General features: G+C 39.0%; 7 protein-coding genes and 1 pseudogene across 16 annotated transcripts in view; 5 read left to right on the forward strand and 3 right to left on the reverse strand.

Annotated features, from left to right (window-relative positions):
- Nucleotides 1-3,171: 3,171 nt before the first annotated feature.
- LOC115681966 (omega-amidase, chloroplastic-like) lies at nucleotides 3,172-6,199 on the forward strand (annotated as a pseudogene).
- Nucleotides 6,200-9,746: 3,547 nt separating this feature from the next.
- On the forward strand, nucleotides 9,747-12,237 carry LOC115681965 (uncharacterized). Its single transcript, XM_030606076.2, has 2 exons — nucleotides 9,747-10,069; nucleotides 12,123-12,237. Exons 1-2 carry the CDS (start codon nucleotides 9,747-9,749, stop codon nucleotides 12,235-12,237), a joined length of 438 nt encoding a protein of 145 aa, XP_030461936.2.
- Nucleotides 12,238-20,222: 7,985 nt separating this feature from the next.
- LOC130134995 (proline-rich receptor-like protein kinase PERK9) lies at nucleotides 20,223-20,609 on the forward strand. The gene has a single exon (XM_056303140.1). It carries the CDS (start codon nucleotides 20,223-20,225, stop codon nucleotides 20,607-20,609), a length of 387 nt encoding a protein of 128 aa, XP_056159115.1.
- Nucleotides 20,610-20,866: 257 nt separating this feature from the next.
- Nucleotides 20,867-56,531, forward strand: LOC115681990 (uncharacterized). Of its 5 annotated transcripts, none has more exons than XM_030606099.2 (25): nucleotides 20,867-21,107; nucleotides 21,256-23,436; nucleotides 26,154-26,229; nucleotides 27,889-28,011; nucleotides 30,500-30,749; nucleotides 30,824-31,324; nucleotides 31,397-31,582; nucleotides 31,704-31,982; nucleotides 33,404-34,051; nucleotides 35,768-36,164; nucleotides 36,271-36,413; nucleotides 36,584-36,751; nucleotides 39,492-39,692; nucleotides 44,492-45,052; nucleotides 45,143-45,202; nucleotides 45,299-45,627; nucleotides 45,809-46,235; nucleotides 47,419-47,886; nucleotides 49,913-50,029; nucleotides 50,115-50,236; nucleotides 50,333-51,068; nucleotides 51,270-51,524; nucleotides 52,539-52,721; nucleotides 54,534-54,887; nucleotides 55,331-56,531. In XM_030606099.2, the coding sequence occupies exons 1-25, from the start codon at nucleotides 20,933-20,935 to the stop codon at nucleotides 56,078-56,080; spliced, it is 9,690 nt and encodes a 3,229-aa protein (XP_030461959.2). In that variant the 5' UTR covers nucleotides 20,867-20,932; the 3' UTR covers nucleotides 56,081-56,531. The 5 variants fall into 5 exon arrangements, with proteins under 5 accessions (XP_030461959.2, XP_030461960.2, XP_056159193.1 ...); XM_030606100.2 differs by having other exon boundaries at nucleotides 36,286-36,413; XM_056303218.1 differs by lacking the exons at nucleotides 54,534-54,887; nucleotides 55,331-56,531 and adding an exon at nucleotides 54,414-54,512.
- Nucleotides 56,532-57,328: 797 nt separating this feature from the next.
- LOC115681987 (glucan endo-1,3-beta-glucosidase 8) lies at nucleotides 57,329-59,223 on the reverse strand. Its single transcript, XM_030606096.2, has 2 exons — nucleotides 58,703-59,223; nucleotides 57,329-58,585 (listed from the first exon to the last, which is right to left on the reverse strand). Exons 1-2 carry the CDS (start codon nucleotides 59,035-59,037, stop codon nucleotides 57,490-57,492), a joined length of 1,431 nt encoding a protein of 476 aa, XP_030461956.2. The 5' UTR covers nucleotides 59,038-59,223; the 3' UTR covers nucleotides 57,329-57,489.
- Nucleotides 59,224-60,883: 1,660 nt separating this feature from the next.
- On the reverse strand, nucleotides 60,884-63,288 carry LOC115681985 (uncharacterized). The gene is made up of 2 exons (XM_030606094.2): nucleotides 62,923-63,288; nucleotides 60,884-62,303 (listed from the first exon to the last, which is right to left on the reverse strand). The coding sequence occupies exons 1-2, from the start codon at nucleotides 63,235-63,237 to the stop codon at nucleotides 61,014-61,016; spliced, it is 1,605 nt and encodes a 534-aa protein (XP_030461954.2). The 5' UTR covers nucleotides 63,238-63,288; the 3' UTR covers nucleotides 60,884-61,013.
- Nucleotides 63,289-64,971: 1,683 nt separating this feature from the next.
- On the reverse strand, nucleotides 64,972-68,460 carry LOC115681986 (iron-sulfur assembly protein IscA, chloroplastic). Its single transcript, XM_030606095.2, has 3 exons — nucleotides 68,238-68,460; nucleotides 67,215-67,433; nucleotides 64,972-65,282 (listed from the first exon to the last, which is right to left on the reverse strand). The coding sequence occupies exons 1-3, from the start codon at nucleotides 68,419-68,421 to the stop codon at nucleotides 65,140-65,142; spliced, it is 546 nt and encodes a 181-aa protein (XP_030461955.1). The 5' UTR covers nucleotides 68,422-68,460; the 3' UTR covers nucleotides 64,972-65,139.
- Nucleotides 68,461-70,071: 1,611 nt separating this feature from the next.
- Nucleotides 70,072-70,382, forward strand: part of LOC115682010 (pentatricopeptide repeat-containing protein At5g42450, mitochondrial-like) — a 3,521-nt gene continuing 3,210 nt past the window's right edge. For all 6 annotated transcript variants that reach the window (XM_056303222.1, XM_056303225.1, XM_030606138.2 and 3 more), the window contains exon 1: nucleotides 70,072-70,382. This exon is cut by the window's right edge and continues 1,592 nt beyond it. In XM_056303222.1, the coding sequence (XP_056159197.1) occupies nucleotides 70,252-70,382 (131 nt within the window). In that variant the 5' untranslated portion in view covers nucleotides 70,072-70,251.

Consider the following 70,382-nt stretch of genomic DNA (forward strand, 5'->3'; position numbering starts at 1 on the left):
CTGGCCGGTGAACGTCGACCCTGGTGGAGCCGGATCTGGCTTTGCCGCCTCTGAGGGAGCTAGATCTGGCTTGTTTGAAGGCCGCGGAATGAGATTTGGCTCCTTCGTCGAGTCAGCCATGGTGGACCTAGATCTAGCTCTGAGCTTCATCGAGTCGGTCATGGCCGCTCGAGCCTCGTCGAGGTTCCTGTTCTTAAATCCGTGTCAGAGTCCATCCCCTTCTGTTGGATTCACCCATGCTTTGAGCTCTTACTTCACATGAACATGGTCATTTTCATCTTGTTGCCTGGCTATTCACATGGACGTGCTCGTCTTTCTTTCTTTTAATTTTTTTTTATCATTTCTTCTTCATAAATTTGAAAGTTTTCTCTGATGTGGCACTTGATTAGCTGCCACATTGGTGCCACATGTTTTTTCCGTTTGCAAAATTAAACGGAGTTAACGGAGGGACTTTATTGTATCAATTTGACGAGTTGTAGGACTTGATTGCACTGTTTGAAAGTTTTAGGACTTGATTACACTTTCACGATAAGTTTTAAGATTTCTCGTGCACTTATTCTTTTTTTTTTTCCCAAACCCATTCAATTGCATCGCTTTTGTCCCGTTTGTAGATTTCAACCAATATATATGATCATCGTAATGGGACGCCTTTTGTCCCAATTCCTTTTACATTATTTCTAGAGACAAAAAATCGTTCATGTGAACGTTTGATAGATGTAGTAGGAATTTGAACTAATGCCACGAACTATGTGGATCCTACCGAACAACTTTCGCAACTACCAGCACCATTTGCTTGTATGGTTCTATCATCAACTTCTTTTAGCAATAGTGAGTATTTTCTAAAGCATTTCGTACAGGGTTAAATAGAGATGAGAGCAGGTTATCACGATGAAGGAATTACTAACTTTGATAAAAAAAAAAATTAAAATTATTAGGATCAAAAGAGGTCTTTGTTTTTTTTTTTTATTTTTTATATTAGTTCTTCACCTAACTGCAATTGCGAATTTGCAATGGGGGTATTGAATTCAAGCGACTCCCAGCACCATCTCATACAAAACTTGCTTCCCTTGGGTTCATCTTATATCTCATAAGTTCTCTTAACAATTTAAAGAGATTATCACACCAGAAGTCGTAAAATTAAGGGTTAACATCACGGAAAATCCTAATCTGATGCACCAGAGATAAATTTATCCCGAACTAATATTTTGACCACAAAAAACCCCTAAACTGGTACACCTGCGATAAATTTATCCAAAAACCAATTGTTTTATTACCAAAAATCCAAATTAATACACTTGTGACAAACTTAGCTTCCGTTAAATTAGATTAATACCACGAAAAATCACAAATTGATAAAATTATGACAAAAAAAGGGTAAAGCCCTAAATTGGTATACCCGTTAACTGCCACATATTATCCAATTTAGCAATTTGATAGTAAAATTTAACGGAAACTAATAGATGGTAAATTTGTCACATGTATACCGGTTTTGGATTTTTTGTGGTGTTAACCCTTTTAAATAAAGGGTTAATACCACGAAAAACCCTAAACTGGTACACTTGTGACACATTTACCCCAAACTATTTTTTTGACCATAAAAAACCCCAAACTGGTACACCTGTGACAATTTTACCCCAAACATACCACAAAAAACTCTAAACTGGTACACATGTGACAATTTTACCCCGAACTAATTTTTAATATTATTTTTTTGAATTTTTTTGAATTTTTTCTTTTTTCTTTTCTTTTCTTTTCTTTTTTTTTCCTTCACCTGCAACCTCTGGCCGGTCGCCGGTCCGGCGATCGGCTAGAGGCGGAAGCCGGCGAGGGCGACCCTCGCCTGCGTCGGGCGAGGGTCGCCCTCGCCCGACACCGGCGAGGGCGGCCCTCGCCCGACACCGGCGAGGGCGGCCAGAGTTTGAAGATGAAAAAAAAAGAAAAGAAAAGAATAAAAAATAAATAAAAATTCGAAAAAAATAAAAAATAATATTAAAATTTTAATTCAGGGTAAAATTGTCACATATGTACCAGTTTGGGGTTTTTTGTGGTAAGTTCAGGGTAAAATTGTCACAAGTATACCAGTTTGGGATTTTTGGTGGTCAAAAAAATAGTTCAGGGTAAAATTGTCACAGGTGTACCAGTTTGGGGGTTTTTTATGGTCAAAAAAATAGTTTGGGGTAAATGTGTCACAAATGTACCAGTTTAGGGTTTTTCGTGGTATTAACCCTTAAATAAAATTGTGAGGCTGTAATCATTTCTGTACACAAAAATTTAATTAAAGATCAAATTTGCTTTATTTGATTTACTTTATTTTTTTGAAATTCACATTGTTTTCCCGTGTTTGATGGCAAGTATAAATAAGATTTGACGAACTGTATGCACTAGAGATCAACTCGTGTAAAGACCGACAAGCAAAAACTTTATGTACAAAAAGAAATTGCAATCAATCATCCCATGTTTACAAAACCTTTAACCGGTTCATGAGCAAACTTGACGAAGCAAAACAGCGCCAATCATACTGCGCACCATCACTCAGTTAGCCCAGCACACCAACCAACATAAGCTCTACTCCTGACCATGCTTGCAAAGCCATTCCAAGTTCAAAGGTGACAAAGGCATCGAGGCACGCGTACTTAACTTGACGACTTGTCATTGTCTTGTTGTTCCATTGGCTCAATATGATCTCCTTGGGCTTCTTGAGTTATTTTTGAAGTATAACTTTGATCAACTTCTTCAGCCCCATATACCAATGATGGGTTCTGCCACCTCCCACCGTCAAGTGCATGGAGGTTGACCATGTGTGACACGACGAGCCCGTATTCGTCTCTCAGCTTCATTGCGTCATCCTTGATACCGACACTGACGAATGTGTAGTTGAGGTTAGCGAGAAACACATGGAGCAACATGGGGACTAGGGGTGAGCACGGTTCCAGGGTAGAACCGGGAACCGAAAAACCGAACCGGCGGGTAAGGTTCGGTTCCCGGTTCTAGGGTGAGCGGTTCCGGTTCTCGGTTCCAATTTTTTAGGAACCGCGGTTCGTCCGGCCGGTTCCGGCTTCTCTCGGTTCCGAACCGGAACCGGAACCGGAACCGGAACCGAACCGACGCTCTTCCTAGTAAAAAATAAAAACCCTAACTTTTCTTCACAAATTTCTCTCTCGGTTGCTCCTCCTTGCGCCCTCTCTCCCACTCCCCACACCCACGACTCGACGAGACCCTCTCGCCTCTCCTCGCTCCGTTCGGCGTCCGTCTCGGCTCTTCCTCTGTCTTCATCAACCACGGTCCGGCTCATCCACGGCGGATTTCCGAGTCTGGGTTCTTTTGGTGACCAATCAAGCGGCCTGTGGCCAGAGGCGCAAGAAGGGAGCGAGCAAGGACAAGAGTAAGCGTCAGTTGACGTCCGCGCTCCCTCTGCCCACTCCTCCCCTCGCCAAGGCATGGGCTCGAACCCCTCGACTTCGATCATCGATGCGACCTCGAAATTTGACGTCTTTTCTTTGGGTGGTGTGGTTTCAGTTTCAGATCGGGCTATGCCAACTTTCGGTGACGGCGGATAAAGAGAGGAACATTGCCCATGCTCGCGACGCGATTCGGGAAATTTTTTTTTCTTTCCGAAAATGGGCATCAAGGTAGTTCCACCTCCCTCTTCTTCATTGTTGATTGAGTCGTCCGTTGATTTCGATAGGGCCGACGAAGCCATCGGCGGACAATGCCCCTAAGGCGATGAGGAGCAAAAGCCGGAGAGTTACTTCTACGGAGGATCGCCGTCGATGCCAAGCATGAGCATCTATCGTTCCTCGTTAAGTGCTTTGCTTTTTATGAGTTGATGTTCCTGATTGATTGTGTGTTTCAGTGTTGGCGGGGATTTGGATTTTCAGTGTTGGGGGTTTTTTTTGGTCTTTGATTAGGGGATCAGGTTGTGGTTGGGAGGAAGGGGACTCAGATGCTCACCAATGAGGCTGGTCAAGTCACCAGGTACCACTAATGGCATCGGAATACTCCATGGAAATGATAATCCACTTTGCTCGAGTTTCGTTTTGATGCTTCGCATTGTTATTGCTTGGACCTGGGGTTTATGTATATGAGATCGACGTGTGTCACATTATTTTGTACTTGCCATGTGATCTTTGTTCTTGGGAAGTGTTGACTTTGAGCCGCTTTTTGATTTGTCGTCTCATGTAGTCATCTCGCAAGGCATGCATTACCGAACGATTAGGTGTTGGAAGCGGGGATACAGCCAAGTGTAAGCTTTTTTCTTTACCTCCAATGTTTTCATTGGGATAGAATGCCAAGAAGAATGAAGTTTGTGCTTCTCTGAATTATGCTTTATGTTGTTATGATAGCTACGTATTTGATGGTAAACCTCCTGATTTGAAGAAGCAAGAGCTCGCACAACGGTACTTTATTATTATGTGGCCTTCTTTTCTCTCGTTTTTTTTAATTGTCTATGAATACGTTTAGTTACCTTAAATGTGAAGGTTTGTCTTTGTTTTGATCACTTCCTTACTGTGCAATATTTTAGTTCTATTCGATGAGAAGTTTGATGTTGTCTCTGTTTTCCAGAAAAACCTATCTATGTAGCTAACCAGATATGTGTGCGCATGTGGTACATGGCTTTGATACCATTGCAGGGTGACACAACAAAGACAATGAAGACCGCAAAAAACTATTGAGACTTATGGGTATCCCAAGAGTTGAGGTTACTATTCTGTCTAAGAAGTTCATTCTTCTTTATTCGTAACAAAAATGTTAGATACCAGTATCTGGGTTTATGTATGTCGCCCTTCGTAAGCGAGAGGCACAATGTGTCGCTCTTTGAAAAGCTGGAAAGGCATGTATCTTCCTGGTTGATCGTCTTCTGATTTAGAATAACTCATTGTTATCTCATGATAATCCAATCATCTAACTCTATGGAAATGACATTTTTTTTTTGCATGATTTCGTGTAGTCAGGAAAGTTTGGATGTGCCTCCCGATTGCAAAATGGGAAATTTATGGCTTACAAGAACTTTGTATACCTTATCAAATGCCCTTTTGTGAAGGCGTGCACTAGAAGAAAGAATGGATAAAAGCATCTTGAGTGTGCACGTGTCCTGTTTCATCGCTTTGGGTGACTTCGTGGCTAAGTTCTTATTGATGCTTATGTAATTGCTATGTTTTTATATCGCAAGCTTTGGCTTCCAAAAAAATCAGCCATATTTGCAACTGCGCCGTTCTATAAAAGGAAGGAAAAATCACGCAGCTTTGCCTCATGGTTTTGTTGACTCGTGCCAGAAATATGGAACAGCCCCTATTCAAATGATAGCTTCCTTGTTTATGCCGAGGACATTGATGGAGGTTCATCTCCTTCACTGCTATGTTATCTCAAGCCGCTAAGGCCTTGAAGGTTACCATAGTGGGCGTTCAATCCCGTAAAGATGTGGTGATCGATTGTACAACGCTTGTCGTGTTTTTGGTTCCATTGGAGTGCTGAAAGCCAAGCACCACAAGGTAACTTTTCTTTCCTTAAGTAACTATGTATGGAACATTTAGTTGCCTGAGTCTTCTGGTCTATTTGTTGTTTGAATTGTTTTCTTTTCTTTTTGGCTCTATGCAGACGTTGGACGTATTGGTATAGGCATCTGTTATGATATTCGGTTTCAGGAATTGGCAATGATTTATGCTGCAAGAGGTAGGTTTCCTTTCCTCTTCGTCTATTTTGCATTTCCTACAATGTTGATCGCATATCTGGTGCCGGGGCCGCCACCGGCCCGCCTATGCGTCGAAAGTAAGAAGATTTCTGACAGTAAACATATATGTCTTAAGTGGTGGACCTTTGGATTGTTTTCCTTTGATTTATTTTCGTTTTATCCCTTCCAATGATTTTTAAGTTGAACATCAGCAAAGTCAGCCTTGCACAAAAGGGGCTTAGCTGTATAAATGCTTTTACGACATTGCGATATGTCCTCTATTGCTTTTTGTATAGAAGATATCTCTTTGCAATATTGATTCCAAATTAGCTAGTTTTTGCCTCCTCCACTATTATATTGTTTTAAGTTTCTTTCCTAGATTAATGAGGTTTGCTATTGGTGTTGCTAATTGGCCTTTTATTGACAATATCATTCTACTAATTATATTTGCACTGATCCATTGATAATAAAGTTATATGATGCTGAACTCTTGGTGTTTTCTATTCTGCATAAATGGATCTAGGTTGTTAGATAATATCCCCTTTCTACTAAGCGAAATATTGTTTTTTAATACCTAGTCATTGTTGCGTTTATTTTCGTTTTGTTTAATTAAAAACGAAATTAAAAAAAAGAACCTGTTGGAACCTGGAACCTGTGACAGGGTAGGTTCCAGGTTCCACGTTCTGACGGGTAGGTTCCAGGTTCCAAAAAATGAGGAACCTGTACCCGAGGGTAGGTTCCAGGTTCCAAGCGGAACCGAACCGGAACCTGGAACCGCTCACCCCTAATGGGGACGTGCTTGGCATGGAGGATTTGAAAGACGAGGCAACTGCTGCCGACGCACAATTGCAAGGTAGCCACAAGGTGGACGACGCTAGGCTCGAGGTTCGAGCGCCACTCGATGTCGAGGTCGACGATGGGCCGATTCAGCCAAAGTAGGTGGGCGCACTGGACGTTGACGATCCAGCGGGTGACAATGGAAGGGTCGTCGTGACACAAGTGTCGATTTGATTGACATAAAAAGCGATTTTGTACAGAGAAAACATATTGACGGTAAAATTTAACGAAACTAATGGAGGGTAAATTTATCATACGTGTACTAGTTTGGGATTTTCGATGGTCAAAAAATTAGTATTGGATAAATTTGTTACAGGTATACTAATTTGTGATTTTTTATGGTATTAATCATAAAATTAAATATGTCTCGTGTTTAGATTTGAAATAGATTCAACGGGGTGAATTCCCTAAAAAACCCCAAACTTTAGGTCAAGTCCCAAATCTCTCCCAAACTTTTTTTCGTCTTAGGAAAAATCCCAAACTTTAGACCCAGTCCCAAATCTGCCCCAAACTTTTTTTTGTCTAAGAAAAAATCCCAAACTTTAAGTTCAGTTTCAAATCTGTCCAGAATTTTGTTTTATGTATAAAAAAGTCAGCAAATTTCAATTTATTTTAAAAAATATATCTCCATGATCTAGTCCCAACTTGATGTGGCACTTTCACGTTGATAACAAATCAACATCAGCAAAGTAATGGGGCGATAGGTACAAATCGACGTCGCATTTCCACTTCAATAACAAATCAAATCACATAAAAATTATTGAAATTCTCCAAAATAAAACCATTCTAAGATATGAAAGTTAGGGACGATAACAAATCCACCCCAAAAAACTTTTTTTAATTTAAAAAAAAATCTAATTTTTAGGTTCAGTCCAAATTTGCTCCGAACTTTTCTTTGTCTAAAAAAAACCATTACTTTGTTGACGTGGATTTGTTATCGATGTATACTAGATCACGGGGGTAAATTTTTTAAAATAAATTGAATTTTGGTGATTTTTTTTACGCAAAACAAAATTCGAGGTAGATTTGGGACTGGATTTAAAGTTTTGGGGTTTTTCTAAGACAAAAAAAAGTTCGGAACAGATTTAAGATTTGACCTAAAATTGGGGGTTTTTTAGGGAATTAGGCCTAGATTCAACGGATCTTTCTTGTCAAATAAATGGATAGTGGCGCTTCAAAGCACTTTCAATGGGTTGCTCGACTAACATGTGGTATCTCCATGAGCGACATCTATCTCGACTTTCTTTTGAAAAAATTTTCCTCCTATTTTTTAACTTTAATTGAACTAAAATTTTTCTAAAACCATTACTTTCAATATTACGAAGTCTTGTTCCCATTACGTTCTTTTCCTCTCTTTTTTCCTTGGTTTTAAAGACAACTTTAACGTTGTGACAAAACAAGACGACGATATGAACTTGAAATCAAGGGCTCTATGGCATGGAGTTGGCGTTGTATTCTTCAACTAAGACCGGCTTTAGCTTCAATCATATCTAGACCAAGATATTGTTGCCAAGAGGTATACGATGAAACCAGAAATGTGAGACCGGCTGTGGAATGGTCCCAATTGATCTGGAAAGGAGGTATTAGCAAGCATAACTTCATCGGTGGCTAGTTTGTAGAGATAGACTACAAACAACGAGTAAATCATATCACGTTGGAAACCCGAAGTAGATATTCATTGCAATTTTTGTATGTCCGGTCCTGGAAAATGAGACCATCTATTCTTCCAAAGGCACGGACCGGAAGCATTTGGCGCACTATTCTTGCACAATACGGAATTCGACGCCCTGTAGAAGGATGGAATGATGAACTTAAATGGACGATCAAGGCTACAAAAGGTAAGGACTTGGCGGCGAGATTTCTGAAGGTATCTTTCCTAGCGATCATTTACTGCATTTGGATGGAGCGTAATCGTAGACGCTTCCAACAAAAGGCAAATGACGCCCTTATCATTTTGGCTAAAGTTCGCAAAATTGTCAGAGGGCGAGCTTCGCACTACAAATCTTTTAGACCGTCCCGAACAAATGAAACTTTGGCTACTATATAGAGACTCCCCCACTCCATTTTTTTGTAATCTTAGTTCTATTTGTAATGCTAGGGAATGCCCCTAAGCTTCTGTACGTCAGCTTATAAATACTACTTACATTTACACAAAAAAAAAGACAACGATATGAAAACAAGACAACGATATGAACGATGTATCATTGTATCAAGTATCACTGCTCAACATGTAACGTTTCATTCATGGCATGCACGACTAGTCTTGACATATACACTCGACAATGTAGTATGCAATCGTCGTATTTCTTGAGTGGTTAGGGACAGGATGGTCTGTGTGTTAGTGATCTGCCCTAGGAATCAATCAAGGTTGATACTCTACTATTAGTTATGGATTAGGTTGTGTCGAAAAACCGACCTTCACTATACTTAGGTAGTCATAATGTCTTGCTAGAGACCGCTTATGACTTATGGGCCAAAAAGGGTTTTGAGCACACAGCTAATGTTTAGTGAACCTACATGGTCGCACACAATAGCGAATTAAGTTAATATTTTCTGTGCGCCGGGATCTACTTAAAATAAGAAGTAGATTTTAATTTATTCTCCTATTCAACTTATCTAGGCGGTCGTGCACGTTATGAGATAACGATTAAACGTACGATTGAAGGTGAACAGTTTGGCGGGCCCAAATCTCCCGGCCCTACTTCTTTTAATTTGCGTAGATAATGAGGATATATGTATATATATAGCGTGTGGGTGACAAAAAAAAACTCTAAAAAAGAGAAAAACGCCTCCAAGAGAATACAAAGAGAATCGTTCTCTGTTTAGAGATCTTTGAGAGAGTCTCGAAGATCAAAGGCGATCAGGAAAAGAAGTCCAAGATCTTTAGCTAGCACTTGGATCGTTGGAGACTTCCGTTCGTGTGTGTGGATACCGGTAGAGGCGCAATACTTGAGGCGCTAATTAAGGGTGTCAAAACCAAACACAATACCCGAACAGAAACACGAACCGACCCGACCCGAACATGAAATTTTCTTATTGGGCCGGGCTGGATCTCAACTGTTTGCAGAATAATAACAAAATTGGGTATTGTTTGGATCTGTTAGGCTTGGGTACCCAAGCCCAACCCAAACAAGAAAACCCAAACAAGAAACCCTTACATCTCTCTTCCACATCTCTCTCCCTCTCTCACCTCTTCTGCAATCTCTTTTGCAATCTCTCTTCCACGTCTCTCTCCGCCGCGATGGAGCCGCCGTCGCCGCCGCCGCGACCCTCTGCCTCCTCGAAGCTCCGCCTCATGTGCAGCTACAGCGTAGGCGTGGCCCCACGCTCCCATTCCAAGTCCCTCTTCTACCACGGCGGCGAGACCCGCATCGTCACCGTCGACCGCGCCTCCACGGCCGCCTCCCCCGTCTCCCCCACCCTCGCCGTCGCGCCCCCCTTCGCCCTCAAGTACCAGCTCCCCGACTCCGACCTCGACGCCCTCATCTCCCGCTGCATCGACGACGACCTCGCCGTCATGATGGACGAGCTCGACCGCCTCTCCTCGTCGTCGGAAGTGATGCGGTGAGTTCCTGGTCGCTTTTCTCGATCTGATCCGTGCGGGTTCCGTCTCGCCTCGGATCTGAACGGCAATGCGGTACTGTGGCTGGGCGGTGATGCGTTGATCTGGTGATTTTTGGGGTTCGGCTAGCTGAGGGATTGGTGGAGGGCTGAATTGTTGGGAGTTCGAGGGTTGCTGTGTTGTAGTGTGATGCGATATTCCACTTTTCATTTTTCTTGTTTGTTCATTTTGGGTGTGGGTGAAACCGCGCACTTCGTTAGGGGGTTTCGATCTTCTGGGTCTCTCTGTGTGCTGAGATTTGATTTGCTTTCGTGCTTTGATTGAAAGTTGGGTTTTGGTGCTTCTGTTCTTTGTTGTTGGCTGTGTTTCATGGATGGTGTTGCTATCTTCTGGTGTTGATGCTTGAGCAAGTTGCTTGAGCCCCTCTGGGTTATCGAGCTTATTCGAAGAAGGGAAGAATGGAATATATGCTTTGTCTGGGTGTTTCTTCTTTATATGTTTGTTTTCTGTTGATTATTTGATGTTTTGTTAAGTCCCTTTCTATTTTGGAATATTGAAATAAGGTGGGATGCTTTGAGGATTATGATGCGCATTATTGGGATCCCATCGTTAAGATTTTATGAAGGCTTAGCAGGTTTTGTTGGAAGTAATTGAATGAAGTCTTCCATTCTAGAACTTTTGTAAGTGATAAAGAGTGCATTTTCGTGTTTTTTGATTGTATATTACGAGGTCATTCTGCTGGTCTTTGAACATGACCAATTTCTGTTTTTACATCCATTGTAGTGAAAATGCGATATATTCTTTCTTTGGAAGAACTTGTGTTGCCGAATTCCATTGCATATTTCACATGTTGGTTAGAGCCACACTATACTTTGCATTTCCATCCATGAAATATGTGAAACTGATGTCAACCTATAATAATCTTTTTCTGCAAGTTTTAATCTGGTAGCACCAGCCTGCTAGGCATCCTCCCTTGGACAAAAGATTGGGGGATTCCACTTTTCTGGCATTAGAAAGCTCCTCAACAGAGTCCCCTCTTTCCAAAACACGAACCCAACCCGACCCGAACATGACCCGAACCGACCCGATTGTGGCTATATCATGTTCGGGTCTTGTTTCGGGTCGGGCCAATCACACATATTCATTGTTTCGGGTCGGGTCGGGTATCATGAAAACCTGACCCGACCCGATCCATTGACACCCCTAGCGCTAATCCAGACACAATCGATTGTCAATTTACTTTCAATCTGCAAAAGGTACGTGTCGAACTTCTGTTTAGATTTCAATATACGTATGGATCCTGTCTAGGGTTTCAATTTATAGATTCCGCTGCGTTTTTAGCACTTGAGAAACCCTACACTGTGAACCTCCCACTCAAGATTTACCGTATATACATAAAATAGTTAGGTCGAACTCAGTCACATTCCTTGATAACAAGGGATTATTTTCATTCTCTTAAGTGATTCAACGAATGGTGAAGCTGATCAAGGAGGATGACATGATGCTTCGGAGAAATCTCTCATCTTGATAAGCGAAAATTTTAAATAAGGGCCGTTAGTAGGGTCAATTTCCATAAAAGAAGGCCCCAAAATGGATTTTGTCTCAAATAAAGACTTAAAGTGGCCAAGGTAGTCTCAAATAAGGGCTTAAACTCACGGTCGACCAAATCTTCGCAGGTTGACTTTTTCCAACGATTAGAAAAGGGGCAATTTCGTCCAAAAAATTGCAACTGAAAAAAATTGGATGACTCCCTAAATTGAATGGAGATTAGGTCCTTATACGAGACAAAGTCCACTCCAGACCCTTTTTGAGAAAATGACCCTAATTTCATATCTTTATTTGAAATTTTCCCTCTTGATAATGTCAATAGTGATCAAAATACTTTCTAAGTACGTCAGATGTCATGAGCCATCAAGTAAAATTGTTCGTCCTAGATAAGCTATCCATGACTTGCACAAGCATATCTGAGTTCTAATGTTCTCCAAGTACTAATTTTTATGAATGATTTGCTTCCGGCCTTGAAATCTCTTTGGTTGTGTTTATTTGCTTATGCAGATACTTTCCATTTCATATAATGCATGAGGATGCTCAGTTGGAAGAACAATTGCTTCAAATAAGCCATGTGTGCTCTTCAGGATATCCTTTCACTTCAGTTAAGTCTGTCCCTTAGCAAATTCTCTTTATGGTAAATCATTAGCATGTTTTAGACACATTGCTACATTTTCTTCACAAGATTCCCCGGCCATTTTGGGTTCTTGATGAGATCTACATGTCGAATTCGACCGAGGGCAGACTATCGATCAAATTTATACCGTCTGGTAAAATCATCGTCCGACTTCATTTTTCGTTCATTTAGACATCAGAATTTTTACGCTATGCAAGGTGGATTTCTTCCATTGATGCTCTCCTTGTACCTTCAATATAGCATGGCGATGTAAGAAACGATGTAAATTTTTCGATCTGGGACATGTAAACCAAAGAGATTTATGTGTGGAGGGGGTTCTGATGTGAGATTAAGAATGAAGCGACTGTGTAAATGGACTATTTGTTTTGGCATCGGAATGTGGGGAGAGCTGGACGTCGTTCTTGCTTTCTGAGAGTTTTGGTGTCGAGACTTCTCTGAAAGATGGAGATTCCTCATTGGCACCTAGCAACATGATCCGGAACTAGTCGATTCGTTAGATAATAAGTTGATCTCACGATGTAACGCTAAATAGCAGTAGTTGTAAACGCCTTTCTTATAGACTATGTTACCAACTAGTTTAAAGGGTGTCAATGGGTCAGGGCAGGTTTCCATGATACCCGACCCGAATCATAAAAGAGGTGTGGACTATTGACCCGAACCCGACATGATCCGAAACGCAAAAACTTGACCCGAATCAATTCATTAGATAACAAGTTGGTCGGGTCGGGTCGTGTTCCGGTTCGGATAAATCATTTGGTGTTGATACCCCCAGTTTAAAGTTACCAACTATAGCATTTTTCCAACTTGCTGACATTTGATGAAGTTGTTATTTGCGAACTTAACTTGCGTCACTTATCAAAATTGTATGTGTTACTTACCAATCTTTAAACCTACTAGCTTACCAACTCCAATTCCGGATTACCGAAACAGCTCCAATTTCGGATTGCCAATATTTTGTGAGTTACCGACTATTTTTCGTAACTTGCCAACATTTCTGTTTGAGTTACTTACCAACGTTAATTACTTGGGTTACTTACCTACTTTTAATTCCTCTTTCATCGTGACGTCGCCGTCTAAATTTAAGTTACCAACTCCAATTTCAGATTGCCAACATTATTTTCGCTAGGTGCCAACTCTATTTCCAACTTGCCAACATCAACTAAAGTTACTTATAAACTTTTTTGAGTTATTTGCTAAATTTTTCACCAATGAAAATACCAACTAATTCGAAATTAGCAACTCTAATTACAGATTGCCAACATCATTTCCGCTAGTTATCAACTGTTTTTCCAACTTGCCAACATTTGTGGAAGTTACTTACCAACTATAGGCACCTCTTTTTTTTTTTTGCGTAAGTTTATCGTCGTTGACCAAGATTTGACCTCGAGATCCCCTTCGTTTGAAACTTAATTCCAACTCTATCAAGCGTAACAAACTCAAGCCAAACTAGGGACAAGTAAATCATATCAAGCACAACTGTGGTTAAGGTAGTTTGCACGTAAAAGCTCTTGCTTAAATGAATTCCTCTTTCATGCTGTGGTAGTGAAACGGTCACCCGCGACACTAAGAAACAAACGCCATGGCTGTGAAACAGCTGCTGCAGTAGAGAGTCAGCTGTCGCGGCAAAGACTTTGTTGCTACGGAGGATTCTCTTCTGCCTGAAAATTGGGTATAAATAGGCTCTCGATCCACCATTTTTGCTTAGGAACTCTTTCTGTGTTCATATCATCGGGGAATAAAGGTCACAAGTTCAAGCCGAACAAAATCGGAAGAGGAAATTATAGAAGAATCCGATTGAGACGAGGCACTTCCAAGAAGCTATCTTTAAGATAGTTCATTTCCCATACAGTGCAAACGGCTTGAGCAGAAGTACACCTCTAAGATACTATTACGAAAAACAAGCGATATAGTAATAAAAATCAACATAACACGGAAATAAATCGGATACAAGATTTACGTGATTTGATTGTTAAGACTTACCCCATGGGGATAATAAAATAAGATTTCACTATAGATCAAGCGATACAATAAGGATTATAGTCATAATCGAGTCACTTAAATACTTTTGGTGTTTCCCAGCCCCAATTATACTCAATAAGTCATACTGTGTAGCCCTCATATTTTCTTGTAAAACAATCTCTCAATCTCACAAAGGAATTACGCAAAATTTTAACACCGGATTTTCACAGCTTCAAACACTCCAGATGTAATTCGTGAGTACATCACACAATTGATTGTTACGGCTAAAAGCTTTTCTTGGATACTCTTCACAAAGAAGACTCACTTCTTATATAAAAAAAACTTGGATCCAAATAGAAAATCTACTCAAATTAGGAAATCAACTTAAACTAGGAAATCTTCTTGGATGGGTTTCCTTTATGGGCTCAAACTCCATATATATCTAACAATCTGTACCTTGACCGGATGTTCAAGCGAAGTCATAATTACTTCACCGAACCTAATCACTGCTACCTTCCCACAGTCCCTCATGGCTCAATCGTCACAAAGATTTTTCAAGTCCAAGCCGTTTCAACTTCTCATAATCATGGATCTCATCAAACGCCAACTTTGCATGCGTCTTTAACAGGTCCACAACGATTCACAAACAAAATCTCATCTAACACAGATAAAGCATAACTATTGTTGTATCCACATTGTCAAAATATGGAACATGTACCTCATTAAACTCGGCAGCTACAACAACCGTTGGCTTTATTGGCTCCACTTCACTACAAGTATCGTATGTGTTAATTACAATGCAAGTAACCGCAACCACTGGAGTTTCTGGTTGCTAGCCATCTTGAGCCGAAGATCGTCCAGATTTATATAAACATTGCTACAATCACTCTTATCTAAATAATTGGAGATTTATCAAATGTAACTTCTTTGCTGAAAATAGGAAAATTTAATTTCGGGCACCACAAGCGATAGTCCTGCTCTCCTTATATTTAGCTTTCGAATATGCATTTTCTTGCCCTCCTATCGAGCTTACCATCACTCACTCGAACATTGCATGGACAGCCAAATAAGATTAGAACAAAATAATCAGCAGCGTTACTTGACCACATTTCCTTAAGAGTCTGACATCCAATCACAATCAATGGGGATCTATACATTAGGTAGCTCATTGTACTAAGCGCATTCGATGGGAATTTTCTAACCATAACAGCATTAGAGAGCATTTTATAGGCCGTCTCTAGTAATATTCTGCTCATGAACTCTGTAATGTTGCGGTTCACTAGTACTAGTGCAGTGTCTCACCATGCCTTGTTTTATGTAGAATTTGTTTAACAGCTCCAAGTAGAACTCCATGCTTAATCAAAGCTCTCAATTGCCGGATCCTATCAACAACATCAGCCTTAGCACAAGCGCCCAAGACTTTTTAGAGTAGTCTTCCACAATTGTTAGCATAAACTTGACACTTTTCTTCAAAGGAAACCATAATTGCTTGTGAACATCAAAGTGAATTAATTCAGCAGATTCTTTGGTTTCTCTGATAGTCATATTGAATTGTATTTTTTGTCGTTTGCCTAAGTCACATCACTTGCATACATTCAATTCCTCAGCCACGTAACTACACAACCGATTTTTTTCACTTAAAACCTTCACGCTTCTCTTGTTAAAGGATCCCAATGGCATATGCCACAATTCAAGCTATCGAAGAGACGCACCAACATCTCCTTGACGTAATCCATTATTTTCCCTTTGAAACTCAGATATATCATTGTGCTTGATTCCTTCCATTATCATTAGGGTACCTCAAAAAACTTCTAGAACTCCACTTTTTGAAGTATATCGATACCTGGCTGAATCCAATGCACTCTAGGAAATCAGTCTCTTCTTCAACTCAGAGACATCCCATTCTAGTTGACGTCCTTACAATATCATTATGCATTCTGATTCTAACGTCGCCAACATCTATAAGAATGCACATAGCGTTGTTCCTCAATCGCACTTTACCATTATTCGTGCACTAATAAGTAGTAAATTAATTACTGTTTGATATAGCGTGAAATGAACAACAAAAATCCACAACCAATCTATCAAACAAGGAATCCTTAGTGACAAACAACAATAGATCAGCTTTATGCGAATTACTTTTAGCTACAATTGTAACATCATCAGCAGACTTATTTCTAATTCCCTTACCATTTTAGCTTGAGACAATCCATTGTGAAAAACCCTCTCTTGCCACAATTCCAACATACAACACCACCATCCTAGACCAACTACATCCGTTTGTGTTTGCACTACTCGTGCTAGCATAAGTATTAGCTCTTCTTCTACTTTCACCTACGAAAGCAATAGGCACAGGTTCACTAGATTCTTCCTACTACTGTCTTCACTCAGAATCAAATTGCAAACCTCATCAAACGTTATTTTTCTTGACCCAAAGGAATTATTAATAGCAGTAACGGCAGTATTCCAATTAAGAGGCAATGAGGCTAATAGAAAGAAAGTATGTATCTCACCACGAAAGTCAATTTCAATGAACCCAAATGACTAACAAACACATTGGATTTATTGATATGCTCAGTAACCGCCGCATCTTCGCTCATTATTAAGTGAAACATACATTACACCAAGTAAACCATATTGATTGGAGAGGATTTCTTATACATGTTCAATAGGACAATTATCAGTCCTAGGTGTTCTCTTTCATGATATTAAATGCGATAATACAAGCCAACGTTAGCCGAATATCACTAGACGTCCGTCTATTCTTCCTTAATATTTCCCTTTAAAATTGATATACAGGACTTTAATTTGTATGAAATTGATCAGGACTTTAATTTGTATGAAATTGATCATTCTCATTTTAAAGATTACATTCCTTGCACTCTCCATCTTTTTGCTACTTATTAGCTACCCTTTTCCCTCCCTTTTCTCTTGGTTGTTTCTTATTCTAATTGTAATTTTGTATTAAAGAGTGTTCCACCTTAATATTAACATAATATTCTATATCAGTATACAAATACGTTTGCTAATATGAATAGATGTAAAATTACGTGTACTTGAGACATAGGAAAAAACAAACGCAATATAATAGGTCAAAATAGTACGTCAACTGTTTTATTACATAAGTTGCTAAAAATGATAATGTTTGATTAATATTAACATCATATAATATCATTACAATAACGAGAACTTTTCTTCATCCTTAGCTGTTTATTAGTGGTGAGGCACAACTACACTTGTGTGTAATCGCAGGCGGGTTATAATTAAAGAGAAAGAATCGGGTTTTTAAGGATCGAGTGACTATGTTTAAGCGACTAAAATTGGAGTCGATTAGTTATTAAAGATATGTAAATTGAGTGGTTACTTAACGTAGTTAATGAAGAGAAAATAGTGGGTAACTTTTAGCTTTTTATGCAAAGAAAATTTTGGAAAGCAAAATGTTAGACAAATTATGGTTTTGGCTTTAATATATAGGCATATCATGTTATAAATCTGTGCATATAATCTGCGCAAAGTGCGGGTTACGTCTGTTATTATTTCTAAATGAAGCAATATCGGTTGCGTAAAGGAAGTAAGAAAGAAATCACGTCAAATTATAAGTAAAATTAGTCAAAGATAAATTCATTATTATATTTACATATATAGTAAAATAGGGCATTTAAATTATCTAATTAGCGTGAAGTGAACTTATGATATATATTAATAGTGATTTATATTGTTTTCACATTATTTCTTTTAATTTTTTTCATTGTTTCTATCACATATAGAAGATTGTATGATTATTGTCATAGCTATACCTCCAAAAATTTAAAAAAAAAGCACAAACCTTGTCTTGAGTGATAATTTTGACCCGTACTTTTTTTTGTCTCATTAAATATTGCAAATTTTCACTTAAACCTTAATAATTTGAAAGTTTTACATCATGTGAGCGAGATTTAGGAGTCGAGTAAAAATTTGTGCTTTTTATTGAGACAAAAAAAAAGTTCGGACCAAAATTATCACTCAAGGCAAAGTTAGTGCTTTTTTTTGGAAGTAGCCCCTCCAAAATCTAATGTAGTAGATAAATAGAAATTTCCCATAAAATTATAAAAGACAAAATCCATGCGAAGTATGGGTACGTACGCGAGTATTCATGCTATTATATAAAAGCAAACATTTAAATTTTGGTGTCCACCTTAGAATTACTAATCATCCTTAAATAAAAATGACTCAATTAAGAGTTTTAAAAAAGAATGTAAGGGCTCAAAGGTAAAAAGTGGCCTGAGAAACAGTGAAGATAATCGCCTCAAGAACAAAAAAACTGCCCTAATAGTTTTATGCAAGAGCTTTCGTTAATCATGTTCTATAAGCTTGATTGGAAAAAATTAAACACGGTTTACATGCGCGGAAATGCACGATAATGGTTAAATGATCGAGACTTTTTATAAGCTAAGCTCTCTAACGATTAATCGCATTGCGTGCGTAACATATTGGGTTCTAGCCTATGTAAAATCGACTGGGTTCGGGAGAGCTAGTCCAGAGGCAATAATTGTTGCCCGAGCCCGTCCATTTGCCCTTCGAGTTGATTGTGTTCGGGCGGGCTTGTTACTGGCCAAGCGGGTCGCAACTCCACTTAGCAATTGGAATTGAACCAAGGAAAAAAGGGAGGAGAAATTGTAAAAATGGTCCAATTTCGGTCATGCTACTTTATTTTCCGTCAAATTTGGCCTCCAAAAATATTTTCCGACCATGGTATTACGGAATATTTCAAGTGTCCATCTAGATGTGGTCCAAATCTGTTGACTTGAATGCTGAAGCCATATAAAGTCACGTCGACATGAAATAAAGAATGAAGAATCGATAACTTACACTTAGAGAATTATGCCGATCCAATCAGGTTCATGTGGTTCAAATCTCTCACGAAGCGATACCATCCCCGACTAGGCCATCGTTTTTGCACTAATTTCAATACGTTAATGATTTTTCATCAATACTTAGATGGAAAAAAATATCAAACTTATCCTAAAATCAGGAGGGTTAATTCCAAAAAAAAAGCATTAACTTTAGGTCGAGGGACAATTCTGGCCCGAACTTTTTTTTGTCCAATAAAAAAGCACTAACTTTAAGTCGATGGACAATTCTGGTCCAAACTTATTTTTGTTCCCTAACAAAGCACAAACTTTAGGTCAAGTGCCAATTCTGACCCCAATTTTTTTTTTGTCTCGTAAAAAAGCACCAACTTTTTTCTTAAATCCCAAATCTGTCCTCCATTGACTTAAAATCATTGATTATCCAACTTGACTATTCCATCTTAGCAATAAATCCACATGACTTGCTAACTGTATTTAAAGCACTATTCATTGTCTTATTCTTTGAATCACAACTTGAAGAATAACGGTAAAACTGTTCGTCTTCTTCATTTTACCGGCAAGTAAAAAATATCTTCAAATTGAATCTCTTTGATCAGACGCCTTGGATGAGATTCTCTAGGCTCATCACCATAATCTTTTTTCTCAAACAAGGGTGACTTTATATAGAAAGTCAACAGGCCAGATTTGCGATCATTGTGAAAGTTTGTGATTTTTTATGTGACAAAAAAAAGTTGGGACTAGAATTGTCACTTGACCTAAAGTTGGTGCTTTTTTACGGGACAAAAAAAAGTTCGGGCCAGAATTTTCCCTCGATCTAAAATTTGTGCTTTTTTACGGGAAAAAAAAGTTCGAGTCAGAAGACATCTCTCAATCTAAAGTTTCTGCTTTTGTTTTTGAAATTAACCCAAAATCAGGACGGAAGATTGGTTCCCAGCCCAGGTTTGTTGCGTTGCGAAAATGTACACGCAGGCGGCGCACGGATAATTTTTACAATTCCCTCGAAAAAAAAAAATTTCATTCCAGATTTTCAGAAAATAAAAAAATTGGAAAAAAAAAGAAACGACTGACGTCACCCCGAGGAAAAAACCCAAAAAGAAAAAGCACGCACGCAACTTCGCCGGATGAGGACAAACTGCGATGGTTAGTGGCGGATTTACGATAATGCCCTCCGCGTCGACCTCGCCCCCCCCTCCCGTTAACCGGCGGGACACCACCACCACCACCCCCCCTCGGCCAATCGCGGAAGCTTCCTCCTCCTCCTCCCTCCTCCCCCCTCCGCCTTCCTCCGCCGTCGATATCGATCGTCCTCCGACGAAAGCTCCCCTCTCCGCATCTCCTCTCTCGCCTGCGCGCGCGGATAAACCGGAATCGGCGGAGCCCCCCGCCGCATCGATCGAGCGGTCCCCCGAGCGAACGGCGCGGCAACCGAACGACGGGACGCCGGAGGGACGGACAGAGGGAGATAGGGAGTGGGCCCCCTTCGCTCCGGCGATCGGAGTCTTCCGCCTCCGCCGCCGCCGCCGCCGTCTATGCTCGCGCCTTGGATGAACGCCGCGTCCTTCGCCTCGGACCCCCTTCGGCTCGGGCGGCTTCTTCTCCCTCCTCCTCCGCGCCTTTGACGACTGCTCCGTTCGCTCCCGCATCCGCTCGATTGTTCGTCCCCGCGTCCGCGAGCCTCTCTTGCGGTTCTCTTTAGATCTGTCTCGCTCGCGCCTCGAGCGTCGGGCGATTGCGTCGCGTCGGCCGGCGCCCGATTCCTCGGGGCTTTGGCGGATTAGGCCGAGTGGTTTCAGTGATGCTTCTGGCTTGCGTGAGGGTGTGGGCGCATTTAATGTTTCTTCTCTCCGATTGATAGCTGGCGGAATTCGGGAATGGAGTATCCCCTCGGCAGTCGTGCTCCGGCGGTGCTGCAGCTGCAGAAATGGAGCCCGTCTCGGGCCGAGCTCAACCTGTCGGAGTTTCGCGAGGCTTTTATGTCCCCTACGCGGCGGCTGCTGCTGCTGCTCTCGTATCAGTGCGAAGCCGCGCTCCTTCCTCTGCTTAGAGGTATCGTCTCTACCGAATACTCGGGTTTCTATGATCTCGGTACGGGCGAGAGATTCTTTTGTGTGATTCTTTTGTTATATTAGGGTTCTAGAGTTCTTTCTTCCAATGCAAATTGGCCTTATGTTACGTTGATGTGTGTTTGCTGCAGGGAACTCGAATATCGTAAATTATTCAGAGTGTTGTGGCGACGATGGGACTTCTCAGGATCATGGTTCTTCACCTTTGACAGAACATAATACGTCAAACTTAGGGAATGATTTGCCATCCACATCTGGACAGGCAACAGAATGCGATGTTGAGTTTTTTTATCGTAGTAGCTTTCCCGGAGATGGTAGCTGTCCATTTATTTCAGATGTAACTTCACTGGCTTGGGGTGCATGTGGTGACACTTATAGTCATCACCAGGATACTCCATTCAAGGAATTTCTTTTTGTTTCTGGGAGACGGGGGGTGACGGTTCATGCTTTTTGTCAACATGATAAGCCCAGTGAAAGAACTAAATTTATGCCGGAGTCTAAATTTGGGGAAGGAAGGTGGATGGAATGGGGCCCTTGTGCTTCGACTGCTCAAACTACAGAGCCTTCTAGCTCATCACTTGAGGTCTCTGGAGATTGCACTGAGCGAATTGAAAAAACGACGGGTGATACTCACAAAGGCTCTGCTAATGATGGGTCATCAAGCAACATGCTTTCAAAGAGGTGGTTGCGGTCCTTCTTTACCAGAGTTGAAACTGTGGAATCAGATGGTAACATTTGGATCCAGTTTCCTTCGGGGCTGTCATATCCTTACTCTGCTGAGGTTGTTTCTTTTACCATTTTTGACAATAATTTCTCATCTCCCGATGCTGTTTCCAATGGTCAATATGTTGGAGACGCCAAAGATATTCAACCTGAAACAATTCTTGATCCACTTGATGATGCATCCGTAAATTCCAGCCCTAATTTTCTCTCCGATAGATTATCCAAATTTTTAGGTGTCAGCCTTGACTGTCGCTATTGTTGTTCCAAAGTTTTCTCCAGCAATTCGCATTACTTGATTGGGTTTGTCTTAACATCAGAAGATTATAGTTCAATTAGCAGCAGTGATGCCAGTGAAAGATTGGGGAGCAGAACTTTCATTGTTGTTCTCAGATTAGCTAGTTTGGGAATTGAGTGGGTTTCCTCGGTAAAGCTTGGGGAACATTTAACCATGGACCTGCCTGGTGTGTGGACAGACTTTTGCTTTTCTGATAGTCTAGTTGTTTGCCTTGCTGCTTCTGGCTTAATCTGTTTTTATGCAGCGATATCTGGTGAGTACGTGAGAAGTTTAGATATCATGCAAGCTTGTGGAGTAAGTTCTCAGTTGAACTCCTTTCAGCAAGAAAATATCCACCTGGGCAGTAAACCACAAGTCAAACCAGTTGAGACTTTTGAAGAGATGACCCACAAAAGCAGTCATCTTAATGTCAAAAAGAAGTTTACAAGGCTAGTTGCTGCTTCATACACATCTCTATTAGCTGCAGTTGATGAAAATGGTGTGATATATGTAGTATCTGCTGCCAATTTTTTACCAGCCGAATACTATTCGAATCCTCTGCTTCCGCCACATATTCATCAGTTGGGGATACTAGTTGGGTGGGAGGTTGGTGGTTTTGACATAGGGCATTCGTTGGTTTATCCTAGTGTTTCAAGAATGCAACATAGAAACAACGGGAGTAAGGAGCTTCGGAAATGCCAGAACTGGTATTCGAGTGGGATGAGAAGCCAGCATGACTCATCTTTGACTGGATCTGGCACTTCAATGATAGCATATGAGAGTTCTCATAGCTTAAGCTTAAAATCGAAGTGCAGGCGCACAGTCTTTCTTCCCATGAATGGTTTTAAAGAGGATGACTGCATAAGTTTGTCTCCTCTGGGAATTACTAGGCTAGCTAAAAAGCACACGTTGAAGCAAGATGGTTGTCAAATTATGCATTGTGATCTTCAAGTGGATTTTGTTGTTTGTAACAACCATTGTATGAATACCAAGACCAAGCCTTTCAATCCCCAAGTGAGTAAAGGGGGTTTCTTTGGAGAAGCAGTTGGCTGCACTTTCCAGGGATGTCTGTATTTGGTGACACAGCATGGTCTTTCAGTAGTTCTTCCCTCAACTTCAGTTTCACCAAATATGCTTCCTAAATCTATAGGATATAAGTTCAGAAGTAATGATGGAGGCGCTCTAGATGAAGCTGGTAATTGTTTGGGAATTGAAGAAAGATATCGGTTTTGGTCACCCTGGAAACTTGATGTTTTGGATAGAGTCATTCTGTATGAAGGCCCAAGAGTGGCAGATCGCTTATGCTTAGAGAATGGTGAGGTTCATACTCTTTCATATTTTCTTGCAGCTTGAAGGACTACATTATGTTTCATTACTTCATATTGGTCGTGAGATCTACAATTGCTGGTTGTTCCTTGTAATTGCATCTGCAGTCTGGACATTGGCCAAGTTTTCTTCATTAGTTCTACTATTGATTTGGCAATCTGTCCTTTGGCCATTGTATTTGGATAAGCATCTTGATTGTGATTGGACATGTCAGAAGAAGTGCTTCTTGTCTGTGACTTTGTTGAACTGGTTAAACCCTACTCAGTAGGAGTTGTTAACATGAATGCTAGCTATGTCGTGGCAAATCTTTCTGAAGAAAATTGTGAAAGTGAGACCTATAAAAATATTGCAAAAGATTGGAGCAAATGACGGTGAATATGACATTGGATCAGCATTGAGGATCATTGGTTGTGCTAAAGCATATAGATAAGGGGACATGCAATAAGTGCACAGGCTTGTACACGAGCATCAGTGTGCATGTTTTGTAACTTCACAAATACATTGCGTAAGTACACACAAGAACCCTAATTGTATATCTCTTCATGTATGCAGATGTGTTACCACTTCCCGCCCTTTGATACGAGCTCTTAAGTTTTTACTAGAATGGAAACTAGCTGGAAATAACTATGAGATCCGAATTTATTGAAGCACGCTAGTAATGGGGGTCCTTTTGTCCTCAGTTGGTTGTTGATATATCAAGTTGCCAATGCCATGAAAACCATGTTTTGGCATTTTATTCTCTGTCGGCATTAACCATATCTTTGGGCCTTGAATTTATATGCACTGTGTTTATTTTGACTTGAACATTAGTTGACCTGGTACTTCTATGTGGAACATTTCTTCACAGCCTGAAATTGTTCGACTTAACAGGACTACACTGAGACGTGAAAGCTTGATATTATTAGAATTGTAGAATGATCGAAGTAATTTACTAATGAAAAAGTTTTGCTCTGGGCTTCCACTCTTGTTATTCAAATATATGTGGCATTGATATTTTCGTCCAATTAAAAGTAGGCTGAAGCTGAACTGGATACAGCGGAAGGAATAGGCTGGGATGTGACCATGATATTGCTGCTTCTTAATCATCATTTACTTTCTCTTCTGAGGATCTTTTCTCTTTTATGTTTTATTTTCTTTTTGAGCTACACAATTGTCATCCGAGCACTATGAATAATTAATGACCAAAGTCTGCCAATTCAGACAGAAGGTCCAATGGCACTTTATTTTTGCCTTCTGGATTGGAGGGGTAAACTTAGGAGGAGAGCTCCTGGTTTTTAAACCAGAAAGTAGAAAATGTTAGCAAGTCATATTGGAAGGTCCATTGTTTTCCTTTTTGCTTTGGAGGCTGTCGTTTCCCCCTTTTTGGTCCCTGATGACTCTTTATCATTCATGTAAGTTAAATGATTCCTGGTGACTTAATAACCTGTGAGAAATCAGAGTTGTGTCAAGGATGCAAACCCTACCCACCCCTTTAAAACACAAATAAAGTAAAGAAAGGAAAAATGAAGTAGATCGGGGGAGTGGGTGGTGTTATATTGATATTGAAGTATTATCCCACATCGATTGACAATGGATGCTAAATGCTATTTATATTAATGTGGTCTCCTCCACTTATCAGCTTAAGATTTTGGGTTGGACTTTCTAATATGGTATCAAAATCAGTGCTATCCGTTTCATGAATGTGCGCTCGTAATCCGGCTTGCACGTGAGTGGAGGTGTTGAATTATTATCTCACATCGATTGACAACGGGTGCTAAATGCTCTTTATATTAGCGTGGTCTCCTCCACCTATCAGCTTAAGCTTTTAGGTTGGACTTTCTAACAATTGAATATTGCAGGAGTTGTATTTTCAGATTGCAGGTGGTTTAAGGTGTTTTCAGTGGCTTATTATTATGGTAGATGTATAACATGGTTATCTTGTTAGTCAAGAATAAGATCCTGATATTTAAACTTTTAAAGTGGTGAATTGGTTAAATCCAAGGACCTGGCCTGTCACAAGTTGTAAAATCAATTCCAAATGAGCCTAATATATTTAAAATAATCGAAGTTCATTGGAAGACGAGTGATATATCCACTTTTGGATGATTTCATGTTGAAGGGAGGGATTTAGCTTAAAAGCATCAGATGTGTAGATTGATTTGATTAAATCTAACATATATTGTGTACTTTAGTACATTAATTTGATAAAATATGGACAATTTGAAATTCCCGTTACCAAACGAAACTGAACATGTTATGTATGAATAGCAGTCCGAAAAAGGAAAATGAAGAGTAAATTATTTGAAAGGTCAGTGCTTCTATTTTTTTTTTAATATGACATTTACACAACCATTATAATCTTGATATGATGAGAACAACTACATTCACAGTCAAAAAGCTTGTTTGTGAATATTACTTGAAAATTTTAGATGTTTAATGATGTGCTATACTAGTGTCATACAGATAGAAATAGTGCGTAGATAGGAAATTAACAAAATTCAAGACTCGTGCATCTCTTAGGCCTTCAACCTGTTTGTTAGACAGTGTGGTCCTTAATTTGTCAATTGTTGTTTGTAGGAAAATGATACATGATACATGTGCTCTTTTGCCTCTTATGATCATATTCTCTACTTCTTTATATTCGCTTTGCTATGATCAGGTTTTTTCCCCTTTCTTTTTTCTCAAGTATTTTGGATTCCTAGTGGTGAATGGTGCTTGTCTTGGCAGGATGGGACTTGAAAGTTTCTCGAATACGGCAATTACAACTAGCATTGGACTATTTGAAATTTGATGAACTAGAGAGGTAATATTCTGAAGTTTCTTTATGAAATCGTATGTCACTCCTTAATTTATATCATGGTTTTGGCGTAGAAAATTTTGAATATTTTCTACTTTACAATATCGTTTGCCTGTTTTTATCGTTGGAACATGCAAGTGTTTTTATAGCATATTTACTTTTAGTTTTATTTCGTATTGATAAAATGTATAGTTTGTTCTATTGTTTTTTCTGTTGAGAAGAAAATTACTTATACTTAAGCTTTGAGAACAATTGACTGACTACGACGAGGTGTCGTTTGGTTCCTTGTTTCCCATCACCTAGATACAATTGACTGACTACAACGAGGTGTCGTTTAGTTCCTCATTTCCCATCACCTAAATCAAGGGATCTTGCTTCTTTATACATTATGGGTCTCACTATCTTTTTAACCACACATATTGATTGACATGCCTTCGAGCCTTTGCCATACCACCAGCCTTCGGCATGGTGTAGTGTAGTAATGTATAAAATACATGTCTTTCCTTATATTAAGAACTTGAGCTTTTAGAACAAATGGTTCCATATTCAATTTCCTTTTGTTTGGCGGTTTGGTTGGGTCAAACATAGGAGATGATGGTTTGGTGTTCTTCAAAGTGGACCTTTGACCACATGGAGATAATTTGATGTCCAGTTTCGAGGAATTGTACCAGAAATGACTGATCTTCTGTTAAATTGAGATGGGGCTGGGAATTTGCAAAGGCAGGCAGAAATTCCATGATGTTGTTGGAATGGATGTCTTAGTAATGGAATCTAATTGACTTTTTTGTCATATCTATGTATTGTTTCTATGCATTGAGTTTCTGTTTTCTTCAGAGATATAATTGGTTTCATAGACATGGTGGATTCTCTCTCTTGTGAATGAGTTCTTGTTTGGTCTTTGAGCTCTTTGGAATGTCGTCGTTTAAGCACAGGCTGCGGTCCATCCTTATACTTTCTCGTAGGGCAATGACTCCACTCTTAGCCAGCAAGCCTTAATCTTGGTGCCCTATAATGACTTATTTATCCTTTTACTGTCAAAAGAAGAGTATATATCCGTCAATGGATCAGTCATTCATATCCCTCCCGAATATTCGGATCTGTTCGTCATTACTGTTATTAGTGAATAGCTTTTGCTTTCTGCAAGTCCTCAGAGATTAGAAGAGCTAAATGTACAAGATGGCAATGGTCTTTATTGCCATTTGGAATATTTGGTCAATTTGAAAAATGAACTAGTTAGTTTTTTTTTTTTGTGGTCGTGGCACTAGTTAGTTGGAGTTCATCTTTCTCTGTCATGAAATGAATCAAATGGATGGGTTATAACTGAAAATTAAGTTAAATCCTCCATCTTCTTTTGGTTCATAAGAGGAAAGACACACTTGGAAACGTGATCACATAATTGCTACAAGTATGGGAAACTTGAATAGAAATTCAGATGTTGTTTCTAGCATAAAAACAAGCATGGAACTTGAGCAGATAACACTGGCTGTGTTTTTTGTTACAGAAAGTCATAGACTTCATCAGAATCCAAGTTTAAAATTTTTTTACCTAAAAGTCGAATATTTTTATTGGTAGAGTTGACCATACAGTTTCTTGATGCACATAATTTTGATAATGATCCTTTTGTTTCCTTTTTCTGACTCTCTCTATCTTTTGCTGGATGACTAGATCCCTAGATATGCTTGTGGGTGTCAATCTCTCGGAAGCAGGCATTTTGAGAATAATCTTCCAGGCTGCTTTTTTGATGTATGGAAAAGTTGGCAGTGATATGGATGTAGCTGTGGCATCAAAGTAAGATCTCTTTTTCAGTTCATCTTTTCCGTGGTTATACAATTACATAGAAACTACAATATTCCAGAATACTATCCTCGAAGGCCCCCTAATGTACTTCCTAATGGAAGTGCCGCAGTCATCTTATTTATGCAGTTATATTTTAGGTCATTACTTCTGCATATGACAATAAGTACAGTTTCACCTATCCTACTGAAAGTTGATCAAAATTGCTACATAAATCTATCAGAATATCCATCATAATCAAATCCTTTTCTTACAATTTGTAAGAGAATGGGTCATGTCTAGAGAAAGAAGTTTAGATGAACTATAGGAACAGGAAGTTGTATTTTCTCCCTTATCCTACCCAGAGCATGAGGAGAATGGCAGGGCCTTACTTCTCCACCAAACTACAAAACTTACTGGCAGGCACCGCTTTAATGTATTCGAATGTAGCTTTCAAGTGAACTTTGGCTGGTCTGTTAGTTGCTACTAGTGATGCTGTAAAGGACAAGGGAAAGAAGGAATTGTTTGTCATAATAATCAAAATTCTTGCTGGGACAATACATCTGTTATACAGGATTAAGAAATTCCCTAAAGTGGTATTACAGAACTGTTTACTTTTTTATCAGTTACAAGAATGTTGACCAATTTTAAAACTCTTTTTAAACCAAAAGCATAATGACATTATCGATCTTTCTTTAGTTTGTGGAATTCCATATGTTGTTCAGTGAGTGACCACATATTAACAGGAAGATCCAGAGTTTGCTAGCCATTAGAAAAAGGCTTCTATTAGTTTTTCTTCTGATAGATAAATAGTTAAATTGTAGGGCACTAACGGGGTGCAAACCCATGTACATAAGAGCCCAAGAAAGAAAGGCTGAAGCCATACAAAACAGCTCTGAAAACCAAAAGAGAGCCCAGATACAAGATAAATAATCAACTCTATCAACCAAGGCATTTACATCCACATGCCGGTTTCCTCTATATCAGAAGTGTATTACTTTAAGCTAATTTTCAATAAAAACAGAGATGGAAGATTCCTCTCCATCAAAAGTCTCTTGTTCCACTCCTTCTAAATCAACCATAAAACAGAGAGAAGAATTGAGGCAATCCTTATTTTCTTGTTGTGCTGTTAATGAATACCCTGCCAAGCCTAAGTTTTGCTCAATGGAACCTCCAATAACACAAGATAACCCGGTGCAAGCATGGGAAACTGTCCAAACCATTTTCATCCAAGTAACAATGAAGGACTTCACGACATTTATTAGCTTCTCCTGTGAACAAGAAAACTTCACTACGATTGAAGCTGGACACGTCCGCATTGCTTTTTAATGAGCTTATACTGACTTTTACCTGATGGTTGGGTGGTTCATAACAAATGTAACTTGCCAAGCATGTTTCGAGGAATTTGGGATCGTGATTGATTCATTTTGTTGAACAAAAAGGGAAAATAGAATATCTCTATCCTGACTGTGTGATAGGGTCGGCTCATTTAAGAATGGACTAAAATTTGATTTTTTCTTGTATTAGGACAACAAACCCATGGGATATGCTTGATTCATCTGTAGAGGACCGCATTCTACTAAGAAACCTTTTATTTATTTTTGTCAAAATTTAGTAAAATATACGTAAAGGTACATGTCTATAGATGCATCACATGAAAGTATAATGGTTATAACCATTAAGAGACATTGAGCTAAAAATTCTACATTGAAATGTACCATATTCATCTGATTGATTTCTAGGGGGGAGAGTGTGTATTTTGGTATTCTGATGCACGTTGTCTTTTGGGGCACTATGTTATTTTTCCTTCTTATTGGTCATGCAGACCTATTGGCTACACTTTTTTTGTCTATCAAATTGAACACTATCATGTGTCAAAATCTGTTATGGGAATGGAATTGAATTTCTCATTTATGTGTGGATGTCTCATCACAGGGAGACTTCTTTCTTGGAAAAATGTTTCAATTGTACACAAATGATGGAGCCTATTACCTTTGATACTTTGATATGATCATTTAAATTGTTAATGGCTTTCAAATTTCTGATTACTTCCCTCCGGAAGACATTCAATTGGTTGTGTTCCACTTGAGTGCAGAAGGTACTTCCAGATGGCTTGTGCTTGTTTATTGAATTTTTCATTTATCAAGTTGTCAGTTCAAGGGAAATCAATTGATTCAAGCAAAACTGGTTAAAATTGACTCAGCCAAAATATTCTCAGTTGTAGGTATAATGCACTATTGGCACGAAAGAGACCTTTCAAGTTGCATTGCTGTGCATTATACTGTGGCTATATCCTTATCACGATTATTTTCCACCTTGATTTAAGCTTGGAAGAAAAAACTTATGCTTTTCTTTGGAAGATCCTCTTTTTGGATTATGCTTTTGATTAGTCGAACGACATAAAGGGGTTATGCCAGAACTTGTATGTTTTCTTGAAGGCCTTCCTCATTTTCTCATTGTTTGGTGCATAATTGGGGCTGTCCTTATCTTGAATTTATGACAGGCTTCTAGCATTGGCTTCTTCCTTCGCTACCAAACTGATTCGAACATATGGTTTGCCACAGCAGAAGAAACATGCTTACATGTTAGAGGGCTGTGACAGTGAAGTACTTCCTCCCTCCCCTCTAGCGGAGGAAGTGCAAAGTGAAATGAAAAAATCAAAAAGGCTTAATGAGATGGCATATTTTCTGGAGATCATTCGGAATTTGCAAGGACAACTTGCTGCAAAACTTCAAAGGCCAGGCCAAGGATTGGTATGATATGCTTATGCTTCTTCCGATGTCTTTATATAGATATTTGTGGCTAATAACTTTATCAATTTCTACAGGTGGATGTGGGGGAAGCATCGAGTTTGGTGGATGCAGAGCTATCTACTGATGAATCTGGACTTTCAGTTGTCCCGGCAAGTTCAATGTCCCTTAGAGCATCTAACCACCATGATGTTTCTCTACCGGCTGCAGTCCTGGATTTTGGAAATAATGAAAGTCTTGCTTTGACACTGGACTCTTTGGATTCTAGAGTCCTCACGAATTTAGATGACACACGTGATACATCTTCCATTGTAACCCGAGTGGTTGAGGGAGAGATTCCTAGAAGGAATCTTCTTCCCTTGGAAAATCCCAATGAGATGGTGAGACGCTGGAAAATGGACAATCTTGATCTTAAGACTGTGGTCAGAGATGCTCTTTTTTCAGGTCGTCTCCCCTTAGCTGTTCTTCAGTTGCACCTCCATCACTCAATAGATCTGATCGGTGAGAACGAGCATCATGATACTTTCAATGAAGTTCGTGAAGTTGGAAGGGCTATTGCATATGACTTGTTTCTTAAGGTAAGTAGGTAATGAATTTTCTCATGAGATAAATGTTATCGTCGTTGCATTACAATGGAACATGGTTAACAGGGTGAAACAAGACTTGCTGTAGCAACGCTTCAAAGGCTTGGAGAAGACATAAAAACCTGCCTGAAGGAATTACTTTTTGGCACCGTGAGGAGATCTCTCCGAGTGCAGATTGCGGAGGAGATGGAAAGATGTGGTTATTTGCGAGGCAATGAGTTGAAGATATTGGAAACAATAGCGTTAATTGAGGTATTAGGCATTTGTCATTCTGGAAATCCTTTATATCTCTTAAGGCATTTGCAGCATATATAATTTCACTATTTCCTTTCTTTGCTCTAATATCTTTGTTTGTCTTGTGGCGGTCTAAAAGAGGCTATATCCCAGCAGTTGTTTCTGGAAAACATTTCTTGGCCGGAGGGACCAAATGGAGAATGCAGTAGAGCAAACTAATATGCAATTGTTGCTCTCACCTATGTTCGTCAATATTACCATTGAGTGTGGTGAGATCGATGGAGCTGTCATAGGTTCATGGGTGAATGTTGGTGGTAATTCTTTAGATCCTGTGGTTAATGAAGAGAGTGTTCATGGTGGATATTGGGCTGCTGCAGCTGTTTGGTCTAGCATCTGGGATCAGAAAACTGTAGATCGGGTAAGTCATTTTTGTTTTGTTCTAAGTTTATGTTAGATGCATTTCTGTCTTTTTATTTTTCTTTTGTTGTGTTCATTAAAAAACAGGGCATGTTAGTTGAATCAAAAGTCTGGAAAGGAATGCTGTCTTGGTGTGCTATTTGGTTTTCTTAAACATTCCAATTTTATATGAATAATCACGATGAATCTTTCTCGACTTTTTCCTGCTGCGCTTAAATTTAATTGCTTCCCCAAAATTTATAGTTTGCCTAGAAATTGTTTGCTAGGCATAATGTTATTTTCTTCATTCCTGGACCTGGTAGGCATAATTTTAATACTTCACTTTCACTCATTTGTTTCTATAGTGAGATCTTATCATTGAAAATATCTTTAAATGTAAGAGATTATCCTACATATCTCTGCTGTCGAGTGTAGGTTTGATGTTGGTGTGAATTCACGATTGCCTTGGATTCTTTCTGTAACAGAATATTCTTATTCATTTCTTTTTTCTCTGATCCTTTTATGGGTAGTTGATCACATCATGCACTGTACTCTGTCTTTTCAGCTTCTTCCGTCCCACTTGTGCTAAAATGTTCATAGATTGTCCGTCAAGCGATTTGAATAGCTGACTTACGACCATGAAAGCTCAAAGCCTCACTTCATGCCTTTGAGTTTCTTGCTAGAGCTGGCAAAGGCAAATTAATGCAATTATTCAAAAACTCTGTGGTCTTTTGTTTATTATCTGATTTGGCTTTTAACATTGTGGGGATACATGTTTATGTGTAATTTTGATGAAAATACATAGAGAAAATACAGATGCTATTCTTTGTAGCTTCCGTGTTTCGGTTTTACCTTGCTTCCATTTGAAATTTAATTCTGACAGCCTTTTCATCGCTTTTCTTCCAAGAGGCTTGTGAGTCAAGTTGCCTCTCCATATGCCTTTGCTTTAATATAGAATTGGAACTCATTTAGTTCTTGGTTTTTTTCAGCAGTGATTTTCACTGGTTATGTGATTACGTTGTCCTTCCACCACTGTCATTGCTTTTAAAAAGTTTCCTGTTATTCATATGTGGAGATGATAGATCTTGTTTTTGATGGTTGACAAGGCTGATCAAATACTGGATCAATCTTTTCTCTTGGGTGTTCATGTATTGAAATTAAGTTCTGAGAATCATTTTGTTGCGTTTCTTGTAAGAGTATGGTGTATGAACTTGTCTTCCTATATCTTTCATTGCTTTGAACGAGAACATGAACTAATAGAGCTTTTGGTTTTCTTAGTTTGTGATTCTCATTGGTATGATAGTGATTTCAATCTCTATTATTGCTCTTATGCTGTTTCATAAGATACATAGTGGATCTTGTTTTGATGGTTGACATGGCTGATTAACTACATCTTGCATTTAATATCTTCAGTCTGAGGATGACTTTGTTGCCCTTGTATAGATTGTACTCGATCAGCCTTTTGTGATGGGGGTTCATTGTCTTTGGGACTCGCAACTTGAGTACCACATCTCCCATAATGAATGGGAGGAGGTTGCCAGACTGTTGGACTTGATGCCTTCATCTGCAGTATGTGACGGAAGACTACAAATCACTTCTCATGATTTGCAGCCTAGCACTACAGATGGATATAGCAAGCAAGTTTCTTACCATGTTGATGATTTATTCTCTCCCGATGAAATGGATGACCCCTGCATCAATGTACCAGGTGTTAAGATTTTCAGGTTTTCAGCAGATATGATGTGTTCTATGTGGGTAAAAATGCTCATTGAGCCAGAGCTTGCAAAAAGGTTTATTTTCTTAAGAGAGTACTGGGAAGACACATGGAACATAGTGCCTCTCCTGGCTCGTTCAAGCTTCATTACGAGAAAGTATCATACTCCATTAGAGAGTGGTTCCTATGAGATCCAGTCAAAGGTTAATGCCTTCAATGCCAGAGAAACTTGTCTTACTGATTCTATTCAAAATTTGCATAAGGTCATTGCACGTCATTGTGCTCAGTACAACTTGCCGGATTTTCTGGACCTTTATCTTGATCATCACATGCTTGGTTTGGATAGTGAATCCCTCGATCCATTGCTGGAAGCTGTAGTAAGTTTTCTCACATCCAGTGAGTGCTACTGGTCCTCATTTTAATTTGCTTATTCGCAAATAGACCCAGTCTGCATTTTTTGAAGTGCCTTTTTGTTTCTGTTTGCATGGCTTAATAAATCTTTTCAACCAATTCGACATCAAATATTTAACTTCATTGAAGAAACCTGGACGATTGCTGGAAATGAAGTATGATATACTGGGTGATTGCACCTTAGTTACTGCTATAATTATCTGTCACTATCTGACTGAGAAGTATATCTGTTGCTACATTATCCCAGATCTTGGTATATGCACTTGTTTTTACATTGACTCTAGATTTCTTTTGCACTTTGTTTGGGAGAGGAGAAAGAGTGAGGAAAGGAAGAATTGGACAATTTGAATGATTTTGGACAGAAAGTTGATCCCTCCATATGTGCGGAGACTGCAGAGACGAAATTGAGTCGAAATTTGGAAGGATTATGGGAGAGAGTTTATCACTCAATAAGTCAGGAAAATGTGGAGAAGAACATGCATAAAATTCCTATAATTACCATAGTTGTGACTTTCTTTTCATTGCTTAACGAGTTAGGTTTTCAACTTACAAATCCATTTGGATTTAACCTTCACTTTCTTTCTCTATTTTCTTCTATACAAATCTTAAAAGAGAGAGTTTTCTTCTATTCTTCTCGCTTTGTCGTTTCCCCTTCATTTAGTGTTCTCCTTGTTCATGCTTTGTCAATTGGGACGTCGCCAGCTTTATTGCTTGCTATTCAGGAACTTATTAGAATTTGTTTCTTGGATATCTTTGACAATAAACCATAAGAGGAGATTATCATGTTGCGTTGTTGGATACTTTCATGGCTACCTCTGTTTTGTAGAAAGAATAGCTTATGGCTAGAGCTCACTTTTAATCTGTGTGAATATATATAGTTTTATTAGAATAAATCTTCTGTTATAAAAGTTGTACAACTTAGTTATTGATAGTTTGTCAAGTAACTTTTGGTTTCAGTATTAGACGTTGGGATGGTGAAGTCTCTACTGATGGTAAAATAGTTATGTGGGTACAAAAAGACGTCAAATAATCAGGTGAATTTGGCAGGCAAGCGATATCATAACCTTCTAGAACTGCTTCTAGTTTTTGTCTGCAATCAGAATAGCAACTCTCAAGCTAGACAAGCATGTCTCTTTGTCATCCTGGTCTTCTTAGTTAATTGTGTCAGTTTGTTAGCTATTACCTTATAAATCATATAAATTCTTGAAGACTGTTCTGGAATTGGGTGAGATGAGAGAAATTTTAGACATGGAGCTTAAGTGGGACCATAGTATGATTGTCGAGTCCTTATTTATGAACATGATATGATCTAATAGATGTCTAGATTTCTGGTGATAATTTCCTTGTCAATCTTGTGACGTTTTGGGTAATATAATTTGATCGAGAAGCAATTAAGATACTGAACTATTTGAATATGCATTATTGTAGGAATAAATTCTTACATGATCTACAGGATTCAAGAGTTCTTAACATCATGCTTTAGTTCCTAGGGGTCACTCTTATGTTCTACATCTCTTTCTTTTATAATGTTCTTGGGCTTCTTACTTTTTGTGAGAAGTGAAGAGGGCAACAAGGAGGTGGTTTTTTTTTCTTTTGGCTACTTATACTAGAGATCTGTTAGTTATTGCAGCTGTTGCTAATCCTTGTAAGATAGTGACCTGTTACACCTTCTGTTCTTGTAGGGCGATTGTCAATGGGCGAGGTGGTTGCTCTTTGCTAGAGTTAAAGGGTGTGAATATGAAGCATCATTTTCTAATTCTCGTGCGATAGTAACTCCCAGTTTATCTCCTGGTAGTAATCTGAATGTTTTGGAGACGCACTCTGTCATTCGTACTGTTGATGAGATTGCAGAAGGAGGGGGAGAATTGGCTGCTATTGCAACTCTTATGTACGCCCCTATCCCCATTCAAAACTGCTTGAGCACAGGCAGTGTTAAAAGGCAGAGTACTTCCTCGCAATGCACATTGGAGAACCTTCGACCTAGCTTGCAACATTTTCCTACTTTGTGGCGCACCCTTGTAGGGGCATGTTTAGGGCAAGATGTGAATTGCAATCTTCCTGGAAGTAAAGTAAGAAATGGTTAGTTTATGAAACCCTTTCCTTTGATATTCTTTATTTTAGGATTCAGAGGTCTGCCATGCAATGGTTCACTTCATTATTTTTTCTTCTGCTGTGCAATTCGCAGTGTTTGGATGTTCAGCTTTATCAGACTATTTAAGTTGGCGCGAGCATATATTTTTCTCCACTGGCCGTGATACTTCACTCATGCAAATGTTACCTTGCTGGTTTCCCAAGGTCGTGAGGAGACTAGTACAGCTATACATCCAGGTTTGCTTATTTTAATTTCAGTTCCCACTGCTACTACACCATCTCACTCTGGCATTTTTGGTTAATACATAGTTTTTGTGTCGATTGCATTATTGCTTTTGGTGTAGATGCTGTCTGATTTATGATATTTGACTTTCTCTGTAAATCACGTTCTCTGCATTTAATTGCAGGGTCCTCTTGGATGGCAGTCACTAACGATGCCATCCACTTCTGAGTATTTACTGCATAGAGATGATCTTTTCATAAATGGAAATGAACTTGCTCAGGTTAGTGCTATCAGTTGGGAAGGAACCATTGAAAAGCACATTAAAGAGGAACTCTATGATTCTTCACTTAAGGTATGCTCACATGCCCTTTCTGTCTCTGTTCTCAAAATAAGAACCAAAAGCAAGATTGAGAATCTTCACGCTACATTTTTCAGTTTATTTCCTCTATGAGAAACTTAGACAATGAATTATTGGGTAGATTAGTTTCAACTTTCACAAAATGTGTTTTTAACTTCTTTACAAATTGCATGGATTTGCTTTTCAGATCAGTTCTAGCTAGTAGTGGTGGTTGGTGGGGTTGTTGACAAAGTGGTTGAATGGTGATGTTAATTATGATATTGGCCTTCATAAGAGATGGTCAGCAGTGAAGAAGATGATAAAGGTCTTTACTTATTTTGAATGAACATTCAGAAGTTGTGGGGGTGAGTTTTGTGACCAGTTGTGGCGTTACTGTGATTGTGTATCTGACAACAGTGCCTGTAGATATTTGGTTGTCAAAGTTGAGGCACCTCAATAAAACAAGGAAGACTTCTGGAGATGTCACATAATTTAGTGGTTAACTTCATGTGGAAGGATTGATGCTCTTTGATTGGAATCCGGCTAATTTTCTCACAAAATCCTGATGTGGCAGACAGGTGGCCAATGTTCTGGACCCACGTCATTACAGTGCAGTTAATACGTCAGCATTTTGTCTGAATATTGGTCAGATCTGGTCAAGTGCATAAGAAAATGAAAGTCTAGTGCACTTGGTGATTTAAATCAAAGTTTAGCATACCTAGTTACAAAATCCGCTAAAGTTAAGTGATGATTAGTTAAATTTAAGTAGAAAAAATACAGATGTGCCTAGAATACACGTATAGTATCTTTAAAGCATCATGTTGAGCTTATAACTAAGTGAGTTATCTATTTTCAGTACCATGTCATTTGACGATGTTTTGAAAATTGAAATGGACTACAGTTTTAAAATGGAGAATCAGTTACCTGTCCGCTTGGATGGCCTAAAATTTGTTTTAAATTAAGTAGAACTAAATTCATTAAGAAATATGTGAAGCTAGAATATCTTCCAAAAAGGGTACAACAACAACATCAATCAAGCCTTATCCCAGTATCTGGGGTCAGCTATATGAGTCCTGTCACGCTATTGCGCTTGATTCTTTATTAGATTCTCTATGAGCTCTAGATGTTCCATATCTTTCTTTTATCGTCTCCTTTCACGTCATTCTAGGCCTTCCCCCACCCTGTTTAAGCGATGTAGCCAATCCTTGTTCACATCTCATCGTTGGGACATATATATGCCTTCGTTCAACATGATTAAACCAACTTAGATGGTCTTTTCGCATCTTATTCTCAATTGGGGAAATTCCTATTTTTTCCCTGATAGCTTCATTTTTAATCTTGTCTCTTCTCATGTACCACCACATCCAACTAAGCATTTGCTGCACTCTTTTTGTTCACATGTTGTTGCTTAATCACCAGCACTCCGTGCCATCAAAGCATTGTCGGCCTATCTTGCCGTCCTATAGTTATTTGGAATTCTTTGTTTCCACTTCATTTGTTCTAATGGAGGTGACGGCTCCATCACGCATATCCTTTGTCACTTGTGTATAGGCAACATGTTCCCCACTCTTTGCAAGAGCCTTTTTAAAGAATTTCCCTTGGTACTCTACTATATGTTTTTTCCAAATCTTTAAACAGCAAATGCACATTTTACTGTTTATTCTTTTACTTTTCAATCAATCTTTGTAACAGGTAAATAGCCTCCATAGTTGATCTACCTGGCATAAAAGCAAATTGTTTGACTGAGATACAACTCTTACCTTAACCAGTGCTTGATTACCTTTCCTAATGCTTCATGGCATTACTCATTAGCTTAGTCTCTCTGTAGTTGGCTCAATTTTGAAATGTCACCTTGTTCTTGTAGATAGGTACCAAGGTCTTTTTTCTCTATTCATCCAGCATTTTGTTGGATCTTAAGGTTCTGCTAAAAAGGGTTGTAAGCCGAGACACTCCAATCGTTCCCATAACCTTCCATGCTAATATTGGTAACTGCTTTTCCATTCTTCTTTGTCTTCAAAGCTCTAAACACTTTGTCCTTCTTTAGATGTTGGTGAAAAGAGTAAGGTCCATTTGTGTATACGAGGTTATGTCCTTTATCCTATTTCTATCTTGGGTCCATTTGTTTTGCATTAAATTCTCTCGAAGGGAAACATCTTTCTTTATTTTTGTAGAAAGAAAATATATTTTAAGTTAACTCTGCTCGATATATTTTTGCATTGAGATAAATTCCCGAAAATGGTGGTTGCTTGGGTGGTGTGGGGGTTGGCTTGCAAATCTAATGTGGATTCATTGGCCGACTGGAGTTGGTGACATTGTCTGCATTGGTGGTGATTGGTTGCTATTGGTGATTATGGAGACATATTTTGTAAGGTCAATTAATGGGTGCTAGGCAGTTTTATTTGGACAACAAGAAGTGAGTTTGAGAGTACAGATAATGTTAGTAAGTAGATAGAATTGTCTTTTATAATTTACAATGTGGAAAATGTTGAAAATATCCCTTATCTACTTATTCTGCAAGTAAAACGGACTCTTGGTTCCTCTCTGTTAGGTTTTTGTGTGTGCCTGTGCTCGTGTTTCCTTTCTGGGTCCCTGCCTTTTTTGGTTGTGTGCATGTGGGTGGGCGGGGGCCTCTCTCTCTTATTTTGGGGGATGGGGGAGTGTTTAATCTCATCTGTTTTGCTATCTGGATTAACTCTGCTACTCCAAAGTTGCTCCAACATATTTGTTGTATCCTGAGGACTCACACTGAATTCAGGAAACTGGACTTGGCCTTGAGCACCACTTACATCGTGGGCGTGCATTGGCTGCATTTAACCACCTTCTTGGTGCTAGAGTCCGGAAGTTGAAGTTGGAAAGACAATCGGGTGCTTCAGTACATGGACAAGTCAATGTTCAGTCGGATATTCAGAGACTGCTTGGCCCCGTTACTCAAAATGAAGAGTTGCTTCTTGCACCTGTAAGGGACCCTTTTCATGAAATTTATGTGCAATTTGTTTTAATGGGTGTTTGGTACACATAGTAAACTACTGATGAGTACTTGATCCCAGGGCAAAGTGTAGTAGTTAATTATTATCAACTGATCCTCTTTAAAAAACACAGATTTATATTACACCAAGAATGCTAAGTCAATACCGATTTGGAATGTGGTCCGTGTGGAGGATTTTATTACTGAAAGTAAAATAATTTATCCGAAGCAAAAGTACTTAGAAAGCTACGAAACCGCAGCTTGAACAAAAGCCTTTTATAAGCCATTACGTGGAGGTGCTTCTCCTTTCCGTTTTCTTCGAATAAATTTTCCAAGATGTCCTTTTGGCTTTTTTTTGGGTGGTTCTTTCTTTTTTTTTTTGAGGGGGGGGGGGGGGGGGAGGAGGATTCTGTGAAAGAGTGTTGTGGCATCAGTTTACCCTTATGTATGTCCATGTTTTTGACTTTCAATTGATTTTGGGGCCTTGAAACTTCATTATGCTGCACTGTTTTCTAATCAGACTTTGACATTGAGACATCAGGCATAATACAAAACATAAGAGATTATCAACATCTATATCTACTTATTTGAGGCTTGCACAATAGAGAGGGTAGTGAAGGTGCCAAAGAGTGCATGTAGGATTTGACTTCACAAATTTTACCTTTTAAGTATGAATCGGTTGTGGAGTTAGAGAGGTGGTGGTTTTATCCTATGGTGGATTTTAGTGGTTTGAGTCCATTTATCTCCAACTTGAATTTATTATTATTATTATTGTTAGAAAGTCCAACTCAAAAGCTTAAGCTATTAGGTGGAGGTAGACCACATGAATATAAAGAGCATTTAGGATCCATTGTCAATCGATATGGGATAATACTTCAACACCCCCACGCACGTGCAAGCCGGATTACGAGCAGCATGTGAAATATTGACATCGCACATTCACATAGAATTTTTACCACACATATTCGCGAAAGGGATAGCATTGGCTCTGATACCGCGTTAGAAAATCCAACCCAAAAGCTTAAGCTATTAGGTGGAGGTAGACCACATGAATATAAAGAGCATTTAGAACGCATTGTCAATCGATGTGGGATAATACTTCAACAATTATTTTAATATTTTGAATATGGTGTATATGTACTACCTCTTTCCAAGGTAACATTTTCCCGTTGTCAACAGTTTATTTTTTATTTGTTATGTTTTAACCCGCAAATATTTTCGTAATTCCTGAACTGATCATTGTTCTTGATTGTTTTCTTATATTGTTTTCTATATATTTATTACTATTCATCAGTTTTCTACCTTTTAATCCACAAATATTTCTGTAACAGTAATGAATCCTAGATGAATCCAGTCAATTAATTTTTTCTTTAACATCCTGCTTATTCTTCTTTACTTTGCCTATCTATATTATTGAGGACGACAAAGAACTATAAGTAAGCTTAATCTCTACTTATGTTGTCAATTTGGACATGCATGGCTGTGCAATTATCTCCAATTTTAACGGACTATATGAAGAATTATTTCCTATGAGGGTAAACATCCAGCTAAGAGAGTTGATGCACTATCTCTATACCTACAGTGTTCTTGGTTCATTTCCTGTTCTTCGTAACACCTTTCAATTGGTTCAATCAAGTGCTAAACTTTTACCAAAAAGTGCGATCAAGTCCAAAACTTTTCATCTGGTTCCATTAGTCCTAAACTTTTACTAAAAGTTGCAATCAAGTCTTAAAACTTAAAACACAAGCTAGGGGTGCCACTTGGGCAATTTTCAAGTGATGCTTAGGCAATTTTAAGTACTATCCTTTGAATGGACTTGATTGCACATTTTGAAAGAGGTTTAGGACTTGATTAAATTTATTGAAAGGTTTGGAACTTGATTGCATTTTGTACACAAGGTTTAGGACTTTTTGTGCACTCTTCTCTATTAGCATATGTAGGTTTTGAGCATGTAATGATATTTCTGACAAATGAAGACGGTAATTTTTTTGAACAATTGATCAAAAATTGATGGAAAATATGAATGGCCTGCAGAAATATTATCATTTTGAAAAATCTCCTCTTGCCATTAATATGCAATATCTAAAGACTCTAAAGGAACTTTGTTTTTCGATTTCATTTTCCTTCTCTTAAGTACTAGATTTATTACTAGCTTAGAAGCCCACACAACTTGAAGGATCAATAATTAACCGCTAAGATCGTAAATCATCAAAAAAATGTACATTCAGCATAATTTGTGAAACTTTTTCTTAATACCGTTGAATGCCTAGTAGATGGTTTTGACTGTTTAATTTGTTCGATTTGGATAGATGTTCCAGTCTAATTAACCAACTTAGAATTAATTGATAGTAACAAATTAGTATTCATTAACGTTAGTGAGCAAAAGCATCAATTGGCATTTATTGATGGACTCAACTTTGAATTACTTGATTAAAACAAAATAGTACTCATAACGTTAGTGAGCAAAAGCATCAATTGGCATTTATTGACGGACTCTTACTTAACATTTAATGTTGTTGTGTTACCTCATATGATCAAATTTTTTTGAGGTAGTCATTATTCATTCACAAAGAAATGCCAAGAGCAAAGAAAATGCAATAGTGATTAGCAACACATCCTTAAGTGCCATAATAAACCAAAATTAAGTATCGAATATCAATCTAATAGTCTAGAAAGATGCTGCATATTTAGGCTTCTTGTCCTCCTGGCAGACCACTGTTGCCAATTGTTGCTAAAAATTGGAAGAAGCCTCGGAAGTGGAAATAAAAGGGGGAAAGCGCGGAAGAAACTGACGTAAAAATAGAGACAACTTTTGAAAAAAAAGGGACTAAACAGGAACGGGAGGCATTGTCGTTACTGCACCGAACTTGCTTAAAAAGTCTCTAGTTAAAGAGGTGATAGAGCAAGTTCATTTTCTGAAACTTTCAATGACTCAGTTTTTCTTAGGTGAGGGCGTTTTGGGAAGTGCGCAGCACAACTGATGATTGCAATGCAGACTGATGTACATTAGCAGAATAGTTCACATCATTAATTCTCATTACGTTCTCTCTTGATTTGTTGCAAGACAAAGACTGAATGTCAGCAAGTTAGTGAATGAGCGTATCAACATCTCATCATGAATTAAACAATTATGGAACCCATTTTGTCAAGATGAAATTTTAGATGACTTCACAAACAATCATGGGCAAAATTGAAATTGCAGAAAAGAAATTATTTGGACTGGCGAAAATCATCCATAAGAAAATACAAAAGGCAGTGTGATGTCCTGGTGGGTCTTCGTTTCAACTTTGCAAAGATCCTCCATCTGCATTTAGAAAATGAAACATGTGGCATTCCCACTCAAACCAAAGAATCTCTCTCATTCATAAAATCTTCAATTCTTTTTCTACCTCTGTGCATGACTCAAATCTCATATGTGAAGCTGGCTATACGGTATTCCTATCTAGGGGGTGTTACAAGGAAATGGAAGCGGCAATGGTAAAGGGAATAAATGAAAATCAAAGGGTCAAGTAGATAGATCAGAAGCCTTGGAACAGAAAAAGAGATAACATCTAAACAGTAGTGATTTCATATAGATTTTGCGAGTGATGGTTCAATATGCAACTTGCGGTTTACACTGTTGAAATCTCGATAGCCTAGTAGAGAACAGTAATTGATTCTCATAAAACTGAGTAAGGAGGAATGGCTGGTTCCACTTATATATCTGTAAGTATCGAAGGATGAAGATAGGCCCCTGAAAGCAAATCTTGTTGATGTAGCAGCTCTGAACTTAAGGTTTATAATGGAAGTCCAGCAGTAACTAATTTGACATATGTAAATGTGCATGAGCACGCTGCAGGTGTGTGTCGATTATTTTTTCTTATTTATTTATTTTTTTGGGTTGGGGGGGGGGGGGGAGAGCAGGTGTGGGGGTGTGCGGCTGTGCGTGGGGTTGCTTGTGCCCGTGCAGGTGCTTGTGAGATTGAGGATAGTCAGTAGGGTAAAATCAAGGCTAGGAACCATGTTGATGTTTTTGTTCTTATTTTAAACAATGCACATTATAATTTGCATATTCTATAGGGAGGATCGACTTTATATATGTTATATTAGATCTGTAGTATTCAAAAGAATAAGATGAATATTCATAGCTTAGTTTCATGAATGTTTACAACTTTTAATATGAAAAGATACTAATACTCTCATTTTAATAAAGGAAGTTATGAAAAGATGATTGTGTTTTCTGAAAAATATTATATAAAATAATTGAAGTTCTTTATTTAAGAGAACTTTTAAGCTCTTATACTTCAACCAATCTTCTAGATATTACGTGTAGCCTTATTTTTCTTTTCTATTTTGAGAGTGAGACATTAGTATTTTAATATCCATTTTCGTTTTAATTGTTATTCTTTTGTCCTTTTGTTTCCTTAATGAAAAGAATCTTTTGTTGATGTTGATTGGTAAGTTTTTGCAAATGTTTTGGAAAGTATCAATTGCACTCATTTAGATCATCTTTATTTTGTATGCACTGTTATTTATAGTTCAGTGACTTACTCCACTATATTTCCCAAATCGAATAATAAATTACTCAACATTAGTTACTTTAATGTTTATACTCTGTTTTTTTTTTTTTTTATAGTAGCCTGGATCAACGGAATTTGAACTTTGCTCATAAAAATAACCTTCTGCTGCGAAGCATATGGTCATATGCCTAGCGTAGAGTATGATAAGTTAGTCCAATTACTGATAACTCTAGTTGCTGTTGGAATTCAAGTTGTGATGTGGTCTGCTATTTTTTGTGGGAATTTGTTTAGGTGATGCCACTTGCTATCATGCATTTTGAGGATCCTATGTTGGTTGCTTCCTGTGCATTTTGCTTGGAGCTTTGTGGTTTATCTGTTAGTATGCTCCGAGTTGATGTTGCTGCTTTGCGAAGAATATCTTCTTTTTACAAGTCTAGCGAGAATTATGAGGACTATAGACAGCTGTCTCCCAAAGGTTTGGCTTTTCATGTAACACCACAAGGAGCAGATTTAACAGAATCACTTGCTCGGGCACTGGTGGATGATTATCTGCACAATGATAGCGCAAGCATCACTAAACAAAAGGATGTTGCAGATTTGGTTGATGGTAAGAGACCATCACGACCTCTCATGCTTGTCTTAAAGCATCTGGAAAAGGCTAGTCTCCCGCTGATGGTAGATGGAAGGACTTGTGGGTCTTGGCTCAGAAGTGGTGGAGGTGATGGAGCTGACTTAAGATCAGAACAAAAAGCTGCCAGCCAATGCTGGAATCTAGTCACAGCTTTCTGCCAGATGCATCAACTTCCATTGAGCACAAGATACCTTGCACTGTTGGCAAGAGATAATGATTGGGTATACCCTGATTATCCTTAGTTTTTCAATTGTGTGATATAAACTCTCCGTTCACTTTGATTCTTAACAGTGTTCTTGTCATCATTGAAGGTCGGGTTCTTGTCTGAAGCTCAGGTTGGAGCATACCCCTTTGATGTTGTAGTTCAAGTTGTAAGTGCAGCATATACTGTTATCACCTTTGTTCTTTAAATTGCTAAAATAAGTACAAAGTCCACTTCCAGCTCAACACTTTTTGTCCTTTATCAGGCATTGAAGGAATTTAGTGACCCTCGACTCAAGCTTCATATATTAACTGTGATGAAAAACATGCAGTCAAGAAAAAAAGCTGGCTTGTCATCACATTCTGATACTGAAGAAAAGGGGAGCGGAATTTCTTGTTCAGATGAAAACATGTATATTCATGTCGAACTGTTCAGGATCCTTGCAGATTGTGAAAAGCAGAAGAAACCTGGGGAGGCTCTTTTGGTCAAAGCAAAAGAGTTGTCATGGTCTATATTGGCAACTATAGCCTCTTGCTTCCCAGATGTGACTCCATTTTCCTGCCTAAGAGTTTGGCTGGAAATTACTGCAGCAAGGTTAGCCTGCATCCTCCAGATATTTCTCAGCGCATGCATGCTGGTCTTCATTCAAATTTCTACTTATTTTTATGATATTATATGCAATATGTCTGTTGCTTCCAACCAATATGATTTTTAGGCTCTAACTGCATTTACGATTATAATATATTATACTTACGCAGCCTTTTTTTGTTTGCAGGGAAACTTCATTGGTCAAGGTCAGCAATATGACTTCGCACATTGCAAATAATGTGGCAGCAGCCGTGAAAGCTTCTAATTCCCAGCCAACAGAAGATAGAGCTCTTACATTTCATTATAATAGAAGCAATCCCAAGCGTAGGCGGGTCATGGAACCTGTACCTGTTGATCTATCAGCCCCAGTTGGTGAATCATCAAATGTTTTCTCCAAGGAAATGACGTTTATTGATCAGGGCATTAGCCCTATGGGGGAAAGGAAAGGTGAAGTAGTTACAGACAAAGTTTCTACCGTATGTGATGAAGGACCTACTTCTTTGTCAAAGATGGTCGCCATGCTTTGTGAGCAAGGACTGTTCTTGCCTTTGCTAAGGGCATTCGAAATGTTCCTTCCTTCGTGCTCTTTATTACCTTTTATCCGTGCTCTGCAGGTGTGAGAAATTTAGTCTTTTCTTGTCCTTTCCAAGTTTTTTTATGTTCCTACTGGGTTTTTTCTTAAATAAATGGCAATTGATGCAGTGATGTGAATTTTATGGAGTACTATGCCCTAGAGTTCTATAGGTTTATGCCTTACGGTCTAACATAATATTGTATCGTCTATTTGTTAGATCTAGTGTGGGTCATTTTTTCTTCACAGCAATTTGCAATCTGCTGAAAACTTTTCAGTGACTCCTTTGTCTCTCAATTATGAAAATGCAAGATAAGAGAACGTGTTTTTTTATTGCATTTTTGGTCTTTACATGCCAAAAAATGTACACCATAGTTTAGAAATTTGGTGTATAGTTTTACACTAGATAGTTATCAAAACTGGTACGAGCAGCAGGAAAGATCTACCTGGTATTTGTTTGGTAAAGGTAATGTGCTCAGGATTTTATGTAGATGGAAGAGTCTGGGAAAGAAGTGCTATTTCTGGAAGAGATTATGGTTAGCATGGAGCTTAAAATTGTCCATCATGACGGCTATCAATAATACAACTTTGCTAGTGCATAGGAATATTTTTGCTATAGCTTTCAGATGATGCTATAGCTTTCAGATGCATAGGAATATTTTTGCTGTTGGTTGTTGCCTTTTGGCTGGTGCATGTTTTCTGTAAAAGGGCTAATCAGTGTTTGCTTTAGGGTAAGTAAAGGGCTAGAATATTGAACGTGGGAATGACAGGAATGCACAGGCTTCTGCCAATTCTCTCCTGAGAGAATATACTATATAGCACTTAACTCTTTTTTAATCGAGAGTCTACAGAATATGTGCATAACTAGCTTTTACTGTTTATACGCATTAGATGGGTTTTTTTTTTTTTTTTCTCAATTGGTGCTTTAGGTCTTAGATTAGTATCTCTGCAATAACTAAGTATCTGCCAAGGCTGCATCTGGGACTTTGTCCAGGAAACAAATTAAGCAATCAAGAAGGAAAAATAACAGCAGATGTTTTCTCCTAACAATAGTTAATTGGGGTCATATGTTCAAATTATTGACTTTTGTGCTCTAGAATAATACATTCTATTGGACGAATTCTTGTGGTCTTGTCTAGCAAGCTGTCTCCTTCCATAAGTATTCAACTGTTTTACATGACATGCAGCTCTGATGACTCATGTTCTCCACACCATGTTTTTGTCAGGCATTCTCTCAGATGCGCTTATCTGAAGCTTCAGCGCATTTGGGTTCCTTTTCTACCCGAGTCAAGGAAGAACCGACGACCTTACAGACTAGTATGAAAAAAGAAGAGAATATAGCAAGCTCATGGATAAGTTCTACTGCTGTAACAGCTGCGAATGCTGTCCTTTCTACTTGTCCATCTCCATATGAAAAGAGATGCTTACTACAACTTCTTGCATCAACCGACTTTGGTGATGGAGGATCTGCGGCAGCATACTATCGACGGCTTTACTGGAAAATCAACTTAGCTGAGCCCTTACTGCGGAAAGATGACGTCCTGCAGCTTGGTAATGAGACTCTAGATGATGCTTCTCTTTTAGCAGCACTAGAAAAGAATGGTTACTGGGAGCAAGCACGAAATTGGGCCAGACAGTTGGATGCTAGTGGGGGACCTTTGAAATCTTCTCTTCACCATGTTACTGAAACTCAGGTACAACTTTTTCTAGTTTTTCCATTTTCGTTTTTCTGATTGCCAAGAAGTCCTGTTCAGCCTTTCTAGGAATTTCCAAATCAACCTATGCAAGGGTACTTCACAAATGTTAATTTGACATTTTCTACCACTATTTGGCATCTTAGACTGTCTAGTAGTTTCTCTAGCTGAATATCTAATGTCACAAGGAGTCCGAGAATGCCTCCTGTTTTTTTGCTTGTTCCCGTTATAGAGCACAAACTTTCTGACCTCACAGTTTAGCAGATTGTTATTATCTTGTAAGTACATCATACAGCCATGATGATGAAAGTAATGCAGGTTAATCAGAGCTACTTTGATTTGGAGAAGCATTTGGATTTTTTTTTTTTTTGACAAGTCACTTGTATTTGTTCAAGAGAAGAATTGGTTAAATTCATAAAGTTAAGACAGAAATGTCAATGGATATACAAGTTGATTACAGAAAGCTTACCATTACTTAAGCTGCTGCTCTTGGTTCTCTGATTGATGAAAAGTAGACCCTGAATGGTATTTATGATCTGATAAATGGTGGGAGTAACTTGATTTGGCTTACTGCGACATGTTCCGGGGTCTGGATGTCCTCATGGCCCAGGCCCAGACCATATGCTTTTTTGTAGGATTGTGAGAGATAAATATTGAGATCAAGTTGGATAGAAATTTGAAGGTTTAGATTCCTAGAGAAGGTATACAAATCACAGTGAGAATCCATAGGCATCTTCCTGGGGCTTCTGAAACATTGCACTTGAAAATTGAATAACATTATCCACTGAATAAAGCAGCTTTTGTAAGTCAGTAAACTTTCATGAACTTCTAAACGGAAAGTAGGACCTCATATTTATAGACTTCGCTAGCAATGCAATTCCAAGTAGCCCATGTATTGAAAAGGAAACTAACTTGACAAAGAAACTAGTTGATTAACTAATGATATTGCTAACCGAGTTAATCGTGAGGCTACACTGAATCCTTCAATGAAGATGACTAGTGAGACTACTTATAGTGTCCTGGAATGGTTCTTGTCATTAGAGAAGTGATTAATTTGGATGACATTACATTTTATGAAGATAATAGAAAAGTATATTTATGGCATTATATCCATAACTTGGACGTCTTCATGAAAGAATTGGTATAGTTGAAGAAAATTGGTGAATGAAAAATATTATGCTGGTGATAGTAGTTGTCAACAGCCTGCTCCTTGATCTTTGATTGCCCCTTGCCACTTACCCATTATAGAAGTCTTAAAGAAGAATTTCTTTTTTATACATACCAAATGCCGGAAATTGTTGTTTCAATAATTTTTTTTCATGAGAAAATATTTTTAAGGGCGGAAAACAGATCTGATCAAACTAAAAGTAAGTATTGAACATTAAAGCATTGAATTTGAAAAGTGGATTTGTTGAAGTGCTGAAAATGAAAACAAAAGAAAATTGTTCGGTAGTAGCTGAAAATTAAATGTTGAATGTGATTAGATTCTTTCCTAATGTGGTTTTGTTAATATAGCTGGTAGATTATAGCCATTCAATTGACAACATCCTGAATGTCAGTAAGGATATCCCTTAAATGTGTTAAGTAGCTCGTTCCTTTATTCAGACTTAAGCATATTTTGCAATTACTTTAATCAATTAAGTCAAAACTTGTTGGTTCTTACCATGCAAACTTAATCTCTTTGAATGCTAAATGATTTAATTTTGGGCACTCAACTGTATTATGAAGAAGACCTAAATCTGTCAAAGTTTATGCTATTGTTTGCTTTTGAATTCTATGATATAATTTTCTTTTCAATGTGGTGCATAAAACAGCCTTAGATATGCTGCTTAAGAAACTTTAGGTGCGAATGTAATGCCTAGGGACTTCACTCTTCTGAGTTGATATTATTGTCTTCTGCAAATTGTTTTCAAATTTCTCAATCCAAATGGGTCTTACTCTTTGATCTACCTCAACATGCTTGAAATATTCATGGTTTGGCATGTAACCATGTAAGCTCTAGAGCTCACTCTTCAAGCTTCTTCAGGCTGAATCTATGGTGGCGGAGTGGAAAGAGTTCCTTTGGGATGTTCCTGAAGAAAGAGTAGCTTTGTGGGGCCACTGCCAGACACTGTTCATCAGACATGCTTTTCCACCTTTACAGGTTGAGTCATCTTATAATACGTATGCTTGTCAAGGAACTCTGCTTTAAAATGCTGTAAGTATCGCTGATTTGAGATTCCTTGCAGGCTGGATCGTTCTTCCTTAAACACGCGGAAACTTTGGAGAAAGATCTTCCAGCTAAGGAGCTTCATGAGCTGTTGCTCCTTTCTCTGCAGTGGTTGAGTGGGATGATGACCCTTTCCCATCCGTAAGCATATTCTGTTCATAAAGCTTCTGAAAATTTCCAGGGACATGGTTTCCAGGGACATGGTTTCTTTTCTGACCTGTAACATGATTTTTTCAGGGTTTATCCATTGCATCTTATAAGAGAAATTGAAACTAGAGTGTGGCTGCTGGCAGTAGAATCAGAAGCTCAAGTAAAAAGTGAAGGTGAGTCGAGTCCATTTAGTCCAAGCCACGATCCTGGGATGGATAGGGGTCCAGGCATGGTTGACCGGACTGCAATCATCATAGCGAAAATGGATAATCATATGAATAATATGACAAGTAGAACTGTTGAGAAGCATGACTCAAAGGAAGGCGGGGGTTCAAATCTTAAACACCAAGTACTGGACTCTGGCCTCTCGAACTTGGCAGGTGGCACTGCAAAGACAAGAAGGAGGGCAAAAAGCTCTGCACCATTCAAACGGGCGGTAGTGGATACCATGGACAGCATGGCTGATTCTGAAGATGGTATCAGTAATCTGAATGCCAGGAATGACCTGCAATTACAGGATGAGAACTCAAAAATGGAGCTTCCATTTTCAAGGTGGGAGGAAAGAGTAGGACAAGAAGAGCTGGAGAGGGCTGTTCTGCTGTTATTAGAGTTTGGGCAAATTAGTGCTGCAAAGCAACTCCAACATAAGCTGTCACCAGGGCATGCACCTTCAGAATTTTTACTGGTTGATACAGCTCTAAAGCTTGCAGCTGTCTCGACACCTTGTAGTGAAATACCATTGTCCATGATTGATGATGAAGTGATTTCGGTGATTCGATCATGCAGTATTTTGGCTGACCAGCAGTATCTCGACCCGCTTCAGGTAATTATTCTAAACCTTAATTAATTGCCTTCTTTAACAAGCTTATAATTTGCATATTTGTAGATTTTAAAAATTATACCGAGTGTTGTTCGTATACTGTAGTATATGCATTGCATCCTCTTTTACCTGATTCAGCATATTATTTACGTTTTGTGATGAAAGCATATGCAGAGTCTGAATTCTGTTTCATATGTTATGTAGGTCTTAGAGAGTTTAACAACCATATTTACTGATGGTAGAGGACGGGGACTTTGTAAAAGGATAGTAGCAGTTGTGAAATCTGCTAATGTGCTAGGTCTTTCATTTTCGGAAGCTTTTGTGAAGCAGCCAATTGAGGTCCTACAGCTGCTTTCTCTAAAAGCCCAAGAATCATTTGAGGAAGCAAAGCTCCTGGTCCAAACTCATTTCATGCCAGCTGCTAGTATTGCCCAAATTCTTGCTGAATCATTTTTAAAGGTACAATTTTTCTGTTTTTTTTTTTTTTTTTAAATCTGTACTGCCATCTCCATGATGCTATATTTGACCGAATGAAAGTAGTTAAGTGAATGGAAGTGGACAGCCGAAATAGTGTTAACTTCCTGTGTATAGAATAAATTAGTGGGCTTATAACAACAACTGTGCCCTTGAAGATTTTGGAAATGAGATTACAGTCAGTAGTAAGTTAATTACAGGTGAAACGCATTCAACCATCCATGAGAAATCTCACAGAGGTTCATGAGGAAAGGGAACTAAGTAAGGTGACCACGTTATATTGGCAGTTCCTTTCACTGGGGATTGAGCTGGAGTTGAGCTGGAGTCCGTATGTCCATATTTGACATAACAGTAGTCCCAGTATCAATTGGTGAAGTCCCTGTATCTCTGTTCCTCAGTAATTCCAAAACTTCGTCCTCCTCTCCTAAATGCATTTGTTTTACATCATAAAAAAACAGAAAAACATGAGGATGACATGCCACCGGTACGACGACAATCTGTGAGAACTAGATGTTGGTTTTTTACATTCAGCTAATTCATTTTGTTTCGGAGTATGTGAAGGAGAGACCAATGTATAATGCGAACCATGGAATAGTTAAAAGGTGCGGAAAAATATTTGAAGGCATTATCACCACGAAGTAACAAGATTTTAACTTCCTCTATACTTTAACTTAAGTTTTAAGGGATATGCTAACGAACCATCTGTGAGCAATCTTATGAATGAAGACATGCGATTCTGGGATGATCAACAAGTTTATCTTCTTCTTGTTTGTGACAAACCAATTTCCAATTTAGAGAGGTACCCCAACTATTTATACTAGTTATGAATTTCAAAATCAACTTCATATTCACCCACTTGTGATATGTGCTTTTGTAGGCTTCATGATGTTATTAGATTTTCTTTACTAATTTTTCCTTTTACTATTTGTTTTTTAAATCAAAACTACCTGTTTGGTTTATTCCTATGTATTTGAACCTGCATGCTTTCTTGTACTTCAGGGGTTATTGGCTGCACATCGCGGTGGATATATGGAGTCTCAAAAGGAGGAAGGACCATCTCCTTTGTTGTGGAGATTTTCCGACTTTCTTACATGGGCTGAGCTATGTCCTTCTGAACCTGAAATTGGACATGCGCTGATGCGCCTGGTTATTACTGGACAAGAAATACCGCATGCGTGTGAGGTAAATGAGTAACACTATATATTTGATGGAGATTTCTAATCATTGCAGCCTCATGATTAATGGCAACATGTTGTTTGTGTATGTTAGATTACTTCGCTGAAAAGTGTTGACTTTGTAAGTTTTAAGTGATTGTTGATATATCAATTCAGCAAAAGGATAGAATTGAGCTGGCATAATCTCTCTCTAGCTGCGCTTATTTTGTGTAAGCATGATCTTGTTCTATGTTCTGTGCAAAGGCAAACTGATGCTTATACGATGACAGTAATGTCATTCATAAAGAACTTTTTCATGAGAAAGAAAATGAACAGAAATGGATAAATTGTTCATTGGTTTTATTGTTTACCCAATAAGGATACATAGATAAATGTAATAAGGTTCAAGGACTAAGTTGTTCTAGTTGAGGCGGAGAGGCATTCTTTAATGTTAACTCCACTCTTAGCGTAAAAACTTTCTGAAAAAAGCCTCATGGTTTTTGTAGATGGGCCTGCCCATCTTTTTTCTCCCTTGTGCATTCAAAAAACCCTCTTCTGAGAAGGCATATCTATGTTAGTTTTCCTTCCGTGATTTCCTATTAAAACTACTAAAAGGTGAGTGAGAAATGCCCCTTGGAGTTAAGAAATTGGGGACTGCTAGTGACTTGTGATAATACCATTACCACCTCTCATGCATAGGTTGTGGTTTGGCTATAAGTGAGCCATGGAATCAGTCGTAGTTGGAGGCAAATGAGGGGCATGGGAGAGGTATGAGCATCGGACTTCCTGCTGACGATGTCAGAAACCTTCCTTCTAGAAGATTTGATTTTCCAGGATATGGATCTATGATGTACATCAAACATTTGTTAGCCCTCTAGCTGGGCCTAACTAATAAAACACGTGTTGTGGACATAACCACATTAACTGGACAACTGGAAGCTTTCAGGAAACATATAAAAAATGTTTATCGAACATTTCTTAGCCCTTCCTTCACTTGTAAACTGGGCTTTACATTCAGAACACTGGTTGTGAAACCACATCCAACAAGTAAATCAAAATAAGCGTGTTAGCATTTGAAAATTTGACTGGTGTATTGTGGGACTGACAATTGTCTGCTTATGTAAAAATCTCAGAAGTCTTAAACTTTTAGATGAAGGCATGGTTAATCTGTAAATGTACTAATGGAAGCCAAGCAAGATCATGTCACATTGTGCTATATTCACATTTCCTATACTTGAAATATTTGTTAAGTATATCCTGCGACAGAGGATTGATTTACATTGGCTCCATGAACTTTGCCATGCATCTGATGGTGCATACGTAAAAGTTGGCCTAAAAATCGTGTCTTTTCCTTGATCTCACAAATAAAGAAGGATAATCATATAGACATAAGAAACAAGCTGCATTTATCATGATATCTACTGTCGTGTGCTTTCTCTTGACATTAGTTATTATAGCATAATGAAGTCATATGATTCATCTATAGATGCTATAGTATAGCTCGAAATTTATAGTGGAACATATGAATTAGATAATGGTAATTAGGTTTTGGAGCTAATGCAATATTTTAGGGTACTCTTTATGACTCAAGAGATGATGTCAATGGAATTCAACCCCCATCTATATACCCCATCTATACTTTCCAACAGGTCTGATATTTGTTCGTTTCTGAACCTTGGAAACAAGATACAGATGCGACATATTACTCTTTTCTTCCTAGGTTCACAAAAAAAATCATGGGAGCATTATGTAAAGCTTAGAGGGCTCACAAGAGCAGAGAACATTTACACGATTTTATCAAGCACTTAGAATTGAACGAGGTATGTCTTTTTCTCAACAGGTGGAGCTTCTTATTTTGTCTCATCACTTCTACAAATCATCAGCATGCCTGGATGGAGTCGATGTTCTTGTAGCCCTTGCTGCTACCAGGGTTGATTCTTATGTGTCTGAGGGTGATTTTTCGTGTTTGGCTCGCCTAATGACTGGAGTTAAAAACTTCCATGCCCTTAATTTTATCCTTGGCATTCTCATCGAGAATGGTCAGCTGGATCTTCTTCTTCAGAAATTTTCAACTGCTATAGATGCAAGTTCTGGTACTGCTACTGCTACTGCTAAGGTTACCAGAGGATTCAGAATGGCTGTCTTGACATCATTGAAGCAGTTCAATTCAAACGACGTGGATGCGTTTTCCATGGTTAGTGTTTTTCAATGCTTGTCATGATTATTCCTTGACAGAGGATTCGTATTTTTTTTTTCTTAATTTTGCTTCCATCAGTTAAGTAATGCTATTTTTGGGACCCTCACTTGGTTGATACCTTTGGGTATGGTATTGAAAGGGATAGCTTAGAGGAAAATTATTAGGGCAGTTTGTTCAAGTTTCTCCTTGGTTCTTGGGGAGCTTCGTGATGAGGATCTGTATATCCCGTGATCTTTTTCCCTGACTAATCTGCTGAGCATGTCATAGATTTTAACTTACTCTATGCACCTGCTGAAACATGTGGATTTGAGCATTATTCAAATGAGAGGCTTCATGGGAGGTGCTTATCACTTTGCTCTTTAGGTGAAAGCTGAGGATTTGACTGACCGGGCAGGTGATTCTCGGATCGGCTTAACACGTTATTTTAAATCTATTCGCAGGTCTATAACCACTTTGACATGAGGCATGAAACAGCTGCACTTTTGGAGGCACGAGCAGAGCAGTCTTCTCAACTGTGGTTCCAACGTCACGACAAAGACCAGAATGAAGATTTACTAGATTCCATGCGCTACTTCATTGAAGCTGCAGAAGTTCTCTCGACAGTCGATGCTGGAAATAAAACATTTAGGGCATGCGCTCAGGCTTGTCTTGTTTCCCTCCAAATCAGAATGCCCGATTTTCAGTGGCTCAACTGCAATCCAACGAATGCAAGGTATGCACTGGCCGAGCAGTCTCGTTTCCAAGAAGCTCTAATAGTTGCAGAAGCTTACGGTCTCAATCATCCGAGCGAGTGGGCACCGGTGCTCTGGAACAAGATGCTAAAGCCAGAACTGACGGAAGAATTCGTGGCCGAATTCGTGGCCGTTCTTCCGCTTCAACCATCGATGCTTATTGAGATAGCGAGATACTTCCGGGCTGAAATGGCCGCTAGAGTCGATCAGAATCAATTCTCGATCTGGATTACCGGTGGCGGTTTACCGGCAGAATGGGCCAAGTACTTGGCGAGGTCGTTTAGATGCTTGTTGAAGAGGACAAGGGACTTGCGGCTACGTGTGCAGATGGCCACCACCGCAACAGGGTTTGGAGACGTCATCGACGCATGCACGAAGGCGATGGATAAAGTACCCGAAAACGCGGGTCCACTTGTATTACGTAGAGGGCATGGCGGTGCCTATCTTCCCCTAATGTGAACAAAACCGGCATTGTCTAATAGCCCAAGTAGGGTTCGCCCCGAGAAAAGGCCCGAGCGCGGGAAGCGGAGAAAACAGCGGACTAGGTGAACACTCTCTCTCGGGTGGACATGGCTCAGAGAAACGGAGGCGGCTAAAAAAAAACATTCTTTGATATTCTTTTTTCAAATACATTGGTGAGAAGAAATGTACTAGGTTAGATTAGGTCGATTGATCCTTGTAAATTGATTTTGGCTTGGCTATTCCCTTTTGCCTGTAATTTAATTTTAATTTTAATTTTAATTTTTTTTTGTAATTGCTGCCATTGAATTTTTTTCCCCCCTCTCTGGCGCTTGGGCTTGTGGGTGTTACCGCCTTGTATGAATTTTTGTAAAGGGATAGTGTAAAGGTATTTTGAGACCTCCCAAAAAGGTTTAAAGAGACTTTTGCCTCTTTTTTGTTTATCGCTGAAGTTGAGAAATGTTTGATTGTGAATTATTATTGACTAATTAGTATCTAATTCAAAAAAAACAAGGTCGAAAATATATGTTCTTTTTATGGGTTAATATCACGAAAAACAAGAAAATTGGTACATTTGTGATAAATTTATTTAAAATTAATGTTTTGACGACTACAAACTCTCAAATTAGTACATTTATGATAAATTTACCATTCGTTAGTTTCTATTAAATCTTACCATCAAATTATTATATTGGATAACACGTGGCGGTTGATGGGTGTATCAATACCCTCCGTTTGTTACAGGTGTATCAATTTGTTAATTTTCGTTGTGTTAATCCAATTTAATGGAAATTAACGGAGGGTAAATTTATCGAAAATGTACAGGTGGTTAAAAATTAGTTTGTGGTAGATTCAAACTAGTACATTTATGATAAATTTACCATTTGTTAGTTTCTATTAAATCTTACCATCAAATTATTATATTGGATAACACGTGGCGGTTGATGGGTGTATCAATACCCTCCGTTTGTCACAGGCGTATCAATTTGTGAATTTTCGTTGTGTTAATCCAATTCAATGGAAACTAACGGAGGGTAAATTTATCGAAAATGTACAGGTGGTTAAAAATTAGTTTGTGGTAGATCTATCATAGATATACCAGTTTGGGATTTTTTGTGGTTAAAAAAAATAGTTTTGGGTAAATTTATCATAGATGTACCAGTTTAGGTATTTCATGATATTAACCTTTTTTTTATTTTATTGAGAGTTCCAACCTTGTTTGCTTCCTGATAAGTGATCAGTATCATATATCACAAATCTATAATTGAATGATCAATTACTTCCCTAGAAATGAGAACCAAGAACAGTCAGCTGAAGACTAGAATAGGTGTATGCACAGCTTACAATTGCGTTTTTCAGCTCTCTTTTCGTGTTTTTCTTGGCACCCGAGTCGTGTTATGGCGAACCCTTTACAACAGCGAGAACAACGCAATCAATCCCGTGACGAGACTCGCGCCCAACGCCGAGCCGAGCCTTTCCCCGGCGCTCACTATCTGCACCGGGAACAGGCAGCTACCTTTCGAGAAGTTCTGCGTCACGATCTCGGCCATGCCGTTGAAGTTGCACGACTCGACGTCTTGATCTTGCATTTGGAAGTACATGTTGAAGGCGTACGAGATGTTGCCGTGGGCATCGAGGCTGTTGCAGGAGGAGCCGTAACCCAAGCTCGAGCAGTCGGAGAGCGAGCAAGCATAGTTCACTTCACTCCCCACTGCACTCATGTTCAAGCCCCTGTTGAACACGCACCACTGTGCGGGCAGGTATTGGACCCCCTTCGCCCCGACCGGCATCTTTTCGTGGCCTTTCCCGGTGAAGTCCATGGCAAACTTCGGCTGCCCGTCGTACCGGAAGATACCCCAGTGCCTCTCGAACATCCCGGGCTCGATGCTCTTCATGTCCTCATCGAGGAGACTGAAGAGGTACACGTCCAAATTCCCGGGCCTCAACGGGGTCCCTTTGTTCTCGGCCATCTTCTTAAAGAAACCGTCGTAGAACCTCTTGGCCAATTTCACGTTGCCATTCTTGTCGCCATCCGTCGGCCACCCGACTTCCCCGACGATGATCTTCAAGTTGGGGACTCCGGCTTTCTTCAACGCCCAAACGAGGGTGTCGTAATTCGCGTCGAACACGTGCTTGTACTCAGTGCCCTTGTCGTATATCGGCTTCCCAGCGTCGTCGCAGAAGGCGAAATCAAACGGGAAATCGGCGTTCAAATAGAGACTAAGGAAAGGATATATGTTGACCATAAACGGGGCGTTGTTGTCGTGGAGGAACTTGACCAGCTCGGTCATGATACCTTTGATATCACTCCGGAAAACGGCATCGGAAGGCTTGTTCGATGGGGATTCATAGACGTCGGCATTATTTGGTATCGTCGCTTTGATTTTGTCCCCGTGACCGGCCTCGTCGAGCGCCTTCTGGATGTTCTGCAATGCCGGGACTGTGGTTTTCAGGTTGCTGCCATTGTAGCTCTTCAAGAATGGTTCATTTCCAACCGCCACATATCTGTTCAAATGATACATACAAGTACCCAAATTCAGCGTTAACCTTAACAAGCAAGATTATGAAAAATCTCCCCTAAAAAAAAAGAAGGCAGACTAAATTTGATTCTTGATTAATGACCTAATGTCAACACCCCCATCATAGAGATGCTTGGTGACATTCTCTTTCACCCAGTGCCTGGCATTCTTGTAGCTATCAGCCATTCTCGCGAGCTGATCATTGGGAATGCCCACGATGACCTCAAGGCCCGATCCAGCCAATGCGTCGACCGTCCAAGAGTCCGCATCGAAGAGCTTGACCTTGTCGATCCCGTTGTCCTTGAGCATATGGACCACGATGCTCGGCGACAGCGGATGGGACGTGATCGACCCCCAGTTCACGCCGATGCCGTGGACGACATTCGACAGGGCGACGAGCACGCAACAGGCCCTGACTAGGAGCTCGGCTCGGGCCATCGATTGAGCCGGCTTGTCTCCGAGAGATGAATGAACCGGAAGAAAAAGCCCAAAGTCGAAGCAACTTTCCTCCTTCCCAACAGGTGAAAATTGGAGAAATGGTTGCAAGGTTACTTGGTTAATGGAGACTGAAAGTTTGAATGGCTATACGGAAGAATAGAGAGAAGAAGAAAGAGAGCTGGACATTAAGAGAGAGAGAGAGAGAGAGAGAGCTAGAGATTTTCAGACATCATTCTTGTGGAAAGACAGACCCCCATTTGCGGTTGCAGCATTCCCAATTGGTTGGATTTGTCGATTCCACACTATATTTAGTTGGCACAGAGACAAGTGATTGTTGTTCGTTACTGTACCTTTTAACAACATGGGTTCATTGGCAAAAGTCGTTTTGTCCAAATTGAGGCTACCTTAACGCATTCCAATTCTAGCCAGACTTGTTAAGCATGGCCAAAAAACAAAAAACTAGCCTCACTTATTAGAGGATTTTTCACATTGCATGATGCATCCCCTTTATCTTTAGCCTTTACTACGAGCTGCTCGACCCACACTATTTTTTGTAATGTATTTCTTTTTGTTTGAGCAGTAGGTTTTTTCGTATGTTTTTTAAGATCCATAAGGAATCGAACAAGTATGGTTCCCCCTTTTTGGTATTTTAACTTGTATAGCTGAACTAGGGTAGAAATATGTTCATTCAAAAAAGTTCAAAGGAAATCGAGACAGTCAAGAGAGAGAATTTAAAAGAAATTGATATTTCAAATCGATTGAAGTTTGATAACCATTATTCATATGACATTTTAAGAAATGATATAACGTGAGAAAGTTAGCTAGAATACTCTTCAACTGTGATGACGCGTATTAAAATCTCAATACTTTCTATTTAATATATGTGCATGATCGACAGACGTCTTATACTTTATTAAGAAAAGGTGATTGTTATGATCATTAACGTAAACATGTAACTCTTCATATGACTAATAAACTGATGAATTTATATAAGCTCTAAGTTAAATGTAGTTTCTTCCTTATGTTTGCCATCAAATTTTTTAGCATGTTACCACTCGTCTATCTCTTAAGATACTTGGATGTCAGCGTGGTAATTCTCCCTAAACTATTACATTTTTCTTACCATCATTGTTTGTCTACGGCGATATTATTTGGAATAACACTATTATATACTAATACCGGTATGCTAAAAGGATTCGGTGACGTGTCAGATTCATGTTGGGACCTTAAATCGGGCCACTAATTTTAATAACCACTTGTTATTGATCACATCATTTAATAAACTCATTTAGTATATAAATCGTTGTACATCTAGCTTTACACTAATATCTTATCGTCCTTTTTCAATCTCCTCTGTGTGACTTCGTGAGCTTTATCTAAATGAATTTTTAGATGTAACATTTTATATGATTATAATTGTCTTGGTTTTGCTCAATTATTTCACTACCATTGCAATTCACAGGTCTTATTTTTCCATAAATTATTCGCAAATTAATGGACCGACGCAAAAGTTCACCAATCTTCAAGGGATTGAGAGTTCTACAGAATCTATACATTTGTTGATTTAGCATTCCCTAATATTTTCATGATGGGGGAGATCTACGAATGTTCTTTTATCTTTTTTCAGGTAATAAATAAGAGGATTATTTTGCTGGCTGTAAATTGAAGATTAGTTTATTACAACTTTAGTATATCCATTTCATAGAATGATGGCTTTCCAAAATCCAATTAGTACCTGGATTTGGATATGTTCAATCTTATAGTCTTGAATATTTTTTTTGAAGAAATTACATCTTTGGTCTATGTAAAATTTTCGTCCTTATACTTTGTCTAATTACACTATATATGATCTCAAGACATAAAATATATCCAAAACCCATATATCTGATCACATACCCATTGATTCTATGCAACAATATGTTAAAAGTTGTAAAAGCCTACACGATACAGCTTCTGCTATCTTCTTGCAACTTTGCTTAGTCAAGTTGAATCATGCGATGCAAGCTTGAACCTTCAGGTATCCCAAGCGGAGGATCAAGACATGAGCAGTTGTCGACGGTATAAAGCTCCCAATCTTTTATTCCGCATTTCTCAAGCGCCGACGCTAATCGACCGTCACCCATCTCCTTCGGATACTGCCCGTCCGGACTCGCAAGCACTGCACCAGTATAGGACTGCCCCGCGGCTCGTGCTGCTCCGCTGTAGTGAAACAAACCCCAGCTGAGATCATCAGACACATCAACGATAGTCCAGAACTCGTTTGAAACCACTCCATTATCCAAAACACTGAAGTAAAACGTCCCCGGGATCTTGCCTCTCTTGACCCGGTACTTGCGCCTCCTCCAGACCATCTTTCCCTCCAGAGTTTTCACCTGAAAAACCGGCTCATACCAAAAGGACCCTTTCGCTTTTCCTCTGTAAAATAGCTGGTACTGGCACGGGAAATGATCATAAGCCGGGTTTTGACCAGCTACGACACGCCAACTCCAATCAAGATTACCTAACCATCCCACAAAGAGATCTTCTGCAGATTCATGGCAGATCTTCTCGCCTCGAAACTTAACCATGGGTGGGACGAATGGTTTTTCAGGGATTGCCGCATCCAACTCCAGACAATTATTCTTCTGCAGGACACACAAAGAAAATGCTTCCAAGTTCGGGCTCTCATATGACGCAATACATCTATAGTTGCAAACCTGATCCACGGGACTACACTGGTTCAAGCACTGAAGAGCCTTTCTACAATTGGGATCCAGGAGGCAGTTCAATATCTGAGGCCCGCAGTTCTTCACCATGCAGTTCAATGTAGAAAAACCCTTTGACCTCAGGTTTTTTAGAATTGGAACTGGCCTTATGTAAGCATTGATTACGACCAACAAACAGAACCTTATATCATCGGAGTTGCGACGCATCCAGGCCTCAGATACTGTTTCAATTACTTGACTGTTCTCTTTGGTTTGCTTTGATTCAAATGTTCCCACCAGTTTCCCAAAGATGGTCCCTTTTGTTTCAGTTTGAACAACTGATCCACCTAGTTTATTACTTAAACTTGGGGATGAATCAAAGCTGATTATGTTCTGGATATTTCCGCTGTTTCTCTCAATCCACTTCACTGATTCCTGACTCGTTACCGCAACGATAACCAAAATGTCTGCATGTCTCAGCTCCTCCCGAAGTTTTGCAGATGCCTGATCCTTAAATTGGCAGAAATTATCTGTGAACACATGCATTTCAAATCCATCATCAACCCATTTCAGTCTCTTTGCCTGGTCACAAAGAGAATGAAAACGAATTTATATTTCCACGAATTCGGATAGTACATTACCCAAAAAGTGAAAAACCAAAGAGACCAGTCATGATTGAAACAGTAATCGAAACAGCATCCACTTCACTTATGCCCAAAGTGCATCTGAGTCCTAAAACACGCTCTTTTGTGCAAACTGTCAATCAAGTCCATCAATCAAATCTGTCAACTAAATCCGACCAAAATCTTACACGATGCGCTAAAAGATTTAGGACTTGATCGCATAACCAAAAAGTTTAAGGAATCAATTACACAATAAAAAAACTTTCAGGACAATTGCACTTGGGATGAGTTTTAACTTTTAATACCAATGCTATAATTATCCCTCCAGTGATAGTAAGAAGAATTTTCCAAGAATTTCCAATGTAACTAAAGTAGTCATCTCTATCTCTCAGATTGAGTTTCCTCTATAGCATGAATCACTATCGGTCCGCTCTCTACCGCAACAGAGAACAACAGTTAAACGACATTCGTTTCCCCTGTTGCAAAGGCGACTCCTTTCTTGCACGCGCGCGCGCACACAAACACACGAAATTTGCGGACCAAAACAGAGATTGGCTACGGCCCATCTCGATACTTACAGTGTGGAGCATGACCTCGCTCCACGTCGCGCCCTTAAGCGGGCTCAACGCGCCCTCTCCGACGACGGCGACGATTCTCACGGGGGGGCTAGAGGCGGCGGAGGCCGCCACGCTCTCCTTCGTCTCCATGACCGCCTTCGCGATTGCCGGCGCGGGGTGAGGAGTCCCGCCGCGACGGAGACATGGGCTGTAGAAATCGGGAACCCTCCGGCGGTGGGACCTCGACGGCGACGGAGCGGCGGCGGCGGCGGCGGCTGCGGGGTTGGCCGTGAGGCCACGGAAACCAGCTCTCAAGCTGGCAAACTCGAGAGACATCTTCTGTTGCTGTCCGGAGAAGAACGACGAACGTGGCACGTTTTATACTAACTAACAGCTTGAACTACAATTAAATTGGCTATTGAAAGGTTGTAATATTTCCCCATCAATTAATTGATAAGAATATACTTTTTAATAAAATCATCATTTTTCCGAAAAAATTGAAATCAAATACTGCCGAAAATCCTAAATTAGGCCTGTCGTGACATAAATATCTTGAATTTTATTTTTTTGTCATTGAGTACCCTAAATTATGTCAAGTGTCACCAAAAATACCTAAATTAGACCCACTGAAATACTAACACCTAAACTTTTGTCACATTATTATAAGTTTTGGATATTCGAGGCACTAAAAAAAAGAAGTTTAGGCATTGATGTTATGGTGGGCAAAGTTTAGTGGGTTATTATAGGTAAACGGAGGTATTTTTGTTACATCGATATTTAATTTTTGGGATTTCAATGAGAAAACGGGTTTGGAGTATTAATGTCATAGTCGGCGCAACTCGGAGTTTTTAGCAGTATATTTACCTAATTCTTTTTTCTCTTACATGGATGGGGTTTGAAAGATTGTTCCACATTGACAGGAGAAAAAAAAACTTTATTTTACATGAAAATATCAATAATATTCATTGTACCAATTCAAGCTGAGATGGTTGGTGTCCTGTCATCTCAAACATGTCTAGACCATTCTAGGCACTTGTAGGTTTTTCAGTAGAAAATAAAGTCCAATATTGGCTCTGTCGTCCGCTATTATTATTGAATTAATTTTTTCTTGATATTCCCTAAAATTAGTATCGATCATCATGAACAAAATTAAAATGAGCCTACCATTTGGTGATCTAAGGAAAATCCCCTTGCCTGTATTTGGATCTAATAGATAGAGTTCATCACAGCCGTATTTGGATTTATTGGATCAAGTTTATCACAGCCATCCGTTTACGCAGTTCCCCTTTGTCAATCACGTAAACGGCATTGCAAAAGCCATATTCTTTATCGAACACGCCGTACAAGAGAGGCCCAAATTCATGCCAATTTCAGATCGCTCGATATCCGTTTCCAACCAACCTATCAAATCGTGTCGGTGCGTGCAAGAAGTTGTCAACCCAACCGCGATTCCTCTAATCCCTTTCGCACCCCCTTTTTAGCTGTTGATACCATTTCATGAAGCTATGCATCAAATGGACTGAACCTGTGCTATTTGAATATGGCATGGCAGCACCGCTGCAACCATCTCATACCATGAAACAAAGGCCATTTGGTCTTTAAAGAGTAAACGAAAAAAGAGAGTAACATGGCGAATGAAAGAAAGAACTTCGGCATGACTTGCCTCGTCTGAGAGAAACTTCTGCACCAGTTTCACCACAAAAGGTTTTAAGAACCTAATCGTAAAACCTAGGCGACTTACGAGACTATCTAGTATAGACTTAACCCTTTCATCATTCTTCGACAATCTTAACATATTGCACTCTAGGATGAAGAACAGTTCAGCAGAAATTTTCTGATATTTGCAAACAGCGTTAACTATCAACAAGGAAAAAAAAAGGAATCGAAAACAAGAGCTAACGATTATTTCCAATGAATAGATTCTCATTGTTTGAAGGGCAGAAGACGAGGATATTCCAGGATTTGGAACTAGTTTCATGTGGGTTCATCGCTTTACCGCAACCATTCCAAGTTTGACAGGTTAGCTCCTAATGATGTTACAGAGACAACATGTGCAGCTAAATGAGAGAGTTTCCCAAAGAGTCGCGGAGATAAAGACCTTATAATTTATTTAATAATAGATACACTATAGCTGTAACAACTATCTTCAACCAAGAGGTTGAGTTTAATCCACAGGGTTCACGTTCGCTCGCTAGCTAATTTTTAACATAATGTTCAGTTTGCTTTTTCTGCATTAACTTACATCTCTGCAGCAAAGGATTTGCCGCAACCGCATGTTTGGGTAGCATTTGGGTTACTAAATGAAAAGCCTCCACCAATCAGAGCATCGCTGTAGTCCAACTGCATCCCGTACAAGAAGAGAAGGCTCTTTGGATCACAAACTGCAGAGGCAACAGGGAATTATAAGTGACCAGCAGATGATTTTAGGATAATAGATAGCATCAGAACTCTCATAAAATCAAAGTAATGTATTGGAAAGTGATTTCTACATCGTCTGCCATATGTAAGCCAGAGATCACATAAGCAGAAAATTGTACTAAAATATAATGTCTTCCACTTGAACTGCAGAAACTACGCAGGTAGCATACTTCATTGTGTTAGGCTTTAGCATTAATTCATGTACAATCTGGTCTTTGCTGGAATAAAATATCCGGATGTTTAGCGTTAAGCCTCTCAATACACTCAACAATCTGATTTAGCCAAATCAAGTTGCTGATGTTAATACATTTGTCAACTCAATAGTAGAGAGGCAATAGATTATTTCTTTGTAGTCAGCAATCAGCGTGGAGAATTTGAGTGGGTTGTTCCACCAAAAAGAGAAGAGTTAGGTAGTTGACTAAGCAGACAGACATCAATTATATCAAATTCAAGAAACAAACAAAGTAAAACTGTCTGTTGCGTGGAATTCTTCAGCAAATAGACTAGCTTAAGGGAAGATCTGGTCTAACATGAAAGAAGTCCTTTCAGGCAATTCACCGGAATAGAAAAGACGAAATGTTGAATTGTCATTCAACTGTAAAGCACACTGCATCACAATGGATGATGCATGAGGTTTTTTGACCATCCATCACAGACCCACAGGAAGAACTTGAAATTCTGGCAGCTCAATTTTGACTCTTAGGACACTTAAGCAAATTCTTTCTCCTTCCCACTTGAATACTTTCCCAATATAGAATTAAAAAGGTTCATCACAGGCTCCATCAAACACAAAACTTGATCTGTGATATTTTCAGTCCAATTGTTGAGGAAAATCATGTTTAATAGAATTTCTACTTAAATTTTTATCGTGCAATATACAAGGCTGTCCTAAAATGAATTTAATCAGTCGATATAATTGGAAAACGTAATAGATACAGTGCAAAGCATGTATAAAACTGCAATAACATTGATATGTCAGCAAGTTCCAGAAACTTCCAAAATGATATATCAAACTTGTAAATTATCTTTCCCATCCACTACGAATGACAATCAAACAGAAGAAGTGAGGTTGTTATGTAGCTTAGCCACCAAAGACAGGTTGATCATATCTGTCACTTGAGATTGAATGATGCCATGATCATAAACAGAATAATTGTGGACTTGGAACGGGATAGAAGTGTTGTGCAAGCATCATGTCTAAAAACTAAAATAGAAAATGCAGATATTCTGAGTAATCTACTCTATTAGAAGCCATAGACAACAAATCTGTATTAGAAGCCATTGAGGCACATCACCACTCAAAATGGCTAGCTGAGTAGCAAAACACTAATCCTAAGCTGGAAGGGTCAAGTACTTCTTTTTTTTGGTTGGAGGGTCAAGTACTTCAGTCTGTCATCTAAAGCACTGTTAACTATCTTCAATGTTTTCCTGAGAAATGACAGGCAACCTATTGCCTACGAAAATCTAAAACCCAAAAAGGTAAAATCTGAGATCTAAAGTAAATGTCAAAGATGATGATGGATGATGACAACAAGAAGTACGGTAATAATGACATTAGATAGATAAAGAAGAGAATCCAAAGAAGACCCAAATGATAATGCCCAATTCAAGAAAATAAAAGGATAACTACAAAAAACCAGGTTCCGTCATAAGCTTGAATAATGGTACCTTCAAAGGCTTAAAATTAGGAACCCCGAATATTTGAAGATCCTCTACAAAATCTACGATTTCTACTTTTTTGCAACATACATCTGTTGTCTGCGGCATCTACAAATAAAAAAATATAGCATCCACACAGGACTCATGATAAAACCAAGGTTGCAGTTCCAGTGGCTATTTTCTTACTTACGAGATAACGGCAAAATAACTAATAAATAAAAAGTGCAGAGCTCTACCTATAACAAAACCGTTATATTCAATTATGGAGTCATCAGGCCTTGCGTTTGACCGATTCTCGAAATCCATTGTGTAAGACATGCCAGAGCATCCACCCTGCCTGACACCAATTCTGAGACATAAATCTTCACTGCGCTCAGATCTCATCCTGTTCAAGTGCTTCAGAGCATTGTCTGTGAGGGAGATGGCAGGCTTCAGCTGCTCAGAAGCTGGCGCAGCTGTAACGTAAAGGACAATCCGTAAATCAGATTATGGTCCTAGAGGAACTGAGAAAAAAATAACTGAAAGACAAATGGTAATTTGCACTGTCCAGCATCATGGGTAACATCAGATTTGCAGTAATTTAGCCTAATCTTTAAGGCAATGAGAGCTCACACGACCAGAAAATGATTTTCCATGTCTCCCCCTTTCTCCAAAATGTTCCGATAATCATAAAAAAGCAGTAGACACTAGACACCGATGTCTATCCCTGCTACATCACTGAATAGTTTGACTAGAAGTAGTGTCTTTGATCCAGCAAATCACGTTTTCGACACCATTTGCAATCAATTTGTCCGCGAAACATCTTCCAAAGTTTGTTTGAAGCAAGTATAAGGACACATACATTTCAGACTTCCGCGATTCCTACTTTCAACCATTTACTATCGACAACTTCTCTAGGTGCCACACGGTAACGAATAACTCAAAAATAAGTTTCATCAAATTGCGAGCCGAAAACTAAAGACGCAATCACTTCACGAAGAGAAAGGTAAGCCTGTGCTAAGATCCTCCTTCCTCTTCAGAGGAATATCCAAACACAGCATCGAGGAAATCGCACTACCAACAGATGCCGCACAAGCACTCCACACGTTCTAAAATGATCGATCCTTCCGCATCAAAACAATCCCGCCACTTCACCAATTCGCCATTCCACAACAACAACAAGCCAAGGCGCGTCATCGCCATCGCCGGTCGCATCCACGCGCTAACCTCGCGACGGCACCGCCGCACGAACAGGAAGAACGAAGCGGAGACCGCAATACCTGAAACAGAAGCCGATCGAATCGGGGCGTTCCTCCTCCGGTTGGCGTCGAGGCTGCGCAATCGGAGGGAAATCGGACCGCGGCGGAAAGAGACCGCCGTCGCCGGCGACGGCGACGGTGAAGCGTAGCTAGGCACGGCGCGGAGAAGAGGAGGGCCGTTCATGGCTGTTGCAGAAAACGCCATTTGCGAGCTAGAGAGAGAGAGAGAGAGAGAGAGAGAGAGGTGAATAGAAGTTTGACTAATTTCCGTCTGATATTTTTCCTTTTGTATTGGAGGAAAAAAAAATGCAAATTTCTTCATTTTTTTTTTGAGGCCGCCAAATTTTATTCATGTCCCTCTTCGTATAATTAGGAAAAATATTTTTTGATTTTTTTTTTCATTTTTCTTAAATTTACGAATACATGCATAATAATAGTCATGAAAATGTAAAATTGTCGTACATAAAAGAAAAAAATTATGTAAATTCTCGTTTCATCGTGTCTTGGCAAATCTCATTATACTTGAATTGTTAGACAAAAAAGTTTTGACGATATATTAATATACGTCTGTTTTTGAGGAAAATATATTGATTTTTTTATGATTCGTCGGACTTCTAGAAGCGAAATGAAAAACGCAACGGGTATCATCAATAAATTTTGAAAACTGGTCATACCCAATGAGGTATGGCAATGTGGATATCGAAAAGTAAAATTAGACTTTTGAAAAGATAAATCGATTAGGTATCTATTTTTATCGGTTGTAAAGCTTTTTTTTTTTTTTCGTCGAAGAAAATTGTTTCCCCACTCTTCTTTTCTTTAAATGGCAAAAGAGAAAGCAGCTTTTCCTCTCCCATATCTCACACCTATAGCAATTTTTTACCCGGAAAAATTTCAATTAGGCCCCTGGATCAAGAACCTTTTTGCAAAGTACCCCTATACTCGATCTTCTCTCAAACAATCCCCTACATTTGTGTCAAATAGACCCCAAAAGCCAAACCTCAATGACAAAGTCGTCGGCCGGGCATGTGCACCTCCCACATGTAAATTTGTGCAAGTGGCGGGTGCATTTTCTTTAGGTCTTGTTTGTTTCACTAAAAATGAATTGATTTTTAAAAGTAATGACTTGTATCGTCTGCAAAAATGAATGAAAAATATTTTCATTGTCCACGAAAATATTTAGACATAAATGATTGTTGCTAGTGAAAATATTTTTTATTGACTAATTATTTCAAGCAATACAAGCAATCGCTTTTAAGAAATTTTTTTCCAAATCATTCGTTTTTCGCGAACAAACAGAGGGATGGTGATCTTTTTTTCACCTGTGTTTAGTTTAAGGGTTTCATTGACACGGATGTATTGAGTGCAAGAGGTAATTCGAGTAAAGTATTGGGGGTGTGTTGCAAAAAGGCAAAATGACACAAACGATCCTTAAACTTTAGTCCAATGTGCAATTTGGTCCCTGAACTTTAACCCAATATGTAATGTGGTTCATGAACTTTCATTTGTTCAATACCATCCATAAACTTTTGATACATGTTCAATTCAGTCCTTGAATTATATGAAAATGTTCTATCCAGTTTTTTCCATTAATTCAAGTTCAGAGATTATATTCAACATTTTCATATAGTTTAGGGACTGAATTGAATATATACCAAAAGTTAAGGATGATATTGAACAAAATAAAAGTTCAGGGACCATATTGAATATTAGCCTAAAGTTCAGGGACTAAATTGAACAAATTAAAAGTTCATGGATCAAATTACATATTGAGTCAAAGTTTAAAGACTGTTTGTGTAATTTTCCCTTGCAAAAATGAAACAAATTCAGGGGCTAATTAGAAAATTTCCGATTTTTGATCTCCCTCTCATATGATAAAAACGTTAAACCTTGGATTGCCGACCGTCTGAATACTAGGCAATCGGAAAGTCTAGCGTTAACAGAGAGAACCGCCGTGTGCGGTGGTTCCGGCGGTCGTGCACCGTCCGTCGGCGTATCGCCGATCCGGTCACGATCGCCCGTGAAAGTGCCATGATTGATGAAACCCATCATCGGTCGAGCGACATTGGCGCTGCTCTCTCCTTCAAGATTCAAGCAATTCAACGTCGCAGTTCGCTCGAATTCTTGCAAACGTTTCGTTGATACGCCAGAAGCTTACTCCACAGATGC

This window comes from Syzygium oleosum, unplaced genomic scaffold (assembly GCF_021117445.2).
Source record: "Syzygium oleosum isolate NSW1041296 unplaced genomic scaffold, Sole_v2.1 Sole_v2.26, whole genome shotgun sequence".
NCBI lineage: Eukaryota > Viridiplantae > Streptophyta > Magnoliopsida > Myrtales > Myrtaceae > Syzygium > Syzygium oleosum.

Coding starts and splice junctions, on each gene's coding strand:
- LOC115681965 (XM_030606076.2), top strand. CDS start 9,747: ATGGAGCCGCCGTCGCCGCCGCCGCGACCCTCTGCCTCCTCGAAGCTC. Junction 10,070..12,122: donor TCGTCGTCGGAAGTGATGCG/GTGAGTTCCTGG, acceptor TTGCTTATGCAG/ATACTTTCCATTTCATATAA.
- LOC130134995 (XM_056303140.1), top strand. CDS start 20,223: ATGCCCTCCGCGTCGACCTCGCCCCCCCCTCCCGTTAACCGGCGGGAC.
- LOC115681990 (XM_030606099.2), top strand. CDS start 20,933: ATGGAGTATCCCCTCGGCAGTCGTGCTCCGGCGGTGCTGCAGCTGCAG. Junction 45,053..45,142: donor TGGCAAGAGATAATGATTGG/GTATACCCTGAT, acceptor TCATCATTGAAG/GTCGGGTTCTTGTCTGAAGC. Junction 51,525..52,538: donor TTGCTGAATCATTTTTAAAG/GTACAATTTTTC, acceptor CTTGTACTTCAG/GGGTTATTGGCTGCACATCG.
- LOC115681987 (XM_030606096.2), bottom strand. CDS start 59,037: ATGGCCCGAGCCGAGCTCCTAGTCAGGGCCTGTTGCGTGCTCGTCGCC. Junction 58,586..58,702: donor GATGGGGGTGTTGACATTAG/GTCATTAATCAA, acceptor TCATTTGAACAG/ATATGTGGCGGTTGGAAATG.
- LOC115681985 (XM_030606094.2), bottom strand. CDS start 63,237: ATGTCTCTCGAGTTTGCCAGCTTGAGAGCTGGTTTCCGTGGCCTCACG. Junction 62,304..62,922: donor GCGAGGTCATGCTCCACACT/GTAAGTATCGAG, acceptor CTTTGTGACCAG/GCAAAGAGACTGAAATGGGT.
- LOC115681986 (XM_030606095.2), bottom strand. CDS start 68,421: ATGGCGTTTTCTGCAACAGCCATGAACGGCCCTCCTCTTCTCCGCGCC. Junction 67,434..68,237: donor TCGATCGGCTTCTGTTTCAG/GTATTGCGGTCT, acceptor TTTACGTTACAG/CTGCGCCAGCTTCTGAGCAG. Junction 65,283..67,214: donor ATATAACGGTTTTGTTATAG/GTAGAGCTCTGC, acceptor TTGCCTCTGCAG/TTTGTGATCCAAAGAGCCTT.